At 41.4% G+C, this 72,089-nt stretch overlaps 2 protein-coding genes and 1 long non-coding RNA gene across 7 annotated transcripts; 1 reads left to right on the forward strand and 2 right to left on the reverse strand.

Moving 5' to 3' along the window:
- The first annotated feature begins 15,324 nt into the window (after positions 1-15,324).
- LOC120746457 lies at positions 15,325-19,872 on the forward strand. Of its 3 annotated transcripts, none has more exons than XR_005698857.1 (7): positions 15,325-15,827; positions 17,325-17,456; positions 17,574-17,673; positions 17,792-17,851; positions 17,951-18,041; positions 18,208-18,365; positions 19,519-19,872. It is a non-coding gene; the product is annotated as an uncharacterized LOC120746457 (long non-coding RNA). The 3 variants fall into 3 exon arrangements; XR_005698856.1 differs by having other exon boundaries at positions 15,325-15,832; positions 19,519-19,871; XR_005698855.1 differs by lacking the exon at positions 15,325-15,827 and having other exon boundaries at positions 15,853-17,456; positions 19,519-19,868.
- Positions 19,873-21,364: 1,492 nt separating this feature from the next.
- Positions 21,365-46,049, reverse strand: LOC120746456 (NACHT, LRR and PYD domains-containing protein 12-like). Of its 3 annotated transcripts, XM_040051865.1 has the most exons (13): positions 45,902-46,049; positions 43,627-43,861; positions 43,434-43,475; positions 39,271-41,065; positions 38,433-38,606; positions 38,156-38,323; positions 37,717-37,890; positions 37,123-37,296; positions 36,722-36,895; positions 36,328-36,501; positions 27,324-27,479; positions 22,823-22,869; positions 21,365-22,655 (listed from the first exon to the last, which is right to left on the reverse strand). In XM_040051865.1, exons 2-13 carry the CDS (start codon positions 43,859-43,861, stop codon positions 22,126-22,128), a joined length of 3,843 nt encoding a protein of 1,280 aa, XP_039907799.1. In that variant the 5' UTR covers positions 45,902-46,049; the 3' UTR covers positions 21,365-22,125. The 3 variants fall into 3 exon arrangements, with proteins under 3 accessions (XP_039907799.1, XP_039907800.1, XP_039907801.1); XM_040051866.1 differs by lacking the exon at positions 38,156-38,323 and having other exon boundaries at positions 21,366-22,655; positions 45,902-46,048; XM_040051867.1 differs by lacking the exons at positions 37,717-37,890; positions 38,156-38,323; positions 38,433-38,606 and having other exon boundaries at positions 21,366-22,655; positions 45,902-46,047.
- A 15,909-nt stretch (positions 46,050-61,958) lies between these two features.
- Positions 61,959-70,038, reverse strand: LOC120746464 (pinopsin-like). Its single transcript, XM_040051876.1, has 4 exons — positions 69,157-70,038; positions 65,104-65,429; positions 64,466-64,699; positions 61,959-62,607 (listed from the first exon to the last, which is right to left on the reverse strand). The coding sequence occupies exons 1-4, from the start codon at positions 69,530-69,532 to the stop codon at positions 62,356-62,358; spliced, it is 1,188 nt and encodes a 395-aa protein (XP_039907810.1). The 5' UTR covers positions 69,533-70,038; the 3' UTR covers positions 61,959-62,355.
- Positions 70,039-72,089: the final 2,051 nt, after the last annotated feature.

Here is a 72,089-nt window from a genome sequence, read left to right on the forward strand (position 1 = left end):
ACAAAAAAACCCAAAACTGTTCATTGTCCTGAGGTCTGAAAGAGCTCTGCTAAGCACGCTGAAGATTTTGATGTGAATGCTTGCAAATGCAAAGAGCTTAGTATATTTAAGTGTGTGTGTACTGAGAGCATTCTTTTATATCAACATTTAGTAGAGTTACAGAGGGTTTATAGACTGTAACTCTACTAAATGTTGATATAAAATAAGAGTTCAATTAGGCTGTAGAAACAGATGAAAACATGAGTTTGTGTGGCTGTGGGAGTGTGTGTCTGGCAGGAAGTGAAGCAGAAAACTGTGAGCTTGTGACGTTGGTGTGATATGTGAAAACAGAGGAATTAGAGACTGAATGTATTAAGACATAGCAATGAAAATTATATTAATTAAATGTTTTAGTGTGTCAATACAGGTGGACTCTTCTCATATTGAAAACATGAGTACAGCAGCAAAATGATAGATTAACAGAATTGGGATGAAAACAGGCCAGGCTTTGGCTTAAAATTTGACAGCTTCACCTCTCATTCTGTCCTTATCCTGAGAAGAAGCTTAAAGGACAGTAAATCTCACGATGAAGACAGAAGACAGACAGAACACCGTGTACTTGAAGAATTAACAGCAGGCAAAAAGACAGTGCAACTGAACTATAACACTGAAGACTCCAGCAGCAGCATGTAAGAAAACACTTGATGGAACATGCACTCTGAATTACAAGGTGGGAAGTTGAACAGTGGGATGACTGTGTGAAAGCACTGGACAGCACTGGACACTGAGTTTCAGATTTGCCATGCTGGGAGTGAACCTCCAAGAAAACACTGAAAAGATCAAGAGAGAAGCAATGGAGAGAAGAAACCGCTGATTTGGGCCTGTGTTGATCTGCGAGCCCACACAGGAAACTGTTAGAACAGGGACGAGGATCAGTAGTGAGAGGTGAACCTAGATGTGATACAGTGAAAGCATATGGGAAAATTGGATTGAAGATTGAGACTGAACTCATGGAGGTTTAGAAATGTCCAGAGGATCATAACAGAAAGGTAAAAAAAAAAGAGAGAGCTAAAGAGAGAAATAAACTAACAAGTACCTGAATGAATAGAAAAGACACATATGCAAATTGTTACATGTGAAATTATTTTTGGAGAGAATCAGAAGTGAGACAGTTTGAATCCGCAGCTCAGTGCCAAACCTGATTATAAAACACATCGAGGCAATGAAGACCAGCTTACACTCAATATTAATATGAATACAAATATGCAATGAAGACATGCTTACATTCATGAATGTGAATACATGACATAAATGCTAGATTTAACATACTTAAAGCTAGAGCTGGAGGAATAACTCACGAAAGTCCCATGACAATAAAGTGATTTTTGTGAAAAGGAAAAAGGATAAACCAGTGATTAAAAGCTTACAGTAGTTTTAAAAATAGTGAATTGGTAGTGCTCTTGTGCCGATTGAGCAAAAGAAGTGACTACGGTAAAAATAAAAATAATTTCATGTGGTAATGTTTAAATATGCATTTCTGTTGTCAAGGCAACTTCTTAAGATGTGACTCAATATGGAAATTAGCTGAAATTAGTGGTGTCAAAGAAGCTTCCTGTCTGGCTATGTGTCTGAGGCTTTCAATGAAGGAAACATAGCAGTGACTGAGAAGAATTACTTGGTATAATATATAATGGTAAAATACAGGATAATTAAATAAGGTGGTCAGGTCTGTAAAGGTCAGGAAATGTATAATTTAGTGAGGACACATTGTTATAACGTGTTTAGAGAGTGCTTAATGGGGAATATTACTGTTGTGCAAATGGTGCTGCTTTTAACAAGATTTTCTGTGTATTTAGCAGGTGAAATTATGTCAGTTGACCTCAGATTGTCAGGACGCTGAAGAACCTGAGGCCAACATGTTGTTAGATGAGTAAGCAAAACTTTTCTGTGATTAAGATTTTTGGGGTTGTTGTTTTAGTGATGGGTTGATTCTGTCGGTTAGGTTAGGGTTGTTTTCTTATTTTAATAGAGGGAGTTTTACTAATTATGGACATGGTTAGAACTTGGCCCTTTAAAATTGTAACAGTGCACTTAGAGAAATCCTGTCAGGTGATTATGTTTTGTGTTTTGATGAGCTACTAATCAGCTCTCTTTTTCTCATTTTGTTCTAAGCAGGCCTGCACGATTGAATTAACAGCGCTGTAAAAAGAAATTTCGGGAGAGCAAATATAAGGTGAGCTTTTCCAGATTACAATGGGCTGAGGAGAAGCCATCTGTGGGAACCCGGTTCCTGTCTAAAAGGATTGCCGTGTGTCAATCCAGACCAAAAATGATGAACAATAGTTTTTTCTTTTGAGTGAATGCGTGTGAGTGAGTGAATGTGTGTGACTGGACTGATGATATGGACTAAAGGTTTGACTGACTTGACACTGAAACAAAGACTGGACAAAGGTCAGGAGGAATGAAGGTTGACAAACAATTAATCACGTAGGGGAGAGAGAGGGAGACTGGAGGTTTACATAAGTTTGGAGTTGCAGACTTTTTTGGGTTGCTGATGTTTGCTTTAAGAAAATTTTGTTTTATTGACTGGGTTTAGATTATGGTAGTAAATTATACAGTGGGGAAAATGCCAAATGCTAAAGGGGGAGAAGCAATATTTATGAGTCACATAGGGGATCGCTAGACTTTTCATATAAAATGCAGTTATACATTTGCATAATGACTGAAACCAGCCCACTGAAGGAACAATGGGCTGTGAGGTCAGTTCCTTCAGTGGGCTGGTTTCAGTCATTATGCAAGTGTACTGTTTATAAGGTTGGGGAAAGCTGCAGTCAGCTGAGACTGAAGAAGTCACTTGGATGAGTGACGAAACGTTTCTCCCAGAAAACGCTACGTCCAGATGAACAGAATCAACTTTTGGAGATTTATTTTCCTGGATGATTGAGAATGCATCAAGACTTTTTCTTTTAAGTTTCTTAAGAGGTGGTGAAGCATTTTCAGTTTCAGTAGCGGGTCTTTAGCTTATTTGACACATAGAATGTGTCAAGAAGGGGTGATTTTGGGTTTAATTTGAAATAAGGGGCTTTATGATCATTTTATGACTTTCTGGGTGTTTGATAATTTAGCTATGATAAAACTTACTTATAAGTAATTGCTTTTATGCTTAAACGTAATTGATTGAAAATGTTTGTTTTCTCTTTGATCTTTTATAATGATTTTCTTACATGAAGAGATGATCTATTGTGAAAGGTGACAGAGGGTAGTAAAAGGTCAATGTTAAAAAAAAATGCTTGCAGAGACAGATAACAGGAAGTTAAGACACAGTTTGGTTGGAAACTATGCACTTGCAGAGCAACAGTTTTTTTTTTTGTACAGGATGTTCATGATCAGATAATAGAAGAAGAGAGCTTCTTAAAAGGGTGTCAAAAGTGTCGCTTTTTTCTTGTTTTTAAAAAAAAGAAATTTATTATTCAAGTTATGTTCACATTTCATCTTTGGCCTGTATTTGAGTCCTCTATTCACTCTACACACAGTCAGCAACACTTCAACAGCAGATACAGATTTTCAGAGGTTTGTGAGTTTTAAATAATTTTATTGCTGTGATGTCATTACTGTTGATGGCTTCCATTTTCATTTAGGTGTAGCTGTGGGGGCGGGGTAACTACAGCAGGACTGCAGCGAATCCCTCAAAGCATCCATAAATCTGTCCTACAGGATCATTGGAGAATAACAGCAGCACTCAGAAGGAACCAGCAGGGGGCGCTCACTGAGTGCTTTTAAATATTCTCCATGAATTCTGGAGAATATTTAACAGATAAACGTGAACTCTGATCCTTCGTTAAACAAAAACAAAAAAACTTGAACATCATAGTCAAGCTGGAGTCCAGCATCTGAAGCAGGTTCTCATATCAGGACTCCAGTTTGATAGTTTGACTGTGAGCCTGTTCAGAGTCCACATGAACACTGAGTGTGACTAAACATCACAGCACAGTCACACTTCCCCTGTTAAAGAGGATCAAACAGTGGCAGATATGTTTGATCCAACAACGTTCCTCATGAAGATGCCCACACAGATTGTAAGTCTGATGTGATGTGAGGATAACAAATCTCTACCGGCACACTCTGAAAGGCTCTAAGCTGGATGTTGGAGACTTTGTTGTTGCTTTGGAGTCTTTATCCAGCACCAGACATCAAAGATGAAACGAGTCTTCTCCACAGAAACACTCTAACAAAGAGCAGCTGCTTTGTGATGAGGAGGTAACCTCAGAGACTGGAATGAATTAAAGTTTCACTTACTCAGCTTCTTTCCATGAACTTCTTCACTCTGCAGCTCTGCTGTCTGCACCAGGTCTGTGTAGAAACAGAAAATCCTCTGCTCCTTCTCCGTCGTCAATCCTCTGTATCTGCAGGCTGCTGTCACATTAAGCACTCCACACCATAAAAGAGTCTTAAGATGTGGCTCGCGGGTCAAAGATCAGCTAACACACTCATATAAAATCCACACTGTAGATAGCAACACGCATATAATTTTCAACAATAGTGTCACTACGGGTGTGTCTGTAAGCTTAAACACTACAAACATTAAACAATTCAGACCATAAACGAGTCTTAATCTGCAGCACATGGATCAAAGGTAAGCTGCTGCATCCTCATATGACTTTATATCAATAATTAACCTTCAGCAAATGTTCCTCAGTCTGTTTCTTTGATTACAGTCTACTAGATCCACTCAGAGCAGCAGCAGCCAGTCCCATCATCCAAAAGAAATCATGTGACATTTGCAGCGGCTCTTCTGCTTTGACATGGGTTCAAAAGTCCCTCCTATCTCCTTTTCCTAAACTATTTTCTTACATCACCAACGTCAAGGAAAGGTGGGTAGGAGAGTTGGTAAGGACTTAGGAAAAGATCTGAGCTCTGAGAATCTGAACAACCTCACACTCGTCTCTCCTTAGCGATGTGACGCCAGATATCTGCCATTTTGAAAGTATAATGTGCAGAAAATGGAGTGCAGAATGCATATTTTAATTTACCACAGCATGTTTAAAACCTGTTGTTTTATGCAGGCAATTTAAATGAGAACAGCCTGTGAACATGAAGTTTGAATTTTAAAGAAAAGAAAACATTTAGGGTCAGATATACTAATGTCTGCAGCAGCACAAAGTCACCTTTAAATGTTATAAACCTACTAGATTTAGTGATGAGGCTCTGTGCAGAAAGTTGTGTACAGGAGTGTTTGTGTAGCTGCCCTCATGGTGTATGTAAGAGTTTCCACAGAGAGAGGACTTTAATACCAGAACCATCAAAATTCAAAACTCCATCGAACCACATTCATTTTGACCCCCTCCTACAACAACAGCAGTAATGGAACATACTGTTTTCTCATAGGTAAAATAAAAATAAAAAAATAAAAAAAATTCCCGGATGTGTTCTTGCTCCACCTGTTTTATCGAGCATGCATCGGCGGTGACTTGTGTTGACTTGGTACAGCTAAATATCCCAGAATACATTTCGTCCAAAACTCAAACGCGGCAATGGCGGACAAGCGCGGCTAAAAACTTTTAAATATTACTCTTTCTGGGTCACAAAAGAAACTTTTAAGTTATTTTCAAGGGAGAATGTAGCTGTGTAAGCTTCAAATATCTGCTCAATTTATCAAGATATCATATATTTCCAAACGTGCTTTGACCTCCTAACCCAGTATGAACCTTCCAGATCCCTCAGGTCATCTGGATCCGGTCTTTTATCAGTTCCCAGAGTCAGAACCAGACACGGAGAAGCTGCATTCAGCTTTTATGCTCCTTATATCTGGAACAAACTCCCAGAAAGCCTCAGATCAGCTGAAACACTCAGTTTATTTAAATCCAGGTTGAAGACTCACCTATTCTCAGCTGCATTTGAATAAAGCACCAAATCCACACTTTTAAGCTTAAATTTCAAAACTTACACTAACTACTGATCTTATCTATTTCTGATTTTATCTGTTTTTATTTTATATACTGTTTTGTTTGTTTGTTAATTAGTTAAGCTTAAATTTCAAAACTTACATTAACTACTGATTTTATCTACTGTTCTGATTTTATCTGTTTTGATTTTATATACTGTTTTGTTTGTTTGTTTGTTAAGTGGGTTTAGAGCTCTGGGTAGCTCCCCAGCTGGGTCTAGACTGGGTCTAGAGAGTATTTTAAATTCAGGGAATTTAAAATAGAAAGTAACTCGTCCACAGAAGGACTGGTAGCTCCCCTTACGATAAGGGTTCAGATCGCGCAAACAGGTGTGGGATTAGAGCTCTGGGTAGCTCCCCAACTGGGTCTAGACTGGGTCTAGAGAGTATTTTAAATTCAGGGAATTTAAAATAGAAAGTAGCTCGTCCACAGAAGGACTGGTAGCTCCCCTTACGATAAGGGTTCAGATCGCGCGAACAGGTGTGAAATGTGTGTGTTTAGTTAGTTTGTTTGTTTGCTTGTTTTAATCAATTTTAAATCATGCTTTTTATTTGTTTTTGTTTCTAATGTCTCTGTAAAGCACTTTGAATCACCTTGTTGTTGAATTGTGCTATACAAATAAATTTGCCTTGCCTTGCCTTTGATGTTTTTGGAGACATCTGTGACCTGCCAGCTCCATAGCAGACAGCGAGGTCGAGGATCACTAGAGCCGGCAAGAACAGTGGATCGTTTTGAACCCCCCTGCGGTCTTTTCGCTGCACCTGGTTTACCTTCTTTCTTGCCGATCAGTTCACTTTTGCTTCAGAGGCCTCATCGGAGGAAGCGGGGAAGAGAGCAGGCTTTCTTGAGTGGCTTCGCTGGCTTTGGAGAGAAGTGGATCTTTGGGGGCTTTATTCCTGGGCTGCTGCCGGTAGGATATGCCTGAGACTTGTCATTACTGGATTAATCCCCACAACCTCTGACAATGTTGACCTCCTTACTAATTCTTTCAATGAACACTGTCTTGTCATTCTTAAACAGGTTGCTCCTTTCAAAACTAGGCATTCCTCTGTTAGTTCCTGCATACCCTGGTTAAACAATCATACTTGTAGCCTCCGATGCTCTTGTCAAAAAGCAGAGCGTCTCTGGAAGTCCACTGGTCTGGTTGTCCATCGTGAACACTTCAAACAACTACTTCACTTATACAATGAGTCAGTGAAAGAGGCTAAATCCTCTTTTTTCAATAATCTTATAAACTGTCATAAAAATAACCCAAGAATTCCATTTGATACCATTAACAGTATTGTTTCACCCCCAACACAGCATGCTGTGTTGCTTTCTGATGAAGACTGTAATACTTTCCTCAATCACGTTGTAAATAAGGTGATGGACCTGAGATCCAAAATCTCTTCAAGTGCCTCCCCTCAGTGTCATGTGTCCAGGGGCGATTCTAGCATCAGAGCTTTGGGGGTGCTGAGCACCCAGAGAGCTTCCCAGCCAGGCAAGATAAACTTTACTCGTCACGATGGGACTTCTTCCCTGTCTCTGTGAGTCCTTGCATCCCTAAATGTCTCCATTTCCATTCTCTCTGTCTCCTATTCTGGTTGTCACAGTAGACACAGGATAATTGTGTTTTCAGCATCAGTTTTGTTCCTCTCACAGGTCTAGGTTGGGTAAGGCAAACTGGGCTCTGCCTTTGGGAAAAACCTTCACCGTTTCTCCATTGGCCTACATACCTGTGGCTAATTCTTCTGACTTACCCTGCCAGTAATTAAGAGCCAACTCAGGAGTGCATTCTTTGTCAGATCTTTGCTTAGCAAAGTGTTAGCCAGGCCTCTCCACAAGTTATCTAGTGTAGAGTTTTCTTGTGTGCCAAACGCTGTTTCTCCTCTTCTTCCAGTCTGTTGCCCAGTTACAAATCACTGTCATTATTATTGTCAAAGCTGGTTCATTCTCGGAAATCTTCCCCCAAAACTGCTTCCGCTCCACCAACTGCCTGGTCTCCCTCCTATGATGTGCAGGAAGCAAACCAGTTTACCTCTTCTGGACCAGATAACCTTCCAACGGCAAGTAAACCCGAGATACAACTGAAACACAACAATCAGTTTCACTCATGTTTTCTCTCTCTCAGTGGACCACCCTCCTGGGGCTCAGTTTCCACTCTCACAAACGGCCATTTCTGCTATTTGCTCTACAGAGTTTCTGGAAGTCTCACAGTGCCAATTCCCTGTGTTTTGAAATCTGAGCATTGTACAATAAAGTTATGAATTGTACACCATCCATTCTCAGCTTGGTCATGGAAAAGGGTTCAAAGAGGCCTTGACACTGACATAATAACCAGAGTCGTTTGAGCTGAACATTTCTGCTGCTATTGACAGCCATTTGAGGCATCAGAATCAGAATCAGAATACTTTATTGATCCCTGGGGGAAATTATTTTTTGTTACAGTGCTCCATTATAAACCAACATTAAGACAAGACAGACAATACGCTAACTAAGAATAGTACAATATATACATATATATACATACATACATAAGTCACTCATAAATAAATAGCTGGAAAAGAAACGTGTAGTTGTAGCAGTAACCAGTGTGTTAAGTGGATGCGTTGTACAGGGAGATGGCCACAGGCAGGAAAGATTTCCTGTGTCGTTCAGTGGTGCTTTTCGCTAATCTCAGTCTCTCACTGAACGTGCTCCTGTGACTGACCAGCATGTCATGGAGTGGGTGGGAGGTGTTATCCAACCTTGTCTTTATCTTGGACAGCATCCGCCTCTCCGACACCACCTTGAGGGAGTCCAGCTCCATCCCCACAACATTGCTGGCCTTACGGATTAGTTTATTGAGTCTGTTGGCATCTGCGACCCTCAGCCTGCTCCCCCAGCATGCAACAGCATAGAGGATCGCACTGGCCACAACAGACTCATAGAAAATCCTCAGCATTTTCTGGCAGATGTTGAAGGACCTCAGTCGCCTCAAAAAATAGAGACGACTCTGGCCCTTCCTGTAAAGTGCTGTGGTGTTTTTAGCCCAGTCCAGTTTATTGTCAATGTGTACTCCAAGGTATTTATAGTCCTCCACAATGTCAACACTGACCCCCTGGATTGAAACAGGGGTCAAGTGTTTCCTGGTCTTCCTGAAGTCCACGATCAGTTCCTTGGTCTTTGCCACGTTGAGCTGCAGATGATTCTGCACACACCACGTGACAAAGGAGTCGATCACAGCCCGGTACTCTGTCTCATCATCCCTGCTGATGCATCCAACCACCGCAGAGTCATCAGAAAACTTCTGAAGATGGCAGGTCTCTGTGCAGTGGCTGAAGTCTGTGGTGTAGAGGGTGAAGAGGAAGGGGGAGAGGACAGTCCCCTGTGGTGCCCCTGTGTTGCTGATTACCTTGTCAGACACACACTGTGGGAGACGTACATATTATGGTCTTCCTGTCAGGTAATCAACAATCCAGGACACCAGAGAAGCATCCACCTGCATCGCTGTTAACTTATCACCCAGGAGGGTCGGCCTGATGGTATTGAAAGCACTAGAAAAGTCAAAAAACATGACCCTCACAGTGCTCGCCGGCTGGTCCAGATGGGTGTAGACACGATTGAGCAGGTAGATGATGGCGTCCTCAGTTCCGAGACGAGGCTGATAAGCGAACTGAAGGGGATCCAGATGTGGTCTTACTATGGGTCGCAGCTGGTCCAGGATGAGCCTTTCCAGGGTCTTCATGATGTGGGAGGTCAGTGCCACGGGCCTGTAATCCTGGGGGCCACTGGGGCGTGGCGTCTTTGGTACAGGGACAAGGCATGATGTCAACAGCGCCATGTGAAGAGAGAGGCTGGCACAGTGGTGTGGCTCTGGATTCCAGGCTGACTACAGGTGAGGTTGTGGGGGGTGGGAGCAGACACTGTGGTGTCGAATCTATTGAAAAACAGATTCAACTTGTTGGCTCTATTCTCACCTCCCTCAGCTCCCCTGCTGTTGGTTGGCCTGAATCCGGTGATGGTCTTCATGCCCCTCCACACCTCTCTCATGCTGTTCTGCTGGAGTTTCCACTCCAGCTTCCTCCTGTAATTGTCCTTAGCCTCTCTGATCTTGTCCTTTAGTAACACCTGGACCTTCCTCACCTCCTCTTTGTTGCCCCCTCTGAAAGCCCTCTTCTTGTTGTTGAGGAGGGCTTTGATGTCCTTAGTCACCCAGGGCTTGTTATTTGGATAACAATGAACAGTCTGAGCTGGAACAATGGAGTCTGTGCAGAAAGTTATGTAGTCTGTGATACACTCAGTAAGCCCATTGATGTCCTCGGTGTGAGGCTCACAGTGTTTCCCAGTTGGTCACCTCGAAACAGCCTTGTAGTTCCGCTATTGCCTCCTCTGACCACCTCCTCACAGTCCTGGTGGTCACAGGTTCCCTCCTCACAATTGGCACATAGCGGGGGGTGAGGTGAATCAGGTTATGATCTGACCTACCAAGTGGGGGGAGGGAGGAGGAGCTGTATGCATCCTTGACGTTAGCATACAGTAAGTCTAAAATTTTCTCTCCCCTGGTGGGACAGTCCACATATTGTTTGAATGTTGTTAGTGTATTGTCCAGTGATACATGGTTGAAGTCACCCGAGATCACAAGAAAGGCACTCAGGTGCTGAGTCTTGTAACAAACCTTTTGGGTTATAGCACCACTAGGGGGGGTTGCCCAACTATTGTAGTAGTTATGGGGGTCTCCTAGTGGGTGTGTGAGTTGTTAGCGGCAGCCATTCCATGCTGCTCATGTTCCATGCTCCAAGAAAGCACCTTACTTACTGTTGTGACAAGCTGGCGCTGGCGGTACCAATCCCCGCGTATGTAGGTTCGGACGAGTACAGCCGAGGAGACCTGGCTTATAAAGTGTAATGTTGCTGACGGCGAATAAAGTTCTGTTACTGGATTTAACCGACTGGCTCCGTGTTATCCGGCTAACCTCCACACCACATGCCCGCTGGACCGGCTAGCCGCTCCTTCCTCGCCAGACTGCTGTTACAGTCTGTAACCGAGCTATGGCAGAGTGGATAGTGTCACATGCAGCTGTGGGGTTAGCAGAAGGAGGAACATAAACAGCCACCAAGATGACGTGAGAGAATTCCCTGGGTAAATAATACGGCCTGAGTCCAACAGCACACAGTTCAATGTCCGGGCAACAAATCCTTTCTTTGATTGTTATGTTGGCAGGGTTACACCACCGCTTGTTAACTAAAACAGCAAGCCCACCTCCTTTCCGCTTACCGCTAGCGATGCTGTCCCTGTCCGCCCGAACAGTGTGGAAGCCTTCCACGGAAGCATTCTCATCGGGAATGTCCTGGTGCATCCATGATTCGGTGAAACACATCAGGCTACACTCTCGGTATTCCCTCTGACTCCGTACCAGTGCTGAGAGCTCGTCGATTTTATTTGCCAACGATCGCACATTTCCCATCACGATAGATGGCAGACACGGTTTATACCTCCTCCTCGCTTCGAGCCTCCGCTGTCTCACCATCTCCTTTTTTCTTCTCTTCTGTCCTTGACCTCTGCATCCCCGATGTGTTTTCCTCCGAATTTCAGCTGGTACTTCTGCGGGCCTGGCCAGCGAGCCGGCCGGCATGAGGGCGATCAGCTGATCTCTGGAGTAAACAGTCCGTGCGTGTAGGAGATGTGCCGCGGTCCCGTTCCTTGATAAAAGTAACAGTTCCACGGCCACCAGAAGAACAAAAACTCTCTCAATCCACATGATTGAGTAAGAGATAATAAACGGATGAAAATACAAGTCAGAAAAAAAAAGAATATGTAAGAAAAAAGAGCTAAACTAAGAGAAAAGCAGGAGCGACTGTAACAGGCTGCACGCTGGTTGGCGCATGCGCACTGTATTTACATCACTGTAAATTTATTCTTATCACTGCTCAGATTCTGTGTCTGACCATTTTTTAATTTTGCACATTTCTGAAGTAATTGTATCCAGCAGCTCCTTTAGATTCACCCAGAACAAAAAATATTTCTGTCTTCTGCAACTAATAGTAATTTTAATATATCAGATGCCTTACAAATATAATTTATATAAATAATAAATCATTTTGGACCCAGTGCAGAGCCTTGTGGAACACCACAAGCAAAGTCCAAGCACGATGAGGAATGGACACCCAGCTTCACAAATTGTTTCCTGTCACTTAAATAATTTTTTGCAGTACAACCCCCCCCTTATCCCATACCGTTCCAGTTTATGAATTAATATGTCATGATTGATTGTGTCGAATGCTTTCTTGAGATCCAGAAATAGTCCAGCTTCATGCTGTTTCTGATCTATAGCATTTGTAATCTCCTCAATTGATTCGATTAATGCCATTGATGTTGATCTTTTTGATCTGAATCCATATTGACTGTCAGGGAGTAATTTATATTTATCTGTATTAAAGTATTAAATGTCAGCTTCCTCAAAAAATAAGAGCTTTTTATTATTAATAATAATCTAATCTCAAACATTAATCTCCTGCTAAAACCAGGCAAAGACCCTGTATATCCCCCAAGCTATCGTCCAATATCCCTTATAAATGTAGACCTTAAAATAATCTGCAAAGCTCTCTCAAAGAGACTGGAGAAAATAACCCCCCTCTTAATTCATCCTGACCAAACTGGTTTCATAAAAGGTAGGCACTCATCAACAAATACACGTATATTACTTAATTTGATAGACTACTCATACAGTAAAAACCTAGAAACTACAATATTCTCTTTAGACGCAGAAAAAGCATTTGACAGAGTTAACTGGAAATTTCTATTTGCAACTTTACACAAATTTGGTTTTGGATCCTCTTTCATAAACTGGTTAAAAATATTATATAATTCCCCAACAGCTTGTGTCAGAACAAATGACCAGACATCCTCCAGCTTCTGTCTCTTGAGGGGCACCAGGCAGGGATGCCCACTCTCCCCTTCACTGTTTGCAATTTTATTGAACCACTAGCAGCAGCAATTAGACAGAATTCAGTAATTAAGGGCATAAAATGCAAGAACGTGGAACATAAAATCAGCCTTTATGCGAATGAAGTGTTACTCTTTCTCCAAAATTCACAAACCAATATCTCTGGGGTGATTGAATTGATAAAACTCTTTTGCAAAAATATCAGATTACTCAATTAACTGGTCAAAATCTACAGTCCTACCGATTAATTGCTCCCTCCATAATTCCTCTTCTACACCACTGCAATCGGGAAATATAAAATATTTAGGTATTAATGTTTCTCCCAAGCTTGCAGATCTAACTAAATTAAACCATATCCCACTTTTAAAGAAGGTAGAAGGCGATCTGGCTAGGTGGAAATGTCTACCCATATCACTCATGGGAAGGGTTGCCGCTATAAAAATGATGGTCTTACCAAAAGTAAGTTATTTATTCTCAATGATCCCAACTAAACCGTCACAAGATTGGTTCAGATCTCCTTTGGAAAAATAAACCCCCACGTATCAGCTTAAAAACACTACAAAAGACCAAGGATAAAGGAGGATTAGAACTACCTAACTTTCAGCACTACTTCTTAGCCAACAGGCTTCAGTTTATCTCAGGATGGCTAAAACATACCCTCTTAGATGAACTTTGGCTAGATGTAGAACAAGCCCTTTGCAATAATCTAGAGATTTCAGATCTACCATTTATCAGCTCAAACATCCAACGACATGAATGCTTTAAAAGCATCAACATCAGCTCTTCTCTGACAGCATGGTGGGAGTTTCTAAAATTGACGGAGTCTTCATTAATCCCATGCAAACGTACACCTATCTGGAACAACCCTGACATATTACAAAACAATAATATGATAAACTTTTCAGATTGGAGTGGTAAAGGAATCAAATATTTAGAACATATACTAGAAGGAACAGAATTTATTTCATTTGACGGACTAGTTACACAATATGGGATCAACAAGAAAAGATTTTTAGAATATCAACAAATTAAATCCATAGTAAAAAAAAGAAATTTAAACCGGGTCAAGTTGAACTACAAACACCACCAAGTGTGGTTCAATTTCTTACTCTTAAAACCCCCAAATTACTATCCAAAATATACAGAATGCTTTCTAAAACAGATGAATCAATATCACTTCCCACCACATCAGATCAATTGCTCTGGGCTCCTTTGATCAGCTCCCTCACCTAGTGGGGGTGGGGGGTCATAGTTTGGTCCCGCCTTCACTGTTGTGATTGGTGGGGGGGTAGGGACAGGCTTAGGGCGTCGGGGGGTTCCCCGGAGGCATCTTCCTTGGGGGGCTCAACCCGGGGTAGCGGTCATGGCCAATTAGGGGCTCTGTTGGCTCTTAGGTGACGGTTTCCTCGTGGCTGCATGCAGCGGGGCTAGGGGAGGGTCTGTGCTGACGGACGTGGGTTACTGACCTGGTAGCCTGGCTGCCCCTGGGTGGGTCCAGGATGGGCGTGAGGTTCTGGGGGCGCTCCGTCTCTGGGCTGGGCCCCGGGGGCTTGGGTCCTGATTGGTGTGTTGCCGGGTGGGTGCATGGGGGCCCAGCCCTGGCGCAGGGTGCCGCCGGTGCATCGAGCCACCTGGGGGGCTCTTCAACTGGTGGGGGAGATTGTCACATCTTGCAGGAGCTTTCCTCTCTTCAGGAACTCTCTCTGCAGGAGGGGGAGATAGAGGAGAGGTGGAGGAAGATCTCAGCCTGGGCGTCTATTGTCTTATGTAGTCTGGAAGATGAGTGGATGGTGGGGTGGGTGCAGTTTTCTCTGTGGTGGGGTTGGGTGGACTGTCCCGGGCTCTGTGGGGCCAGGCGGCGCTGCTGCACTGCACTGTAAAAAAAGTCAGTAAAATATACAGCAAAACACTGTCAAATTCCAACGGTAATGGAGCGTAAAACCAAAAACTTCCTTTTACTGTATTAAATAGATTGAATAACCGTTAATTGTGAGACTGGATAAAACTTTGTTTTTTACTGTAATAAAATGTTGAAATTATAAATATTTTCTGTGAAAACAAATAAATATGCATACATTTTACAATTACATATTGTAATGTTGAAAATGTCTGAAAAACTTTTACGGTATTATTTGAGTAAAACTACATCTTTTGGGGTTGTGCACATTGGAATTCACAGTATAAAGCTGTAGATTTTTAAGCAAACAAAAACATTCATTTTTACAGAAACAAGATGTTAAAAAATAGGGTCCACCGTAATAATACAACCAGTACATACCATTAAAAAAAAAGCAAATATCAGCAGTGAAAGACAATAAAACTGATAGTATTTTTTTATTTTAAAATTCAGATACTGATATACAGATTAAAAGTTAGGCCTGCAGTATATCATTGTTAACCTTCTGATAAAAAAATCAACAGCAAAAGAAGATGTTAAAAATAAAGTTTATGGTTGTGAATAAAATTGATTTCAATAATCTTTTTTTATTACTATTTTAAAACAACTTTATGTTGTTGTGTTTCACGCCATATTATCAGACCACCTTAAGTGGGTCGGCCTTAAATTTTGAATTTGTGTGATCGCTGTTGATTGGTAGCTAAACTGCTGGTAAACTGTGTACAGACGTTTTACGTTCGAATTGCAGAGAAAAAAAATCTGGTAGCAACATTGTGCAGTATGAGCGAACCATTTCACCAAAAAAAGGGGAAGCAAGGCAAGACGTGGCTGCAGCGGTCTGCAGACGTGACTTCTGATCAAATTCGAACCTCCTAAAGAAACAAAGAGCGACGTTACATTGCGGGATGACGTCACCTGAAAATGACCAATAGCGCGGCGCGCTGCTGAGCTGTGTGCCAACCGCTCTTTTTTTCATGCAGGAGACTCAAGTTGGCTTCGCTAACGGACACAGTTTTAAACTGGTAAATTAGCGCCATTTATTGCTGCTTGGACCACAGCATCTTCGGAATTTGTAGACATCCTGGCAGCTTACAATTAGTTCGAGGTGAGGTGAGTACATGCGACTTCAATTATCTCTGTTATAAAAATCCACCAGCCCAGCGTTTATAGATAATTTTAGCAGTTCGTTTTTTATGAGTGAGGTTGTGAATTTAGTTAGCATTTGTGAGTTGAGTTAGCATTACTGTTGCGAGGGAAGCATTGCTCTGGATTAGTTTCTGTATATGGCGTGCTTAATTCGCTAGGGAGGAATTACCAAAGTACATGGAGTTATGTTAACGTGTAATTTCTGTGGTAAGGTAGTTCAGTCATCAAGGGGCTACGTGCTTCATTGTAAACTGCATCGGAATGAGCCACGTTGTTTCTTTCGGTGTATTGAAGCAGGCTGCAAGCAGACATACACCAGGTATGGCGCGTTTAAGGCTCATTTTTACCGAAGACACTCTGCCCCCACCCATGTCACTGGTGTGGCGGTGGTTTCTTCGTTTACATGTGCAATGGCGATGTGTGAACGTCAGTGTCAGAACTCTAAAGAGTTAATAGCTCATCTGAAGAGCCATATTGTGGAAGGACACGTGGTCACTTGTCCAGTAAGAGGATGCACAAATACCTTTAGAGTTAAATCATCTTTTACTGCTCACATGTCACGTAAACACAGAGTTTAAAGACAGCAGCATTGGTGATTTATATAGAGAGTCTGCATGTCAATCATCATCTGTTCCAACCACATCAGATGACTTTGTACCCTTGATTTCCGAGCCTGCTGCACAGTCTATTACACATGAAGATAACATGGAAATGCCCCCTGAATTCTGTGATCTTTTTCTGAGAAACGTTTCACTATTCTACTTAAAATTGCAGGGTCAGTTTCTACTGCCTGCTTCAACCATACAGAACATTGTAGAGGAAATGCAGAACATGCATGAGTTGGGACAGACATACAGTTTGGGTAAACTTGCATCACTGTTAAAAGATGACACATCATTATCAGAGGAGGACATCAACAAAGTCTGCGAGTCTGTCAAAAGCTATGATCTTTTTTCTGCATGTCATACCGGGCCATTGAGGACAGTGCACTCCAGAGCTCAGATCTTTAAAAAAGCCTTCAACTATGTGGAACCAAAGAAAATATTTTTAGGGAGAGATGAAAACAGAAAAGATAGGTTTGTCTATTATGTGCCTTTAAGAGAGACTTTGAGATGTCTGCTAGAGTCTGATCTGTGGCAGAAATCAGAAGAGCCCTCTACTGAGCCTCCTGCTGATGTTCTGTGTGACATAAGTGATAGTAAGCTGTTTAAATCAAATGATTTTTTTGGTCAAAACCCATTGACTTAATTGATTTCTATCCATTAACATCTTACATGAAGTATGGGTACCAAATGGTTCCATTGAAACACAGTGTGCTGTCACAATAATGGTGCTGTTAGTTTGGTACTTACGAAACACTGTATAAAAGTGTAGTATCAAGCAAGATCAGCTTCATATTTTAAGACCAAAGGTACCACTTGGTGTAAATTGACCTTTATTCACATTCTTTTATCAGACATCTTGGAAATGGGGGACAGCATAAGGAGTTCCATTACTAAGGTGCTGCCGGACCTGTCTGCCTCAATCCTTGAAATTGTACTGGAGGCACTACAATCATTAGGAGTGGAGACATCTGAGAAACAAACCAGTAAGTATTATGATTTCATTGCACAATAGCCATGAAGGGCTTTCTGTTTTTTCTATTATGCTTTGGCCAAGGTCCAAAAAGTACAATTAATCTATTGTTTGTGATATTGTTTTACAGCACCAAATATGGAAATTTCAAGGCAGGCCAGCATATCGTCTCCATCTGTTTTAAGGTTTAAGGGTGGTGGCACAGCTAAGACCCAAGAGTCTCTTTCAAGGTTAGTAAAGTAAACAGATTCAAGAAGATATTTTACACATTTCTTTGTCGTCTGTCTCTAAATCTTATTTTGTCTTTATTATGATTAAAAAGGTTTGTTTTGTTCCTGCCCTTTTCAGACACTGAATTTGAGCAGAAACCATAAGGATACTCAAAGGACCTGTGACTCTCAGGAAATGGTGAGATTTCAGGTCATAATCTTTTTTTTTTTTTTTTTTTCCATTAAATTAATTTTCCTTTTTCCCTTTACAATATTGCTGTTTTGTTTTTGTAAACAGCATCAAATGAGAGGGACAGATGAAACAGTTTCAAGACAATGGCAGGAAAAACATGCTGAAGATTGAAACAAACCTTGGCTGGAAATATTTGGTATGTGTTTTACCGTAAATCAAATTGTTGAAAAACATTCAGCTACACTGCAACACAGGGAAACTTGATTTGCACTTATTTTGTTACTTTAATTTCTTGTCTCATTATTTTTGTCAGTTATTATTGTTTATGGTGTATGCCCTTCTTGTTTTCTTTCTGAATGCAGAAGGTATCTAGCCAGTCCACAATGAAAGCTTCGTTGCACCCCATGAGTCTTCTGGCAGAAATGATGGCGGCTGTATTCTTTGGTTTCCCTAAACATCACACCCTGCCTGTTTATACGAGGCTCTTCAATTAAGTCTGCACCCAAAGATTCAATGAGAGGTAAGCAGTGGTATTATTCAAGTTTTGCTAAAGTAGTTCATGGAGTGAAACTATGGAACAAACTGAATATGGAATTAAAGCAATGTCCAAACATAAAACTGTTCAAAAAGAGTTATAAAAATATGATCTTCTCGATCTATAAAGAAAAGGAAAATATTTAAATTAAGTGAATGTCTCTATTTAAAAACAAACAAACAAACAAAAAATTCATGATGTGATATTATAGTATATAGTATATCAGAAATCTGTTCACTATTTTTATTACAAATTATATCAGTAAGGAAGCTGACTAAATATTCACTGATAATTTATGGCAAAGGGGTGGGATTAAATAAGTGTATACTTCTTCCCACTCCCTTTCAACATGTAAATTAATCAGTATGTTTTTTTGTATGTAATTTGTATAGTATTTTTTTTCCTCTCTTATTTCTTTTCTAAATGTACTTGTATATTGTTCACATGTTGAAATAAATTACCAATCAATCAATCAATCAAAAATTACCAATCAAAAGATGGACAGGAGACACTAATCTTAATCAGCCGAGCTCAGGTTCATGTCCAGGTGAGCAGTTTCATACGCTATAAAATGTAGATTGAATGATAGGTCTCTTCACCATGCATTCAGCCATTAACTTCAAGTTCTATGATAAATCAATACGAAACTTAAATACGTTTTCCAACAAATTATGATTGTGATTAGGGCTGCGTTGTCTATGTATCACTTTTACATAAGTAGATTTAAAGTATAACTATTGCCAAAACGCAACCTGGGCTGTTGGTTTTTTTTTTTTTTTTTTTTTTTTTTTTTTACTGTATCGATTTTGATGTGCTCAAATTTATGCCCCGGCCTCCTAGTATTCCCATTCACTGGCTATTGACCACAAAACAAAATCACGGTCAATCTCAAAAACGGCTTGTTTGTCGTAATTATGCTTTTAGATATATGTTTGTCTCGTTTCCAGTAAAAAAAAAAAAAACAAAACAAAAAAAAACAGCCCAGGTTGCAATTTGACAATAGCTATCCTTTAAGAACTGCATATTTTACACTTAAGAAATCATTTATCATTAGATCTGTTTTTGGCAGCACGTTTTGTTCATTTCTGTGCATTTTGCTCAAGCACTGATCAAACTTTATCCATTTTTTTTGCTGCAGAGGGGATCCTGCCAGTCCAAAGTGAACTCCTGATGGACATTGAAGTACTCCTGCAGAGCTTGTATCTTCAACACCATGCGCATTAGAAACTCCACCGAGTCCTTTCCTTCACCAAGGCAGGACCCAGTGACTCATTACTGTTGATAGGTCAGGGGCAGGTAATATTTTGTTTCATGTTTATTCATTCCTCCATGGATTACCAGCCATATATATGGACACATGCTGTATTCTCAAGATCTATGCTGTTTTGTAGGAATAGAGAAAATGATATGTTTAGTCTGTTTTCAAATGGTATGTCAAATTTTCTCATTGTTTATCAGTAATATCCTCTACCTTGGTTGTATATGAGCATCTTTAGATTTTTCTATATTTAGCGGTTGCAAATGTAAATGTACGGTAAACCATTTATGTTCCTCATATTGTACTGTATTTTTAGCGGTAAAATACCGGCAGCTGTGGTTGCCAGGAATTTACCGTAAAATGTATCTGGTCAAAATAAAATGCTGTAATTTGTTATACAATTTCACTGTGTTTTTTACTGTCAAAGGTTTTAATAAGGTTTAACATATTTCTGTTATTTTTACAGTTATTTACAATAATAGGGTCTATCCTATTACTGTTAAATTAACAACAAATTACTGTAAATATTATTATATTATAACTTTTTTTTACTGCAAATATCCGTAAAAAGCTATGGAAAGTTGCATTTTTTACATTAAATTGCTGTATAATTGACAAATATATTTGTTTTTTTCTATCATGATTTTGGTAAAATAATACGTTGTCTACCTTAAAAATTAGGGTTACAAAACCAGTATACCGTATTGTCTTTTACAGATTCCACATTTTTTACACGGTATATTCCTGGCAACCACAGCTGCCGGTATTTTACCGTAAATTTGACAGATTTTTTTTTACAGTGTGGGCCCCGGTCTGGATGGGCCTGGGCCCCCTTTCCCTGGCGGGTCGCGGAGTATGGGGGTGCCTACTGGGGTCAGCGGGGGAGCTGGCCCCAGGGAGGGGTCACTTGCCCCTCCCTTCCTTCCCTCCCCATCTCCAGCTGCCTCCCTCTTCACGCTAGGAGGAGGAGTTGGCCGTCCGACTGCGGTCTGGAGTGTGGGGCTCATTCTGTTTGTTTTTGTTTTTTGCCCTTCTCCCCCGTCCCTCTTCTCAGCTGTTTTTCTTTCCCTCTTTCTTTCTCCCCTTCTTTCCCCCCGTCAAGTCTGTCCTGTATTCAGCAAGTGAAAATAAAATAAACAATAAAAGGTGAATCAAATGGACCATTATGGCAAGGCTGGGATGGTCAATTTGGTAAAGTAAATCCGTTGGGCATCTTTCTTTGCCTTTAGACAATAATTCTGATGGCAAAAGAGCCAAACGGGACAGGCAAAAAACAAAACAAAAAAATAATAATAATCTAATGAGTGAAAATGAATCAGATTGAATGTTCCTTGTGTAAACCTTTCTCACAGAAGATGGTGTCCCAATTAGAAATACTTAGCTGCTGATTTACAAACAAAACCAAGTATCCCTTTTTTTAGAATCTATAGAGCACCAAAGAAGAACACTGATTTCCTTCAAGATCAAAATGATATATTTGATATCAAACTTGATTCTTTCTATGATGATGACAGAGTGGTTAAACTGATTCAAATGACTAATTTCTCCAACTCACATCAACTGATTTCATTGTGAAACTCAGACTTGTGGAGCAGAACCCCAAACAATAAAAAGCAGATTTAAAAACACTTATGCCATCGGTGTTCATTAAACTGACATCATGCAGTTCAACTTCTGACCAGCCGAGGGCGATAAATCACCATCAATGAAGAGTTCATCATCAATGACAGAAGCGTGATAGATGCTGAATGTCTTTAATATTTTTACACTGACTACATTCCAACATATATATCCAGCTGTGATCCAACATATTGCAGACAATTATACTTTTTTATGCATTTATTAACAATTAAACTTGAAAGTCTGATTTCCAAAAATGTAACTTTGTTGATGTTTAATGGCACAGATAGCCAAATGAAAATGTGCTAAGCTATATTTTTACGCTTGACTGGATCCCTTGTGCCTAAAGAGGAAAACATCATGCTAAGAATATTGCTCATAATAACATTTATAGAATTAATAAAAATCAATTTTAAAAAAAAGTTATCAATTCATTGTATACTAAATAGGTAACCAAACTCATGAATTACAGAGTTGAACTCTGCATGATAACCAATTCAACAGTACGCGCTACTCTACTAATATGTGTGGTACACTTGAACAGCCCATGATATTTAATAGACAGCGTGAGAGTCTGTCTCGTTGGAGCAGATTTCCTAAAAGGCTGGTATCTTTCGAATTCTTTTGCTTGCCGTAGTGAGCTGAGCTTGAGCTACACAACATACTGATATTCACTATGAAACTTTATGTGGGAAATGACAGAAAAACAACACATTGATTCTGGAACAAACGTATCATCCATTTTTAATGATGTAAAATATCATCTGGTTGATCAACAAGAATAAATCAGCATGAATCTGAAAACATGTTGAGCGGAAGAGACAGACATGTAAAGACTGAACTATCTGTTCAACAGTGTTGTTCTAACTAAACTTGGCATAGACTCACTGAGGAACCAGGAAAGACTGTAAACCCAGGATAAAGAGTTTCAGTGAATGTGGTGTTGAAGGTGTGGAGGTGGATCAGAGTATCAGAGGAGACTCTGTAGAAGGACAGAGTGCCAACAGGACAGTCCACATATACTGCTACTCTGTTAGAGACAGAGGAGGAGGAGATGAGTGTTTTAATCTTGTTGTGCCTGACAAACTGACAACCATCCTCAGAGCAGCTCAGACTCCATGACTGATAATTAAATCCAAAAACAGAGACAATCCCACCTCTTCTCCCCCTGATGGCTCTGTAACTCACTGATATCTCAACATTTCCTCTCCACTCGACTTCCCAGTAACAGCGACCAGTGAGACCATCTTTGCACAGCAGCTGAGGCCAACCATCAAATCTGTCTGGATGATCAGGATATGACTGAACCTCCTCGACATGTGTCACCTTCCTGTTGTTGTCAGACAGTTGGAGTTTTCTGTTTACGGTGTTCGTGTCGATTGTGAGTTGACAGGAATCTGATGGAGAGAACAAACACAATCCAGCTGCAGTTATTGATCCATCATCTGTTCATTGATTGACACTTTGATGATGACACCTGACATCACAGATGTGAATGAGTGATGTGAAGATGGTTGAATGTGTGCTGCTTTGTTTTCATAAATCACATTAAAAACACACTTACACTTCTTCAGACCTGGTGTCAACCAACGGACTCCAGCAGGCTCCACCCTGAAAGGAACAGAGGGGTCAGACCAGAACACTCTCTATCAGCATGCACACATGGACATTATATCGCTCTCATACACATACTGTTAGACACTGATAAAGGAACAGTCCAACATTTTCACCAATACACTTCAATCTATAGGGTCAAAGTGTACCGATCCTGGCCTTTTCTGCCTTTTCTGTTCCATTGTAGGATTGTCGTCACACAAGATTCTATATAATGTATATATATACAGGGAGTGCAGAATTATTAGGCAAGTTGTATTTTTGAGGAATAATTTTATTATTGAACAACAACCATGTTCTCAATGAACCCAAAAAACTCATTAATATCAAAGCTGAATGTTTTTGGAAGTAGTTTTTAGTTTGTTTTTAGTTTTAGCTATTTTAGGGGGATATCTGTGTGTGCAGGTGACTATTACTGTGCATAATTATTAGGCAACTTAACAAAAAACAAATATATACCCATTTCAATTATTTATTTTTACCAGTGACACCAATATAACATCTCCACATTCACAAATATACATTTCTGACATTCAAAAACAAAACAAAAACAAATCAGCGACCAATATAGCCACCTTTCTTTGCAAGGACACTCAAAAGCCTGCCATCCATGGATTCTGTCAGTGTTTTGATCTGTTCACCATCAACATTGCGTGCAGCAGCAACCACAGCCTCCCAGACACTGTTCAGAGAGGTGTACTGTTTTCCCTCCTTGTAAATCTCACATTTGATGATGGACCACAGGTTCTCAATGGGGTTCAGATCAGGTGAACAAGGTGGCCATGTCATTAGTTTTTCTTCTTTTATACCCTTTCTTGCCAGCCACGCTGTGGAGTACTTGGACGCGTGTGATGGAGCATTGTCCTGCATGAAAATCATGTTTTTCTTGAAGGATGCAGACTTCTTCCTGTACCACTGCTTGAAGAAGGTGTCTTCCAGAAACTGGCAGTAGGACTGGGAGTTGAGCTTGACTCCATCCTCAACCCGAAAAGGCCCCACAAGCTCATCTTTGATGATACCAGCCCAAACCAGTACTCCACCTCCACCTTGCTGGCATCTGAGCTCTCTGCCCTTTACCAATCCAGCCACGCTCTCTGCCCTTTACCAATCCAGCCACGGGCCCATCCATCTGGCCCATCAAGACTCACTCTCATTTCATCAGTCCATAAAACCTTAGAAAAACCAGTCTTGAGATATTTCTTGGCCCAGTCTTGACGTTTCAGCTTGTGTGTCTTGTTCAGTGGTGGTCGTCTTTCAGCCTTTCTTACCTTGGCCATGTCTCTGAGTATTGCACACCTTGTGCTTTTGGGCACTCCAGTGATGTTGCAGCTCTGAAATATGGCCAAACTGGTGGCAAGTGGCATCTTGGCAGCTGCACGCTTGACTTTTCTCAGTTCATGGGCAGTTATTTTGCGCCTTGGTTTTTCCACACGCTTCTTGCGACCCTGTTGACTATTTTGAATGAAATGCTTGATTGTTCAATGATCACGCTTCAGAAGCTTTGCAATTTTGAGACTGCTGCATCCCTCTGCAAGATATCTCATTATTTTTGACTTTTCTGAGCCTGTCAAGTCCTTCTTTTGACCCATTTTGCCAAAGGAAAGGACGTTGCCTAATAATTATGCACACCTGATATAGGGTGTTGATGTCATTAGACCACACCCCTTCTCATTACAGAGATGCACATCACCTAATATGCTTAATTGGTAGTAGGCTTTCGAGCCTATACAGCTTGGAGTAAGACAACATGCATGAAGAGGATGATGTGGACAGAATACTCATTTGCCTAATAATTCTGCACTCCCTGTATATATATATCAGCTGGATAGCATAGTAGGAAGACTGCATGCCTAGGCTAGACCCCCCCCCCCATTGCTAAATCAAGCCTACTGCAGACATGAGAGATATGAAGTCATACCGGCTCGGACATCGCCCGGATTAACAAGGTCTGCATCAGGTGTTGGGGAACCAGTACCCCCTGGTGAGAAGGTGGCTACTTGAACAAGACAGCATGCAAGAGACCCTACGAGACCACCCATCTCCCATGCTACAGTTAGCAAACTGCTTGCTAAGTTTTGTGAAACTGGTTCAGTGTTGGATTTGCCAAAATGCGAACGCAAGAAAACTGTCACTAATGAAGAAACATCAGTGGCTGTCCTAGCTTCATTCAGCAAGAGCCCACAGCGTAGCACTCGCTGCATGTCACTGGAGAGCAGCATTAGTCGAACATCCCTTCGGCAGATATTAGCTACTCACAAATGGCACCCTTACAAACTCCAGCTACTGCAGCATCTCAACGAGAATGACCCAGATCGGCGCACAGAATTTGCAGAATGGGCAAAACAAAATTTGGAACAGTTCACACAGAAAATTTTGTTCAGTGATGAGGCAAACTTTTATGTGAATGGTAAAGTTAACAAACAAAACCACTGCTATTGCTCTGACACTAACCCACATTGGATGGATCCCTCCAAGACTGTTGGAACAACAAAAGTGATGGTTTGGTGTGGTATATGGGGTACAACGGTAGTGGGTCCATTCTTCATCAATGGAAACCTCAAGGCCACTGGATATTTGAAATTGCTACATGATGATGATCTTTATGCACTGAAGGTGGCACATTCCCTGAGTTTTTCCAGCAAGATGGTGCACCACCACATTATGGGTGCCAGGTCCGAGCATTCCTAGATGAACAGTTTCCTGGAAAGTGGATTGGTCGTTGTGGGCCAGTTTTATCTTTGGGGTCATCTGAAGGCAATTGTCTATGGTGTGAAGATACGAGATGCGGTGTTGCTATCAGTGTTTGAAGAGTGGGAGAAGAGGGTTGCATTGACAATCCAACACAATGGGCAGCACATTGAACACATTTTATAAGTGGTCAGAAACTTGTAAATAACTCATGAAAGAATAAAGTTACGTTGAACCAAGCACACCATTGTTTTTCTTGTGACATTACCAATACGTTTGATGTGTCACATGGCCCTCTTCCTATTGAAAAAACAAAAGTTGTATCCAAGATGGCTGACTTCTGATTGGCCACCATGGTCACCACCCATCTTGAGGAGTTTGCCCCCTCACATATACTAATGTGCCACAAACAGGATTTTAATATCACCAGCCATTCCCATTTTATTATGGTGTATCCATATAAATGGCCCAACCTGTATAGAAGCAGCAGGTATGCCACATGTAAAGCTGCCACTTTGTATTTTTGGTCAGCCATGCTAGCAGGTATGCTGTAAAAATGCTTTGTAGGGTTCAGAATGCATCATAAATGGTTTTGATTAAACAGTTAATTGTTTTAAAAATCTGCTGTAGGGAGACTATTAATAATAAATTAGTTAATTTTAAAGAAGTTTAAAAATGAACTAAATGTCATGACCGGGCAGCCAAGCACAGGTAAGTGGACCAAAATGCAGACACCACACGGAGGCTCGGAGGTATAGTGCAAACGAACAATTTATTTGGCACTCAAAAGTGGCACGCAATGAAAGAGGTGAATGAAACAAAACACTACACGTGAACTAAGGGCGAGAGGGAAAACACGTGACCTCTGAATATAAACTACCTACTAAACTAACGCAAAGCTTCATGTTAAGGTACTAAGAATCTATAACGAAATACACACTGTGACTGGCAAGAACTAGAAGACAAACTATTACTAGGGATGCTGTGAATTTAAACAAAGCTATGAAACACGAGGCTTGCCTAGAACAATCTCCACAATAATTGTCGAAACAAGAAAACAAGAATCACACCGCGTGTGCAGCAGCAAAGTCCAAAGGCAATAGTCTCTTTAGCTGGCTGGGAAAAAAACAGCCTGGGCACAATACTTGGTATTTTCCGGAGCAGGCACACAAGGTACAGGATTACAGCGTTTCTCTCTGAGTCATTGTCTGGGTAGAAGGTGAGGCTTGGAGGGGTATAGAGGTCCGGGTGAGGCTAAACCAGTTTGCCTACTCTCACTGTGCCTCCCTGCCACTGGGCAGGGAGGCAGGCAGGTGAGTAGCGCCGAGAATAGAAAACAAGCCAGCGACGGGAAGAAGAGAGTTTGCTGACAACAAGATCCAATCCTCTGAGAAGGTGGGTTAGCTGACATTCCGGCAAAGAATGTTTGAGAACGCTGGTCTTAAGAGCCTGCCAGCTATGCCCAGTGATGGATTTACTGGCACGCAGGAAAACCCAGCACTCACCCGGACGATGACACTAAATTTGCATAATCATCCATTAGCTATAGCAAGTCAGATTTTATGATACGAAGAATGATCTTTTTCTTCTTAAATCATTTCACATGCCTCAAGACTTTGTGCTAATCTAGAATAATATATTAAAGGTCCTCTTCTATAGAGAGATTAATCTAATATTAGTTAGGGTCAGAGGGAGATACATACAGAGGTCTGTCTAAAAAAAGTTTTAAGCACTTCCTTCTTTATCAGATATTCTCACCATACCTGAGAGTGTCCAGATCTTTTTGTCCGTCTGAAAGAATTCCCAAGTCACCTGGATGATTGTGGCTCACATCCACTTCTCTCAGAGTGGAGGAGTTGGAGCTGAGAGCTGAAACCAGAGAAATACCGCCTTCCCCTGTGATCAAACAACCTGACAGACTGCAGACAAACACACACACACAAACACAAACACACACACATATATATATTTAGTAGTTTTCTTTTGTTTGTGTAACCCACATAAAAATAAAAAAGAACTGCATCTATAACTAAATCGGAATCTTAAATTCCAACCGGAGTGCGTCCGTGAAGGCATCGCGACGCGTCATGACGTACGCCACGCCGCGAGTCTGCACGTGCCTGTTGTGACCAATCACATTCGCGGGGCACCAATATATGCCTTCCGGGTTGTCGCCTCGAAAAGACGCGGGGGAGAGGCGTTAGCGGATGGAAGCAACAGGTACGTGGGGCGAGCGCTCTTCTCTGTTTACTATCTTGGTTTGTCTTTGAATTAATTGTGGATTGCGTTCAACAGTACTTTGATACCGCCGCGGGTAGATGCGTGGGGGCTCGTATGTGACATCGCACGTAGTGAATGGTGAGTTGAGCCTGAATGTTTGTTTGTATTTGTAACCTGTATCAGTATGCCAGTGCTATTAGCTGATGGGATAGCTGAGGCTGAGGCCTACTACATTACTACTACTCTCACTTTACGTGGCTGTAGTTTGTTATTTGAGATTGTCATTTATTTTAATTCATTACAATGGTTGGATATGTATTTGTTGTATTTTCTCATGAACTTTATTGTGTACACTGGAACTAAAGCTAGCTTGGGAAATTTAGATGAATTTTGCTAATAGTGGTCTTGTGATTATAGTGCAGGCTAGTGGTGCCCTGGAGAGACCACAGCGACACCACTACTTTGGATGGCGAGCTAGGCCCAACGAGCCAGAACCCCAGCTACAACTTCCTGCGGTCTGGTAGGAGGCTGCTGCGGCCTACACTCTCCCCCCCTGGTTTTCAGTCCCCCAAATCTCACTTTCGAGATCTCAGTCTTGGAATCCCAGTTCTGATCATCACACTTCCAATTTCAACCTGTTACAGACTGTCATACGCGTTGGACTTATATCAATCATGAAATAGCAACTTTATGGACATTGTCTGCCGGGGGTTGGAGGGGGTTGCTGCACCACTGTGCAGCTGATATTTTACAAGCTTGAATTATGTTTTATCTTTTTCCTGTCTGCAGATTTTGTAAATATTGGTATTTGGTAATTGCACTTTATTTTCACTATAAATAATAACTGTAATCACAATATCTGTGGTTGTATGTTTATTGTACTTCACTCACCTCCTAGAGCCGAATCTGAAATCTTCTGAATTAGCCCAACTACTCATAACCAACTTAAATTATTCTAGCTTATGTACTTGCTACATAAGACAAATTAGTGGCGAGCCAGCCAGGAGGTTGTGTCAAGTATAATATTGTTGTGTACATTCAGTCTCACTATCTCACCATATTACTATGAACATGGACTTGTTGGAGTCATTAGGTGTTAAAATACCAAACGCGGTATTGGTCAGTGGCGTCCCCGCATGTGAGGTTGAGGAGGTTGAAGATTTTCTTCTCCAGTATGGTGCTATTGAACGCTCCGTGCCAATAAACTCACCCGGTTCTGAGTTTAATAATATGCTCGTTGTTGAGTTTAAAATGGGGTCTGCTTTTGATTTATTGGGTCCGATTCTGCCATATACATTTAAGCCCTTAAATAATGAATATCATATAAAAAGCTTGTCTAAAATCTATGCGGCTACTGTCGGGTGCACAAAGACTAAGACTTATTTAGCTGACTTAAAACAAGTAGCAAAATTGTCTGGTCAGGATTTTGCTGAAGTTCTTCAAGAGCTAATGACCCAAATAAATGGAGCTGTTTCAGAATTGCACCCAGGAAGACCAGAAGGGCTCAAGCAGGAATGCACTGCCGCATCTGAACACAAAACGGCTGCCACTCCGGATCAACAAACCCACAACATGGCTATTCCTGTCACTTCTTCAGCTGCCCTACATCCTACAACAACAGAAGGACATTCTATCAGTATGTCTGCAGCTGAGTTAAATCCACCTGAAGTACAGAGGTATGTTGTGGAGCATATAGTAAAGAGCGAAGAGGTAAACATACGTTCATCCCATAGGCTGCGCATGTTTTCTGGGAGACTGCCACACCCACAGCATGAGGTGGACTATGATACATGGCGCTCTGGAGTGGATCTCATCTTAAAGGATCCAGCCATTTCAGAACTGCGAAAATCCAGACACATCCTTGATAGTCTTTTACCACCTGCAGCGGACATAATCAAGCACCTTAACCCCGACCTACCAGCAGAGACTTATATTCAACATCTTGATTCTGCTTATGGAATTGTACAGGACGGGGAAGAACTTTATGCGAAGTTCATGGACACACTGCAAGACTCGGGTGAGAAACCATCCGGCTACCTACAGCGACTTCAGGTGGCCCTGAGTTTAGCTGTCAAGCGGGGAGGAGTCAAGCAGGGTGAAGTGAACAGGCACCTGCTCAGCCAATTCTGTAGGGGATGTTGGGATAGTAACCTTATCTCTGAGCTCCAGCTGAAACAGAGAAAATCCAACCCACCTTCTTTTGCAGAACTGTTACTCCTATTAAGAACTGAAGAAGACAGAGAAGCTAGCAAAACTCTGAGGATGAAGCAACATCTGGGAACACCAAGACACAGAGTTGCAGCTCAAGCTCAGTTCGCAGTAGAAGAAGAAAAGGGGGTCTGTGCTGCGTTGTCCACTCTCACCCAGCAGATGGCGGAGATACAAAAGCAACTTGCCGCCTTAACTGCCTCCCAGTCTCACCAGTCCTGTACTCCTGTTCCAAAGCAGCACCAGAAGCAAAGAACGGATACACAGGGGACTATATCACCTAACCCCAAGCCTGGTTTCTGTTTCAGGTGTGGGGAAGATGGACACATTAGACCACAGTGTGAGAACAGACCCAATTCTGCATTGGTCAATGCAAAACGCAAACAGTTCAGTGAAAGGAAACCAAAATGGCAGAAGCGGAATTCATCAACTGGACATTTAAACTAGATACAGTTCCCGTAATGGGACGTACAGGAACTGTGCAGGACCCACATTGTCCCGCAAAGGAGGAAAGGAACAAGGAGGAAATTGTTCACTGTGTAGACCTACACACTTGTCCGAAGGCAACAACAGTGTTACCTCATGGGTTAGTTGGGTCAAGATGCACAACAGAGGTGATCCTAGCAGGCCATCCACAGAAATGCCTGCTTGATACAGGATCACAGGTTACTACAATACCTGTATCCTTTTACAACAATCATCTTCATGAACAACAAATTCAACCACTCCATGATCTTCTCCAGGTGGAAGGTGCTGCGGGTCAAACCATTCCATATCTTGGATACATTGAGATTTCCGTCAAGTTCCCCAGAGATTTTGTTGGTGAAGAATATGAAGTAACAACATTGGCTCTAGTTGTTCCGGACGTACACCCTGACGTCCCCGCCACTGTGCTAATTGGGATGAACACCCTGGAACCCCTGTATGAACAGCATCTTAACCAGCATCCGAGCTATCAGCCTAGCACTCATGGGTACAGAGCGGTGTTGAAAACACTACAGCTGTCACACAAGCAGAAGGAGAATGGCAGCATTGGGAATGTGAGGCTACTAAGCAAAGCTCCAGTGCGTGTTCCGGCCGGCCGCACTATTGTCATCCAGGGCTCTGCCAAAGTTTCCACCCCATTGTTTAGCCAGAGTGTTCTCCTACAGCATCCTGCTTCCACCTTACCTGGGGGTTTGTGCGTCAGCAGTTGTCTCATCAACTTCCCTGTTCTTTCTCCATACAAGGTTCCCGTGGTTATTACGAATGAGTCGGAGCAAGATACCTTCATTCCACCTCACAGTGTCATTGCGGATTTGGAAACCTACCACTGCATCTTGTCTGAACATCGCGTGACCCATCTTCCAGTCAGGAACACTATCACCAGCCTGAATTTTGATTTTGGTGATTCCCCACTGTCACCTGAATGGAGGACGCGAGTCATAGGCAAGCTGAATGACATCTCGGAGGTCTTTTCGCATCATGACTTGGATTTTGGATGTACATCAGCTGTCAAACATCATATTCCACTCCATGACAATACACCGTTCAAGCAACGTGCCTGGCCAATCCATCCACAAGATTTTGAAGCTGTCCGCAGTCACCTGCGTGAGCTTCTGGAAGCCGGCATTATAAGGGAATCATCGTCTCCTTTTGCTTCGCCTATTGTGGTGGTCAGGAAGAAGAACGGTGAGGTCCGGCTGTGCATAGACTACCGGAAACTAAACCTTCAAACCATCAAGGATGCATACCTCTTACCTAATTTGGAGGAATCCTTTTCAGCACTCACTGGTTCTAAGTGGTTTTCAGTACTCGACCTGAAGTCCGGTTACTACCAGATCCAGATGGAGGAGGAAGACAAGGCAAAGACTGCTTTTGTGACTCCTCTTGGGTTCTGGGAGTTTAACCAAATGCCTCAAGGTGTTACCAACGCCCCAAGCACCTTTCAGCGCTTGATGGAGCGATGCATGGGGGACCTTCACCTAAAGGAAGTGCTCGTTTTCCTGGATGACTTAATCATCTATTCGGACACTCTTGAGGAACACGAACGAAGGCTGCTGAGAGTCCTGAACCGGTTGAAGGAATATGGGCTGAAACTGGCACCGGAGAAATGTCGATTCTTCCAAAAATCTGTTAAATACTTGAGTCATATTGTCTCTGAGGAAGGAGTTCAAACAGATCCAGAGAAGATAGAGACCATCAAGACATGGCCGGTTCCACAAACTCTGAAACAATTGAGATCTTTTCTGGGCTTCGCTGGCTATTACCGCCGGTTTATAAAAGACTATTCCGTCATTGCCAAACCACTCAATGACCTGACTCGTGGATATTCTCCGGTTCAAAGATCAAAGACCCTGAAAGCTCGCAAGACATCCACCTACAGGCCAAATCAACCCTTCGGTGAGAGGTGGAATACCAACTGTCAAGTTGCATTTGAGACTCTGATTGAGAAGCTTACAACTGCCCCGGTCCTTGGGTTTGCAGACCCGTCTCGCCCATACATTCTGCACACCGATGCGAATGTGACCGGACTTGGAGCTGTGTTGTATCAGGAGCAAGAGGAGAAACTCCGGGTCATAGCCTATGCTAGTCGCGGATTGTCACAGAGTGAGAGCCGTTATGCAGCCCATAAGTTGGAATTCCTCGCCCTTAAATGGAGTGTGACCGAGAAATTCCAAGATTACCTGTACGGGGCAGATTTTACAGTGGTGACGGACAGTAATCCATTGACCTACGTTTTGACAACAGCTAAACTGGACGCTACTGGACACCGTTGGTTGGCTGCATTGTCAACGTACTCCTTTAAACTTCTGTACAGAGCTGGCAAACAGAATTGTGACGCTGATGCGCTCTCGCGACGACCTTACTCCTGCTCCAATGATGAAGTTTCTAATGACCATGAACTCATCCGTCAGTTCATTTCTCAACACACAGCTGATTCTGATGTCCTCCCAGAAGAGATTGTGAAGGCAATCTGCCAAAGTCATCTGGTCAGAGCCACACGGCCGGGTGACTGCGGTGAGGTTGGCCTCACACTTGTCGAGTCTTTGTCAGTTCAAGTGGATACCATCTCTGACAGTTACTGTTCCGAGGACCTTCACCAGTTGCCTGTCGTTTCTGCTCTTAACATCAAAGAGAAACAACACTCAGATCCCTGTATTCGAGAGCTTATTCACCAGCTTGAGACGGGAGAGAGGATTCCACCAACAGCCAGAGCTGAGCTCCCTGAACTTCCGTTCCTGCTCAGAGAGTGGTCCAGGTTGGAGCTGGTGGATGGAGTTCTGTACAGGAGGAGACAGGACAATGAAGACCTTTTATACCAGCTTGTCCTTCCAGAGGAGCTGCGACCATCAGTCCTGAAGAGTCTCCATGAGGACATGGGCCATATGGGGATTGAACGTACACTCGACCTTGTCCGTACAAGATTCTACTGGCCCAAAATGGCAAAGGATGTTGAGCAGAAGATCAAGACTTGTGGCCGCTGTGTGCGCCGAAAAGCCTTGCCAGAAAAAGCTGCTCCACTTGTCAGCATAAAAACATCGCGACCACTTGAGCTCTTGTGTATGGATTTTCTTGCTCTTGAGCCTGACACTAGTGGCACTCGTGATATCTTAGTCCTGACTGACCATTTCACTAAATTCACTGTTGCCATTCCAACACCCAATCAAAAGGCAAGAACTGTGGCGAAGTGTCTATGGGAGAATTATATCATTTATTATGGCATTCCTGAGCGAATCCATACCGACCAAGGGCAAGATTTTGAGTCAAGACTAATAAAAGAATTGTGTGAGTTTGCAGGCATTCAGAAGAGCCGTACAACCCCTTACCATCCGAGGGGAAATCCAGTGGAGCGATTCAACAGGACGTTGCTGGCAATGTTGGGGACCTTGGAGACAAAACAAAAAACAAGGTGGAAAGAGCATGTGAAACCGCTGGTTCACGCCTATAATTGTACCAGGAACGAGGTTACAGGGTTTACTCCTTATGAACTCATGTTCGGTAGAACACCTCGTCTACCTGTGGACCTGGCGTTCAATCTGCCACTGCGGGAATCCAAGCAAAAGAGTCACTCACAGTACATTAAGTCACTCAAATCGAGATTGGAGGAAAGTTTCAGTATTGCCTCCAGTAATGCTACAAAGGCTGCCGACCGAAATAAGAAACGCTTTGACAATCGTGTGATACCATCAGCATTGGAACCAGGTGATCGTGTGCTTGTGAGGAATGTCCGCCTTCGAGGGAAGCATAAACTTTCAGATAAATGGGAGGAAGAAGTTTATGTGGTTGTCCATCGGGCTGGGGACCTCCCGGTCTACAAGGTAAAACCTGAGAACAGCGATGGACCTATGCGGACCCTTCACCGCGACCTCCTCCTTCCATGCGGCTTCCTCACGGACAGTGAGGTTAACTTGGAATTACCAGAGCAATCACTTCCTCATAGACCAAGAACTCGGCAGCAGAACCCGGATTTAAATTCCCTCACAGAACCTCTGGTTGAGGATGAGGACACAGGAAGCTTGGTTTCATTGTATGTTAATCCTCCAACGTTGCACTTCACTGTGGAAAAACAGAATCAATTTCCAGATTCATCTGACGGTGGGAGCCTAGGACCACTGATTTTGGATCCTTCAGTTGAAGTGGAAGTGCAAGGAGAACCAGCCTCTGTGTCTAGTGTTCTTCCTCCAGCAGTGGAGTCTGGTGGTGGGCAATCTGACTCTGATGTGGAAGACATCCTACTTGAACTTGTTGAAAGTCACCCTGAAAACAGAAATAGCTTACCTGAAAACTTACCTGGAAATGGAGACATACTGGTCAACATTCCTGTCGTTGCCATTGAAGATTCTCCTGAAGAGTCTAGTGTTATTGAGCAGGACACTGACATAGGTGACGGGCTAAGACGTTCACAACGACAAAGAGCACCACCTGATCGACTTCACTATTTCACTCATGGTAATCCTCTGATTTCCGTTGTCCAAACGATGTTGCATAGTCTTTCCGATGCATTGGGCCATAATGCTAGCCGTCCTTCGTCTGTTCACGTTGTTTAGCGTTTAACATGCGACGGGACGTGCATGGTTAAGGCGGGGAGGATGTAACCCACATAAAAATAAAAAAGAACTGCATCTATAACTAAATCGGAATCTTAAATTCCAACCGGAGTGCGTCCGTGAAGGCATCGCGACGCGTCATGACGTACGCCACGCCGCGAGTCTGCACGTGCCTGTTGTGACCAATCACATTCGCGGGGCACCAATATATGCCTTCCGGGTTGTCGCCTCGAAAAGACGCGGGGGAGAGGCGTTAGCGGATGGAAGCAACAGGTACGTGGGGCGAGCGCTCTTCTCTGTTTACTATCTTGGTTTGTCTTTGAATTAATTGTGGATTGCGTTCAACAGTACTTTGATACCGCCGCGGGTAGATGCGTGGGGGCTCGTATGTGACATCGCACGTAGTGAATGGTGAGTTGAGCCTGAATGTTTGTTTGTATTTGTAACCTGTATCAGTATGCCAGTGCTATTAGCTGATGGGATAGCTGAGGCTGAGGCCTACTACATTACTACTACTCTCACTTTACGTGGCTGTAGTTTGTTATTTGAGATTGTCATTTATTTTAATTCATTACAATGGTTGGATATGTATTTGTTGTATTTTCTCATGAACTTTATTGTGTACACTGGAACTAAAGCTAGAACCCCAGCTACAACTTCCTGCGGTCTGGTAGGAGGCTGCTGCGGCCTACACTCTCCCCCCCTGGTTTTCAGTCCCCCAAATCTCACTTTCGAGATCTCAGTCTTGGAATCTCAGTTCTGATCATCACACTTCCAATTTCAACCTGTTACAGACTGTCATACGCGTTGGACTTATATCAATCATGAAATAGCAACTTTATGGACATTGTCTGCCGGGGGTTGGAGGAGGTTGCTGCACCACTGTGCAGCTGATATTTTACAAGCTTGAATTATGTTTTATTTTTTTCCTGTCTGCAGAATTTGTAAATATTGGTATTTGGTAATTGCACTTTATTTTCACTATAAATAATAACTGTAATCACAATATCTGTGGTTGTATGTTTATTGTACTTCACTCACCTCCTAGAGCCGAATCTGATATCTTCTGAATTAGCCCAACTACTCATAACCAACTTAAATTATTCTAGCTTATGTACTTGCTACATTTGTTTGTTTTTTTCCTGAAAGAATGCCATTCATCTATAGACTCTTTCCAGAAGAAGGCCCAGCAGAGGTTGTACTTCTGGCTAATCTAAAATCTCTTTGGAAATTCTGTTGTTTCTGTTTATTCTGTTTTCTAGTGTCAGGAAAAACCTGAAGATAGAGTTAGAAAATTCTAAATACTAGCCTAATAATTTCCAGTGTACAATGTGGACTCTGCAGTCCAACAGACAATAGCTTTACTCCTGAATCCTGCAGGTTATTGTTACTCAAGTCAAGCTCTCTCAGGCGAGGGGCCTCTGAGCTGAGAAGTGAAGACAGAGCTTCACAGCTTTTCTCTGACAGGTTGCAGATGCTCAGTCTAGAAAAAAATGTACAAAAGCACACTGCTTTAAAAAGGCATACATGGTGCAGTGAAATGATCAGCAAATTAGCAGTATTTATGCAATTTATGTAGAAGCAAGGCAGTTCACTATCATTTAGACTATAACGAAAAGATAAAACAACACATGGAGATATTGTCACAGAGTTATATACTCTCCATGTTACCTATGCTAATGCTACTTATTACTTATTATGACCTCATAGTTTCCAGTTTCCAGTGTGGACTCTCCACTTCAGCACACATAAGCGTTACTCCGGAGTCCCGCAGGTTGTTATTACTCAGGTCCAGCTCTGTCAGACTAGAGGACTGTGAGCTGAGAACTTCAGACAGAGCTTCACAGCACCTCAGTGAGAGGTTACAGCCACTCAGACTAAAAAAAAGATACATGGTGCATTTATAAAAGACAACATTAGGCAGTATTTACATGCTGTTCAAGAAGTTAAAGAAGTCAGAAATGTAGCAGTCTATTGTGACTTAAGGTGAAATACTGAAACTACAAAGATGCAAAAACATGAAAATGACATTGACTTAATTTTTTTTCAGTTCTTATTGATTACATTTATCAGTTAAGAAAATGAGAATGTTGATTGATCTGACCTGAAAGTTTCCACTTTACACTGTGGGCATTTCATTCCAATAGAGAGAAGCTTTACACCTGAATCCTGCAGGTTGTTGTTACTCAAGTCCAACTCTCTCAGACTAGAATGTACTGAGCTGAGAATTGAGGTCACAGTTTCACAGCTTCTCTCTGAAAGGTTACAGCCGCTTAGTCTGTGGAAAAAATCATAATAAGGAAAATATGAACAGAAAGTCAAAACTTTATTAATTTTGCAGCAGATTATTGATTATTTCTGTAAATTTATAAACTGGAATCGCATCTGTAACCGGAAGGTCGCCGGTTTGATCCCTGGGCTCTCTGTCCTGGTCGTTGTGTCCCTGGGCAAGACACTTTACCCTACTTGCCTACTGGTGTTGGCCAGAGGGGCCGATGGCGTGATATGGCAGCCTCGCTTCTGTCAGTCTGCCCCAGGGCAGCTGTGGCTACAACTGTAGCTTGCCTCCACCAGTGTATGAATGTGAGAGTGAATGAATAGTGGTATTGTAAAGCGCTTTGGGTGCCTTGAAAAGCGCTATATAAATGCAATCCATTATTATTATTATTATTAAACATCAAAATATTGTCTTTCTGACCTGAGAGTTACCACTTTACAATGTGGAGAAATCATTCCAACAGACAGCACCCTCATTCCTGAATCGTGCAGGCTGTTATAACTCAAGTCCAACTCTCTCAGATTAGAAGACTGCGAGCTGAGAATTGAGGACAGAACTTCACAGCTTCCTTCTGATATGTTACAGACCCTTAGTCTGAAAAATTATGAAGATGAAAACAGGATGAAAAAAAGTAATATTGGTGTTCAAGTGTATTCATGTTGTAGTAAGATTTAACAGATTTGACAATATTTTACACTGGCATTCTTATTGATTTGTGTTAACAACACAGAAATGTGTTAGCACACTATGATTTAGATTGAAATACTACAAATGCAAAGCTAAAATGACACATAGATGAAATTAACTCAATTCATTATTTATGTCAGCTGGTGAATAAGAGACTATCACTTGATATGACCTGAGAGTTTCCAGTTTCCAGTACTGACTTTCAGCACACAGAATTTTCATTCCTGAATCTTGCAGGCTGTTATTACTCAGGTCAACCTCTCTCAGACTAGACAGCTGTGAACTGAGAAATGAGGACAGAGCTTCACAGCTTCTTTCTGAGATGTTACATCCACTTAGTCTGAAAAAATTTAAACACAGGAAAAACTTACTGGTTATCTTTGTCAACTGATTAAAAAACACAGACACAAAAAATAAACAAACAAAAAACCATAAAACGAGAATGTCACCTGAGAGTTTCCAGTTTCCAGTTTGGACTATTCACTCCAGCAGATAGAAGCTTTACTCCTGAATCCTGTAGGTCATTGTTACTCAGATCCAACTCTCTCAGACTGGAGGACTTTGAACTGAAAACTGAGGACAGAGCTTCACAGCTTCTCTCTGAGAGGTTACAGCCACTCAGTCTGGAAATAAAAAAAAAAAAAAGTAAAAACATAGTACACACTAGCTGACAGTTCTTGCAAGCAATAAACAAAACAAACAAACAAAAAAACCCATGATAACCACTTTCCTGTTGGTGTAAAAACAAATCACATAAACCAAACAAAACCTTATATGGCAACCCAGGGTATTTGGTTACTTAGGAAGAGAGGAAAGTTGTGGGAGTGACAACAGTGAGTTTTGGGATGTGAGAGATCACGTTTAGCATATTTTTGAGTGCATAGTTAGTTTGTAGAGTAGTTGGTAAGTGTTATAGTCATGTTCTTTCCTTTGTTTTGTTTGACAAAACAATGAGGGGACTACTGAATGTCACAGTTCCTGCCAAAAGCCGCAAAAGGCAGATTTAAATGCAAATGCTGTCTCCAGCTGGAAACACGACGAGTGATATACCTCTTGTGTGCATTCCCCCTCTGTCTTCTGCTGGACAGGAAAATTTTCTTCTACTGCCATTTTATGGGGTTTTTTGTGTGTTAATACAGTAAGTCAACAAAAGATATGTGAGGTTGTGCCGAAAATAAGAATACCAAATAAGTCAACGTAAACAGTTTTTAAAGGAGAAATTCAAAAGTAGTGAAAGATGAACAATTCTACCATCTATTTCAGAGGGCTGATTACATATTTACTTACAAAGCTTTTTTGGAGGTTTTGACCACTGGCAGCAGTCTCAGAAGAGCCTCTTCTGAAGCAGAATATTTCTTTAGGTCAAACACATCCACATCTTCTTCTGATGACAGTAAGATGAAGACCAGAGCTGACCACTGAGCAGGAGAAAGTTTATCTGTAGAGAGACTTCCTGAACTCAGGGACTGTTGGATCTCCTCCACTAGAGAACAATCATTCAGTTCATTCAGACAGTGGAACAGATTGATGCTTTTCTCAGCAGACAGATCCTTTCTAATTTTCTTCTTGATATACTGTACTGTTTCCTGATTGGTCTGTGAGCTACTTCGTTTCTGTGTCCACAGGCCTTGTAGCAGACGCTGATTAGTCTGCAGTGAAAGACCCAAGAGGAAACGGAGGAACAAGTCCAGGTGTCCATTTGGACTCTGTAAGGCCTTGTTCACAGCACTCTGGTGGAGATATTTTAAATTCTTTTTCCCTAGTGACAATCTAGACCATTTTGAGGTTGCTTTTTGTTCTTCCAGCAGGTTGACACAAGAGCTGATAAAGGTTAGATGGACATGAAGAGCAGCCAGAAACTCCTGAATGCTCAGATGGACAAAGCAGAACACCTTGTCCTGGTACAGTCCTCTTTCCTCTTTAAAGATCTGTGTGAACACTCCTGAGCACACTGAGGCTGCTCTGATATCAGTGTCACATTCTGCCAGGTCTGACTCATAGAAGATCAGGTCACTTTTCTGTAGCTGCTCAAAAGCCAGTTTTCCCAGTAACTCAACCATCGTCCTGCTCTCTGGACTCCAGTGTGGATCCATCTCAGCTCCTCCATCATATTTGACATTCTTCACTTTTGCTTGGACCACCAGGAAGTGGATGTACATCTCAGTCAGGGTCACAGGAATCTGTCCTCCCTCCCTGGTTTTCAGCATGTCCTCCAGAACTGTAGCAGTGATCCAGCAGAACACTGGGATGTGGCACATGATGTAGAGACTTCGTGATGTCTTGATGTGGGAAATGATCCTGCTGGTCTGCTCCTCATCAGTGAATCTCTTCCTGAAGTACTCCTCCTTCTGTGTGTCAGTGAACCCTCGGATCTCTGTCACCCTTTCAACACACTTAGAAGGGATCTGATAGGCTGCTGCAGGTCTTGTGGTTATCCAGACGTGAGCAGAGGGAAGCAGGATCCCTCTGATGAGGTTTGTCAGCAGCACATCCACTGAGGTGGACTGTGTGACATCAGTCACAGTCTCAGTTTTTTGAAAGTTCAGAGGAAGTCGACACTCATCCAGCCCATCAAAGATGAACACAACCTGGAAGTCATCAAAGATTCCTGCTTCTTTGGTTTCAGTAAAGAAGTGATGAACAAGTTCCACCAAGCTGAACTTTTTCTTTTTCAGCAAATTCAGCTCTCTGAATGTGAAAGGAAACATAAAGTGGATATCTTGGTTGACTTTGTCTTCAGCCCAGTCTAGAGTGAATTTCTGTGTTAAAACAGTTTTTCCAATGCCAGACACTCCCATTGTCAGCACTGTTCTGATTGGTTTATCTCTTCCAGGTGATGCTTTAAATATGTCTTCTTGTCTGATTGTTGTTTCTGGTCTGTCTGGTTTCCTGGATGCCGTTTCAATCTGTCTGACCTCATGTTCATCATTGACTTCTGCAGTCCCTCCCTCTGTGATGTAGAGCTCTGTGTAGATCTGACTCAGAAGGGTTGGGTTTCCTGCTTTAGCGATCCCCTCAAATACAGACTGGAATTTCTCCTTCAGCCTAGCCTTCAGTTTGGGCTGACATTTTTGAAGAACTTCTAAATGAATAAACAGCAGATAACAACACTGTCTGTTATGGAGCACTTTACATAAATAATTCAACAACTCAAAACAACACAAAACCCCCCAGACTATGAGACTATAAGTTTCTGGACACATTGTCAGTTGGATTGCTGACTGTGAGTGCTCCTGGTTTCATCTTGTTTCTGAATTATTACTGGCCAGTTATTTGCAGATGAGTAGCTGAAACATTCTGAGATTTAGAAATAGTTTGTATCCTCAGCCTAATTTTTGCCTCACTAGTTTCATAACAAAATTCAGTGAATCACTTTTTCCTTTTTTTTCCTGTTTGTTTGTTTGTTTGTTTGTTTTGGTAAGGGGCTTAACACTTTTGTAAGCAATATCATTTGGTTATAACAAATATCCCACAAAAATGACATAAGGAGTTTCCTCCTCTCCTCAGAAAACCATGAAACTGATCAACTTGTGTTGCAGGGGAATATCTTTCCAAAACCCTGGCCTTAACACAATTGAAAATCTGTTATGGTCAGGCCAGTACCAGGAAACCAAATAATTTATTTAAACTTTACCTAGCCAAAAGCGTGTTGATACCAACCACAAGTGTCTGGTTAAGCTACAACATGCTTATGGATATTTAACCAAATATCAGTGGGAATTATTGGATATTTTGATCCTGTATGTATACTTTCAGCTTGTGTGGATCAGAGGCAATCCAAATTAAATTCAAACTTGTCCACTCAATTCTTGTTTTATAAATTAATTAAATTGTATAGTATGCAATTATTCCACCCTGAAAAAGAACACCTCAAATAACTAATTTGAAAGCTCAACATTTCCATGCTATCCATTACCAATGATCAGCGCACGTAAAGTTTTGACCACAACTGTAGTTTGTCTATGTTTAATTATCATGTTGTGGTAATTTTTTAGCATATAAACCACCAGACATCATGCCATCATCCAAGGAAATTCAGAAACAAATGAGAAACAAAGTACTTAAGATCTCTCATTCTAGAAATGGTTGTAAAATCATTTCTACAGCTGTAGGACTCCAGCAAATGACAGTGACAGCTATTATCCACAAATGGCCGGCTGACCAAAATAACCCAAAGAGCGCAGCAATAACTCATCCAACAGGTCACACAATATCCAAAGAATGCAAGCCTCTCTTAATGTTAAAAAATGGCCTGCATGGCAAGATGAAAAAACTTTGTTTTTTCTCATTTTTGCCAGAAGACTTTTGGGTAAATACTCTGGGGGACTGACAAGACAAAAGTTTAATTTTTGGAAGGAATGTCATCAAAATCTGGTATAAAAGTAACACAGAATTTCAGAAAAGGAACATCATACCAACAGTAAAATATGGTGGTGATAGTGTGACTCTCTGGAGCAGTTTTGCTGGCTCAGGAACTGGAAGGTTTGCTGTCATAAATGGAACCATGAATTATTTTCATCTGTTCTTGACCTCAAGTTGATGCACACTTGGGTTCTGCAGCAGGACAATGGTCCAAAACATACCACCAAGTCTACCTCTGAATGGCTTAAGAAAAACAAAATGAAGACTTTGAAGTGGCCTAGTTGAAGTCCTGACCTTCAACCAACGATCTCACACTTGGACCCATCAGATCAAAAGCACAGATTTAGAGTTGTGTCTGCTACTGAAACTCTGTGTGGGATCTATTTCTGAGGCTGGTGACTCAGATGAATTTATCCTCAGCAGCACAGGTGACTCTTGGTCTCCCTTTCCTGGAGCGGTCCTCATTTGAGCCAGTCTTGTCATAGCCCTTGACAGTTTTTGCAACTGTACTCAGGACACATTCAATGTTATATCAATTCTCTGAACTGACTGACCTTCACTTCTTAATGTAATGGTGGACTGTCATTTCTCTTCACTTAGCTGATTGGTTCTTGCCAAAGTATGAATTCTAACAGTTGTCAAAAAAGGCTGTCAGCTGTGTACCAACCTGACCTCTGCAACACCACAATTGACAGTCCCAACCCCATTAAGAAGGCAAGAAATACTGACTACATCATAAAGCTGAGGCCAAGAGTTTGTAGCGCTGTCAACAAAGCAAGGGGTGGCTACTTTGAGAAATCTAAAACATAAGACATAGAATTCTTTATCAATTTTTTCTTTTCTATATAATTCCAGATATCTTGTTTCATGTATTTGATGTCTTCAGTATGTATGTACAATGTAGAAAATAGTAAAAAAAAATAATGACAAACATTGAACGAGAAGATGTATCTAACCTTTGATGATGTTTTGGAGTTGTAGGCGCAGCTTAACTATAGCTGATGTTGACCTTCTAAATTAATGCACACTGAGGCTACAACGTCCCCTCGCTTACCACTGATCCCTTACACAAACCACTGAATGCTTACCTTGTGATGAAAGTGATAAATATGCCTGGGCTGAGGAATTTCCTGTTGGAGGATAGTATACATTGAGAGGAAATCTATACTTTAAGACAATATAAACAGGTTATTTTTCCTCAAACATAATTTGCAGAGGAAAGATACAAAGTCACACTAACAGTGTGAACTAAGGAGTTTTCACATCTCTTTTTAAACTTACCTTTATTCATTTTCTTTAAAGTTGTCCTTGCTACTTCAATGACATGGTCAGTAGTATATGTCTGCACCATTAAATCTACAGTTTTCAGTCTGTCTGCGTTCTCCAGATGGCACTTTTTGATGGATGGAAAATCACCTTTTGTTGCATTCTGAAGGTACCAGTGGAAATGCTTTAGCTCCACCTCTCCCAGATTCTCCAGAATGTGCAGTAGCTGCTCCTTAACAGATATTTCCATCTTTGAGATATAAGAATACAAAAAGAGAAATACACAGAATTGTTGATATTACAAAGCAGCTGCAAGTCTCTTTTGACTTAAAAATTATGTATGGTCAGTTACATTAATCATAAATGGCCTGCATTTGTATAGCGCTTTACTAGTCCCTAAGGACTCCAAAGCGCTTTACACATTCAGTCATCCACCCATTCACACACACATTCACACACTGGTGATGGCAAGCTACATTGTAGCCACAGCCGCCCTGGGGCGCACTGACAGAGGCGAGGCTGCCGGACACTGGCGCCACCGGGCCCTCTGACCACCACCAGTAGGCACCGGGGGAAGTGTCTTGCCCAAGGACACAACGTGTCTTGCCCAAGGACACAACGACAGTTCGTCTTGTAACCTTCCATTTACAAGACGAACTGCTAACTCTTGAGCCACAATCGCCCCCAATAAGACCAATCTTGAAAAACCTGTTGAATTTAACGTAGCCATTAGAGAACTTTCATTTAAAAAATCCATTCTTGAGTTAAGTACACCATCTTTTTCAGATGAAAATCAAATATGTGGAAAAAAATTACCAAGTAATAAACTAGAAATGCAAGTGATAGCATGAATTTTAGGAAAGGAACAGTTGGTCTTCTAAACGATTTGTATAAAAAAAATGTTAAAGGAAATTGTTAGCTGTTAACTGACAGAGACATTGCAAGAAGTATTTTGCAATTATTACTCAAATAACTTGTAAATTCAGTGAAACCTTACAACATGTGGTTTTAAAGCTTGTTGGTAAGGTTGTAATTTAATGATCCCCGTGGGGAAATTACTCTCTCAGCATTTGACCCATTAACTCAGTGAAGCAGTGGGCAGCAGGCACACCAGGGAGCAGTGTGCAGGGACGGTACCTTGCTTAGAGGTACCGCAGGGTAGCCGTTCAGTGGATTCGAACCCCCGAACTTCCAATCATGGGGCGACCACTCTACCTACTGAGCTATCCCTGCACCTAAAGAAGGGTTACCCTGTGTCACCACTGCTGATTACACGGCAATCAAAGCTGGACAACAGCTGTACAGTCACATGGATAAATCTGTGAAGTGAGACAAGAGTGGGACAGGCTAAGCATAAGATATTTATGTACACAGTTCCAAAAATCATTCTAGTTCTGTTACATCAGTGGTTCCCAACCATGGACCGGTACCGGTCCATGAGTCGTTTGGTACCGGACCACAAGGGTGTGAAATTCATGGTTTTCATGGTTTTTCTCGTTTTTTCTCGTTATTTTTTTGATTGTTTTTATCGTTAACTCGGTCTCCCTGGGTCTGGGTGTATTATGAATAAATCTTTTTTTTTGGTACCGGTACTGCTTTTATTTTGTTGTATTTATCTGCGACACCTTAATTAAGTTAGTTAATACTTTTTTTTCTAGATAGATTTCAATATACACTGTCAAACCAAAAAATATCTCTCAAGTTGCATTAAGTGGGCAAATATTAGGTAGATTATTAATATACTGAGCATCATTTTAATTTAAGATTTTAAACTGGAGGTATTCCAAACCTATTGTTAATAAATCATAACTATAATAATGTAATTACTAGAATGCCTATGTAGTTTCAAATCTATAGAATGAGATATTTGTTATGGATTAGTCAAAAAGCTGGCTGCAGAATGACTGGCCTTTGCAGTAATAAGGATAACCTATAAGTTAACAAATATATAATAATAGATTCACTTATCTTGCATTAAGTGAGCAGTGAAGCTGGGGAACTATGGTGCAGTTTTAGCTCATTTCCTATTTGTTATCTATTTGCTATGTCACAAGGAAAAAAAATCTGTCTTGCAAATTTTGTTATTTATACTAAAGTGGCATTAGGAAATATAACACTTTTGAAAACTGAATTGAATTTATTTGTTATACTAAAAAATAAAGGCTAAGTGGATAGCATTTTCGATTACATCTCAGTAATAATAATCAGTAATATGAGCTATGTTCCCTCCTGGGGGACGTAGTTACCTTACTGGTAACACTTAAGGGCATGTTAGAAAGAGGTCACTTACCTTTTCTCTTAAGACGTGTCATGGCCAAAATAATATCAAGATATGAAAGGATGAAGAGACTCTGTATTTTCAGGAGCTCAGAAGAAACTCAAGTTATCTCTGTGACCACTTGTTTTATACCCTACTCCTCAATAGTCTGTGTGACATCAGAGCACATAGCAACAGCTTAGCAACCACCTTTCCTGTTTTCACCACATATATGGGACAAACACTGAACCACTAATAGACATGTGACTGTGACAACAGGAAGTGCACTAGTTTGATGAAACTGTTTCTTCTCCTAAATTAAGCAGATATATAGAGAGAAATGTTCTCACTGTTATTTGGTCTACTTATTTAGATGTGAATGATCTGATTCTAACCAAGAAAGCATCCTGTCTTTCTCCACAACATGTCACAACACGAACAATAAAGAAAAAGTCAATAATCACTGACACTTATTATTCCCAAATATACTTGAAAATTCAAAAAGTACCAAGTGAATAAGAGTTACGATCACACACTCAAATAAGAATTATAGATGACTAAGAAGTCTTTTTTAAATATATAAGTTAAAAAATATTGTTTAAACTCTTAACACTGTTTAACAGGAAATGTGGTCAGTGATACGAAGACCATGTCACATGTGCATATCTGTTTATGGTTGGTGAAATGAGTGTATTAATGGGACCTTGAAAAAACATGGCATGGGAACATGGCAGAAAAAGCTGTTTCTCAGACTGTTTCTGTGAGTTTTGATGATGATCCACCTCCTAAGACCACCAGGTACCAGAACAGCTTCTTCCCCACAGCTGTCAGACTCCTGAACTCTGCCTCCTGACATCTGACCCACGTTAACACATGGACTGAACATACACACACCCACAATGGACAACTGTACCCTCAAACACACAATAATAACATGGACTGAACCACCACTCACAACCACTAGCACTTTATATAGCCTCTGTAGGAATTATATCTCACTTATCTTAACTGCACTACTGTATAGCTCTGTGTAAATAATCATTCTGTACATTCGATAATTTTTAACCCTACAACTGTTTACAACTTGCATAGTTCCCATTTCTGTATAGCTGTATATCTCAGATTTCTGTAAAGTTATTTATTTCATATTCTGTATAGTTTTTCATATTTATATCCTGTTCATAGCCTGTTCATAGCTTGTACTCACTACAGCCTGTACATACTTATAGTTATAGAATATTCACAACATACTTCATACCGTGTACATTATAACATACCATAATAGACCCATTTCTGTAATATACTCACATATCTATATTATTGCTAATATATATTGTAATATATCTATATCACTAAAGCACTTCTGGATGGATGCAAACTGCATTTCGTTGCCCTGTACCTGTGCATGTGCAATGACAATAAAGTTGAATTCTATTCTATTCTACGACCCGAACTCTTCCATGGCATGCATTTTAAATTTCTCTTTGTTATTTAGGCTGATTGGGACCCAATGAATGTAAAAACAAAGAATTACCGGGGTTTTTTTTAACCTGATTTTTGTTTCTAAGAAAAATGAGAGCCACTTATGAGGATATTCGTTTAAAATTCTGATAGAACAGTGGCAGTATAATGTCCTCATAAGTGGATATCAGGCCCTTGTAGAGCAAAATTTAGTATTTTGGTCTAAATAACCCAAAATGTGATGTCCACATATATGGACGCAAGGTCCTAGGAGGTTAAAATTATTGCTGACCTAGTAATCCACTGAGTCACATTTAACATGCAATGCATGTTGTTCCTCTCACAGCTGTACAGCAGGTGTACCAAAGGGTAGCACAGGCGGTGAGGTTGCTCTCAATTTCTTAACAGACTGTGTGATCTTGATTCTTGTTCAGCTTTTTTCCATGTGGCGGGGTGCGGTTGGTTTCGCAGCTGCAGCAAGGCAGACACACCTGAGTGATCACACCACACCTGCAACCTGTGACTTCAAGATGTTAACAGCTGCCTTATGATTTAAGTTAATGTTGTTGATACTCTGAAGTTGGTGTCAAAATAATCCACCAAGAGTACCTTTCTCTATCTGTCTCTCTGTCTCTCCCTCTCTCTCAGGAATTTGATCAACTCTATGTTATTCATAACCTGAGATTCAAACTCACATCTGACCTTTGTCATTGCTTAAGCATTTTATGTTGCTTTGCCTGTGTTGCTCTTTTTTAGCTCCAATATTTTTCTGCTCATTAATCCTGGCCCTGTTAACATCTGATACTATATCCATTCATTTTGTATTTTGCTTAATGCAGAGGAGCAGAAATTGGGTTTATAAACACTCATCTCTCTTTTTTCTGTGTGTGTGTGTGCGTGCGCGCGTGTGTGTGTGCAATGCTGCGTGTGCTATATGTGAGCGTGTGTTTGTGCATGTGTGCTCGCAGAAGGAAGGCCATGGCAGAAGCTTTTTTTGAATGCATTTCCAATCAGCTTTTTTACAACAAGTGTAGTTCATACAGTGGAATAAATGTATTCTTTCCGATACTTTACAAATATGAAACTAAAGATTTTGCGTTCATGCACATTGTGAAACAAGAATCTCAATATTTGTGTCACAATGATTTCTATAAAAACATGTTGTTTACGGGGATAATGTGACAAATCTTTTGTGGGTCCTATTAACCCTTTAAGACCTACCATAGAACCAAGTCCGCCAGAGCTTATATTATATTTTTACATGCTGTAGTGCCATTTTTGGGAGCATTTCAAGTTGCTATACATCAATACAACCATTACAGCCTAAATTTTAATAATATGCATGCATTAAGTGCATAGTAATTACATAAATTACAAAAAAAGTGCAATAAACTACAAAAAATTTAAAATCGTTTTTGTTTTTTAACATATATTTCTAGTTAGAGAAATTTAAGAGGCTTATCCCTCAAAACTGTAAATACAAAAAAGTTGCACAAAATAGTTTCCCACCACAGGAAATTTATTTTGAGTGTCTTCATAGTTTTACTTTTGAAATACACCAATTTTTATATACTGCAGGAAAATAAATATTATAGTGCAAATTTGCAAAAAAGCAGCATATGCATCAAAATAAACTATTTCCAGCAGTGCAATATGAGTCCTCAGCATCCCAGAAACGACACAGAAAGTCATAAAGTCAAACATAACTTTTAAAAACACCAGTAAAAGCTCATGAGGCCCTGATGGTAAAAAACTACATTTCCGCGAAAATGACGTCACTTCCGGTTTCGGGCAGGTCATGGCGGACATGCGGTAGTTCACACTGATGGATGTAGGAAGTGTTATGAACAGCTGATCGGATCGGCTCAGCGAGTTTCTGGAATATTGTGTTTTTGTTGCTGCAAGCGCTTTTTATGCAGTTTTTGCAAAGCTATATGTGGAAGGAAACTGTGACCTAGGACAAGCTGATGGCATAATATGTAAGTACAACTCCTCCGGTTTCATATGCAAAAAAAATTATTGCGCTAGCTCACGTGGTTGCAGTGCTACTGGGATTTAAAAATAGTTACGCAAAACGTAGCATGCCCGCTCTGACCGGTTTTAAAGGGTTAATGATCAATGGTGATTGAAGAGGAAGCTTGAACCCTGGCTCTGGACATTTTCATGACAAGTGACAGCGCAGACATCTACTAATGGGAGAACATGTTTTATCATCATAAAGTCTGTGATATGAAGGATTGTTAAAGTGTCACTTCAGTAATGCTGCTGAGAGAAAGAAGTGTTGACTCATGTTTTTAATAGATGACTTAAAACACTAAACTCTAATTTCAGGGGTTTATTTTAAGTTTACAGAATAAAACATCTGGTAAGACGATGGTTTTTACTTCTCACTGTTCGTTTTATGTGTATCTATTTACCATGTATGCTACTTTGCTTTGCGGACTGTAAAATGTTTCATTGTATTCATGAAATAAACCAGAATTTCACTGTCTGCATCTTTTACTGTTTTTCTGCTTTTGTTCACTCCAAGTTTGACAAAACCCACAGACATCCAGAGTTAACTCACTAACACCGTGGAGCAATCTCAGTGTATTTTAGCTGCTTTTTCAAAATTTGAAACAGGATGAACGTTGCTGTTGTTTAATATTTTTTTAGCTGCTCAAAAAAGTAATTTCATGGCTTGAATATTTCCAGCTGATAAGGAGACTTATAGCAATGCAAGACTTTCAAATGCACATCCAAAGGCTTTAAACATCCACTTTGTCTGTAACAACAGTATCAAGCTACAGAGCATTATTTTTACTAAAATTCAACATTTTCAATGAAAACTTGGCTGCTTTTTTATTTTATTGTAAAAAAACAAAATAAAACCCTGAATGCCATTTTTAGGATGATATCCTTTGAGATTCCATTTTTATTTTTTAATATTTTTCAATATTTATGCTTTTGGAGTGATGTTGGGATGTTGGGTGTTGTTGGGATTGAAAATGTTTGATTTCTTTTACCGAAATAAGTCTTGAAGATATGTTTAGCCTATTTTAGAGTTCAGAAATGTAGAATTATTGTAGAGACACTGACACTGCCCTCGATGTAATAAAGGCTTGAGTGTCATAAACTTAGGAGTAGATTTCTAGGAGACCTTCCCCCACTTGAGCTGTGAAAGTAAGACAAAGAGAAGTTAATGCTGAGTGGAAATTCCCCAGGGGATACCTGGGTGGGGGTCTCAACATTTGTAACTGGATAACTGTGGTCTGGAACGGGGATGGACTTTTATGACCCCCCAGGAAGTCACGTACGCAGAGGTACAAACACATATATACAGATGCACTTACACACAGGCACACAGTCACTCACGTGCACTCACATAGACACACGGTCCTTCAAGGACCTGCAGTTCAAAAAAGTGCCCCATCCGACAGCCAAACCCATCTGTTCTCTGATTGGATTGTTACATTTGTGATTGACATGACATTGACCAATCAGATGAAAGGAAGAAAAATAGGGTCAAAATTCGTACTTGTAACTTGCAGGGTTTTTTTTTTGGCTAAGTCCACACACAAATCTTTTTTATGCACACACAAATTCTTTTTACATATACAAATCTTTTTTACACACGCACAAATCTGTAGCTGTATATTACACTATCAGTGCTTGTTTACTCTTGTCAATAATTACATTTCTAAATTCTCTTTGTGCAGTTACAGGTAAATAATATCCAATATTTTATCTAAATGACTGCTTTGTCTTCGAAAAGGTGAAGAGCCTGAGGCCAGTGATGGTCCAGTTCTACTCTAAGTACATCCTTACAGTGGCTCATAGGACAAGGCCACATTCTTGTCCTGCCAGAAGAGAGTCTTCATGCAGTTCAACCACACCTGTCATAGTCCATATAGTGTTCATGCAGTTTTCTACCCAGCAGTTACAGCATGTCCAACTGCCTGTTCAGCATATGCAAAAAACATATGATGAGTCAAGCATGTGATGATAAAGGCCTTTAATTGTGGTTTTTGTCATCACAAGTCTGGCTGGCTGATCATGTTTAGAAGCATGATCAGCAGTGTTGGGTGTAATACGTTACTAAGTAATGTGTTACTGTAATTAAATTACTTTTCCACTAATTGACTAATTACTGTTCATTTTTAGGTATTTTAATTACAGTTACTTACAATTTACTTGCTTTACATTGTAAAATAATTAAACTCGCTGAATATCATTATTTAATTTCAATAATTTATCTTCTAAACGTAGAAGTAAACTCTGCCGCTTTAACATCGTAGTGCAGGTGCACGTCATTTCTTGCCAGTTTGCTGCATAGTCGTATTCTAAAGCGGAAGATGTCGGACTATGCTGAAGCGTGTGGCTGTTTTTTGAAATGGACATATTCCCGTCTTTTCACTTTTCTGAAACAAGCAGACAAGAATACTACAGTAATATGTAAGCTATGTCCTGGGGAGAAAAAACTATCGGCTGCTGTTAATAGCAGGAGCAATCTACTGAAGCGCCTGACACGAGAGCATAGACAAACACTTCTGAGTGATTCTTGTTCATCATCCATGGATAACACCGCGGCAACTCCTGCTAAGCAGGCAAACCTTGATTTTACTTCAGCAGCACAGAAAGCGTCTGAAGGTGAGCTTAAAAAAATGATTGCAGGCTACATTGTGGAAGAGATGCTACCGCTGCGTACTGTAGAGTCTATGTCTTTAAAAAAAAAAAAAAAAAAAAAAAATATATATATATATATATATATATATATATATATATATATATATATATATATATATATTATTTAAAGAGTTTAATTTCTATTGTTTGCCCACTCAAGGTTTATAGGGATTTTAAGATGTATTTAGTTAAATTACCTATTTAGTAATTAAGTTAAGGGATTATTTAAAAGAATTCAAAAGAAATTATCTCAGTGTCATATGTGATTTAAGAACCCTAGAGAGTACTTTGCAAAATAACACGTTTTGCACGCTTATAATTTCACATTCTGATGGGCCAAGCTATGACTGTCAGGGATGGTGATGTAGGTACAGAGCATGTGAGAGTGTGGTTAAGTAAATGTCTCTTCCAAAACTAGATGAAGGCACAAGGAGATCAATGGCAAGGCGTAGAGATTCAGAAATTCACCATCTTCAGTCTTCAGTGGACACTCCATTTCTGGCACAAAAAAACCTGTAAAAGTTGATTGTAGAGTAGATTTAGGAGGTGTTTTGGTGATCTGAAAACATCTGCATGTCAAACATAACAATGTATGTATGTCTTAAAAAAACTGTAATTAATCATACACTCAGTAACCCAAGAATTATTAATAATTATTATGGTAGTTAAACACAGTGAGAGTCATATATCATATCATGTCAAACAGGGGCGATCCAGTAATGCTGCACTAATTAATTAGACTAACTATTCACTTTAGCTAAAGTTATTAAGTTAGCTAAAGAGCTGGGTTGCTGTGTAAGACATAAATAAACCTAAAATACAATGGTTTCTACAGTCTTTTTGCACATTTCCCTACTGTAGGGGTCTCTGCAAGCATACGGGGCTCTGAGAGGGTACAAGATGGCAACTGTGGAATTCTACTGGAAACATTCAATCATATTTGTTTGTCAAAGATGAACCCAGGGCAAACTAAGCTAAATTAGCGTTTTTAGCTACCAGCATAACAGTTACTGTTAGGCTCTTGTTTGTTTACATGATGCTTTTTCTTATACAGGTAATACATTTATTACCAACCTGAGAGTTTATCCGCCTGTCATTTGACATGACGAATGACTTCTGAATAGTGTACTTAATCTGTGCCCCGCTCCAGCTCAAGATGCTGTAGGTCCGCTCAGTAACACTCCGCAGGTACAACGTAGCTCTATTAACCAGCACTCAATTACTAATCTGACTGAGTCAAAATCATTTAATGTAAGTGATGAATTTTCTAATGTGACTTTGTTAAAGTGAATTGTTAAATGTTGTCATTTTTATGCTTACCATCTCTACATTGTTTTAACTCTGTGATGAAAGGAATTCTTTGTCCATCTCCCCAGATTCTCGAGGTTCTGGGTGGGGGCTGTAGTGTTTTATCACAGGCACATCTTATCTGGAAGATCTGTTTCTTCTGATGTTGCTTCCTGCTTTTGTTACACTGTTGAAATGATGGGCCAACTCATCTCCCGTGCAACATATTTATTTTTACAGAAAACTGTAAAAACAGAAAAATAAGACAATCAGTTCTCTTTGGCGCACAGGCCGTACGCTGCCTCTTCACCACTGACACTACTTCTTCTAGTGTAGCTGACATTACTTTATACAAGTAACTTATACAGTTTCACATTCACATGCACCACCTTTGTAAACTGGTTAAATCACACAAATACATTTTACTATACACATGAATAACATAGTGAACTCTCATTAGTTTTATCTTGTTTTTACTACTGTTTTAATCTATTTATGAACCTGTCTTCTTAACTGTATTTAATAAACTAGATCTCTTTCAAATAAATGTTTTTCTTAACATATTTCTATAGCATTCACTCTTCATGAACTAAACATAAAGCAATTCACATTTTCTCTTATTGTGCAAAATATATATCTTGTGGCTTTAACCCAAAAATACACCTGCACCGAGCTCACAGAGTTTCGGTACAGTCTAACACTTGGATCGGCACAGGCTAACAACTGGAACAACTTGGAAATTAGCTCTTTAGCTTAACATTCGCCACAAACAAGACATTTATCATTAATCGCCACTGCTGTCTGTCACTTTTATAACATCTGTTTATATTATCAACCACCCAGCTTACCTGTAAAAACAGACAAAATAAGACAATCAGTTCTCTTTGGCGCGCAGGCCGTACGCTGCCTCTTCACCACTGACACTACTTCTTCTAGTGTAGCGTCAGCTACCGATGCGTACAGGACCAAGCGCCCTCTGCTGGCGGAACTTATACAACAGTAAAACTTACATTGCAGTGTCCTTACTAAAAGAAAATGTCTCTGAGCATCAAATAAAATGGGGGGCTACTATTTTCATGTCTCTGTCTTTAACATAGTGCCACACTCTCCCCCACAAAATTAAATGTCACCTGACATTTCTGTGTGCATCATCTATTCAACCATAGCTTTAACACACTCCCACAGCCCATGGTCTCCAGAAGCCATTACAGTCAATAACCTGAGCCATAGTCACTGTACAGTTCCTCTGAACCAAAGTTGGCTGACCTAAAGTGTCATAGCTCAGTACCGTTGGTTGCTGTCTTTGTCTTTGAGGTCGCTGCCTCACAGAGTCAGTCTCACCACAGCTAGAATGTCAGTCATAGCATCACCACTCAGTGGCCTGTCATTGTCAGGGTCAGGGCCTTGGATCTGCCCAGGCCCAGTCTCTTCAGTTTGTAGTGGCAAATCCTCTTCGCTCTGTAGTGGCAAATCCTCTTCGCTCTGTAGTGGCAAATCCTCTTCTTGACAGTGGAGACTCAGATGAGGCTGGAAGGACTCTGCCAAAGGGTTAAGCGGAGTCTGCCTCTGTCGTCTCCCTGGAACCGGCCTGAGGTACCACTGGAAAGTGCCACTGTCGTCATCATCCGATGTGTCGCCATTCCCTGGCTGCTGCTGTCTACGCGGAGGTCTGAACTTCTTCCTTGTCACAGTCGGAGAGTCTTTTTGGGGCTGAACAGTCTATGTTGATGGCTTCTCACTTGGTAGGAAGTCACAGGGCAGTAGGAGATTTCTGTGCACCACTTTATCTCTGCCTTGGCCATTTTCAGGGCTGATCACATACACTGGACTGTCATCTGCTTTCCTCTCCTTCACTTTGTAGACTTGGTTCTCCCAAAAGGACTGGATCTTCGCGGGACCACCACGAGGAGTGAGATTTCGGAGGAGCACTCTATCCCCAGGCTGAAGATCTCTCCCTTTAACTTTCTTGTCGTAGTACGCTTTGCCTCGAGCAGCTTCCTTGGTAGCAGTTTGAGAAGCAACTGTGTACGCCTCCTGCATTCTCTTTTTCCAGCAGCTAACATAGTCATCATAGTCCACATGAGCTTCATCCCTTTTCAGGTTGAAGAGCAAGTCGATGGGCAGGCGTGGGGAACGTCCGAAGATGAGGTAATATGGGGCGTAGCCTGTTGCCTCATTCTTCGTACAGTTGTACGCGTGGACGACTTTAGCTAGCGACTCTTTCCAATCATCCTTCTCCTTGTCCTCCAGGGTCCGCAACATGGACAGCAGGGTGCGGTTGAATCTCTCCACCTGTCCATTACCCTGTGGGTGGTAGGGTGTCGTGTGGGAGCCCTGGATACCAGAGAGTTCTTTCAGTCTTGCCATGAGTTTGTTTTCAAACTCTTTGCCCATGTTGTAGTGTAGTCTGGTCGGGAAGCCAAACTTGAGTGCAAAGTCATTGAAGAGCTTGTAGGCGACTGTTTTAGCTGCTTTGTTCTTCGTTGCATAGACTTGGGCAAACCTCGTGAAGTGATCCATGATAACAAGTATATACTCGTAGCCCTGCTTACACTTTTCCAGGTGAAGGAAGTCTATGGACACCAGCTGGAATGGGTAAGTGGACTGGATCGAGGACAAAGGTGCACGGGTCTGCTTACTCGGTTTCTTCTTCTTAAGACACTCACATTCTTCTGTAACAAAGTGTTCAACCTCTTTCGCCATCTGCGGCCAGTAGAACCTGTCTCGAATCAGGTCGAGCGTTCTTTCCACCCCTAAATGGCCCATGTCTTGGTGGAGTTCTTTAAAAACCAGGGGACGATAGGCTTTAGGGACCAGTAGCTGCTCTCGGCGTGATGTTTGGCGACGCAGGACACCATTCTGGTCGACGTGAAGCTTCAACCACTGCTTGAGTAGTGCAGCTACTGTAGGATGCTCTGACTTCACCTCAGTTCTATTTGGTCTTCTACCTAGCGACTTATACCAGAGCACTCTTGCCAGAACTTCATCTGCTTCCTGGACTCTGCGTATCTGGTCTGGTGTAAAAGACTGGGTAGTGTCAGAATCGTTGATTAATTTCAGAGCACTCACCTGGATAACTCCAACGCCTTGGCCAGGGTCTCTCTCCTCCACCGTTACAGACTCCATTGATGCGCTTATGGCTTCCTGTCCAACTTCAGCTGTACAGCTCTTCATGTAGCTGTCAATGTCCAGCGGCATTCGCAACAACCCATCAGCATCTGCGTTGGTCTTGCCTGGACGGTAGCGGATGGTGAAGTTGTAGCTGGCCAGCTCTGCGACCCATCTGTGACCTGTGGCGTTAAGCTTTGCAGTAGTGAGCACATATGTTAGTGGGTTATTATCAGTGTACACCACGAACGATGGGGCATGGTACAGATAATCCCGAAAACGTTCACAAATCGCCCACTTCATAGCCAAAAACTCTAATTTGCCAGAGTGCAGGTGGTACTTTTTCTTTGCTGGACTCAGGGTGCGGGAGCCATATGCTATGACTCTCATCTTGCCTTGCTGCCGCTGATACAAAACAGCACCTAGCCCAACCTGTGATGCATCACAATGTAACACAAAAGGCTCTGTGAAGTCGGGGTACCTGAGAATGGGGGGTCTTGTAAGTGCATCTACAAGTTGGTTCAATGTCTCCTGGTGGGAGGTCGTCCACTGAACGGGCGCCCGTGATGGTAAGTGGCCTTTACTTTTCTTCACTTCCTTTTTGGACTTGTCGACTGAGACTGGAGCAGAGTTCTCAGAAGATGGAGGGCTGAGCAGGCTGTAGAGTGGATGGGCTACACGGGAGAAGTTGGGGATGAAAGGCCTGTAATAAGAGAGGAAACCAAGCATTTGACGTACCTCTCCGACGGTTGCAGGTGTCTTTTCCTTTAATGCCATCACCGGGGCCAACTCTGCCGGGTCCATTGTGTAGCCTTCACCTGTTACCAGCTTTCCCAGAAACTTGACACTTCGCCTGAACAGTTCACATTTCCTTGGGGTCAGCTTAACACCATGCTCTCTGTAACGCTGGAGGACAAGGCGGATATGTTCCAAGTGTTCATCAAAGCTGCTGCTGTGCACCAGGTTGTCGTCCAGGTATGGGAGGCAGATAGTGTCTCTGAGGCCTGCCATACAGTGCTCCATGCTTCTCTGGAACTCAGCGGGTGAGGAGCTCAGGCCAAAGGGAATGCGTACCCACTGATAGAGCCCCCAGGGTGTGATGAAGGCGGTTAAGGGGCGGCTTTCTTCATCCAAGAAACCCTGATGGTACGCCTTACCCTGGTCTAACACAGAAAACCAGGAGCTCCCGCCCAGAGCATCCAACATGTCTTGGATCCTTGGGATTGGATGGCGGTCTGGGACTGACTTGCGGTTGAGCTCCCTAAAGTCACAACAAAGGCGGAGGGTGCCGTCTTTCTTGCGGACACACACCACAGGTGATGAGTAGGGCGACCGTGAAGGTGTGAACCAGCCTTTGTTAAGCAGGTCTTGCAAATATTCTTTCACTTCGTTGTGCAGGGGTTTTGGGATGGACATGTAAGTCTTTTTCACAGGATTTGTGTCATGGAGGCTTATATGCATCCTCAGGGATGGTATGCAGCCAACATCGTCACTGTCATATGCAAACGCCTCACATTCCTCTCGCAACATCTTCCTCGCAGCCGCTCGCTGATTTTCATCCAGATGCTGGAGATCCACTGGTGGGTCCCATGACTTTGGTCTCTGTTGGTTCTCTCGTGTCTGTGTGTTACTCGGGTTGTTTGACTTTAGCTCTGTACCATTTTTGTTCTCTTGTGTCAGCTCATTTACTTTAGTCTGGATGCCAGCTGTGTATACAGTCTTTACTGGTTCAAGGTATCCAATCACTTTACGGCTCTCCAGATAAATGGTGTGGTCTGTAGTGTTAGTCACAGGGATGGGCACATATGGTACTTTTCTGTCTGGGATTTTCACCAGTACATCACTGAATATTATGCCCTCTGGTGGTGGGTCAGCTCCATCAGGTAGAAAGAGCATGTCTTGGCCCCGGGCATGTGAACTAACGTGTGCCCGTACATAAACTGTAGTGACTTGGTTCGCTGACAAAGGCACTCTTCTTACACCAGTCCTTACCACACCTGTCTCTGGGCCTTCACTGCTGTTCTGCACAAGCTTGACAACATTATGTGCAGTGCGTACAGTTATTTCAAATGCTTTACTCACATAGTGTGCTAGCTGTTTTCTTCCTCCTTTGGTTTTTACTTCTTCCTGGTTCACGATAGCTTCAATGACATTGTAGCCAATGATGGGATCACTGGCCACAGCCGGGTCACTGGATACCAATATTGGAACTTGCAGCTCACTGGTTGGAGACAAATCACTGCCTAGTCTGAAGCTGACTTCTATCCAACCAATGTAGGGAATGGGTGTGTCATTTGCAGCAAACACTGTGAGCGTCTCATTGTCTAACTGTTCTGAAACAGGTCTGACGACTGTGTGAGGGAGGTGGTTTTGCCGCCAGTTTTCATTTACTATGCTGGACTGTGCCCCTGAATCCCACAACACCTTAGCTGGGTGATTGTCCATAAAACAGTTCACAGTACATCTGTTTCCCACCAGGCTTACTAACCGTGACTTCCGTTGAGGGGGTAGATAGTGAACCTCAGTTATCGCTGATGGGACACCAGCTGCAGTTTCTTTGGAGGATGTTGGTGGGCTTGACTGTTCATTATGGGACCGTGGGCTTTGGACTACTGTTGGTCCCATCTCAGTAGTCCCTCCCCGTTTCCCGATGGCAGTCTCGGTGCTCGGCATCCACGGGAGTAGTGGCCCTCTCGCCCACATTTGAAACAGTGCAGGCAGTTCTCTCCTTTCCCCTCTTCTTTGCACTTTTTACAGCCTTTTTCTCGTTGCTTTGGTGCCATGGGGTGGGGACTGGTTTCCATAGCAGCCATAAACATTTGTTTCATTTCTTTACGTAGTTCTTCTATAATCTGCTGCGTGTCTGACTTAGTCTCTTTATTTTTCACTGTTGTCATGGCCACTGTAACGGGGGATTCTCTGGGTTTGGAGGGGCTCTGAGCAGATGTCAGGGCTGTTTGGCATTCTGTTTGGAGCTCTTGGACCTTGGGAATCTTGGCTGCAGTGGACCTTTTCCGTTTCTCAAATCTTTCATTTTCTAGCTTTGAAGCTTCATTGACTTTCTCAATCAGTTCTTCATCTGTTATGGTTATGTCGTTTAGGGGGGGCAGAAGCTGATACTTGATAGAGTCACTGAGCAGCCCAGTTTCAATGGAGCGGAGGAATTTGCGCTGGATGGTGGCTCTGCTGTACAGTTCATCTGTCTCCTCATTTGCCGCTTTCCATAACAACTTCTCTTTAAGTTCAATGGCACGAAATACAAAGTTTAAAGCAGTTTCTTTGGGCTCTTGGGAGATATTGAGGAGCTGATGGTAAAGCTCAGTGGGGCTGTCTACCCTATAGTGTCCCTTTAATATGGTGAGCAGTTTGCTAAGTGTTAACCCACGTTTAATCTCCAACATGTCTCTTAGGGGCGTTCCTGGACTAATGGCCCTAATTACCGCTTCCACAATTTCAGTCTCCGAGTGTCCTTTTTCACTCCCATTCTCAATCTGGCGAATCAAGCTGAGATAGGATAGCTTGTCCTTCTGCCCATGCTCTCCAATCTGCCCACAGATTTTAAACTCCCTCTTCAGTGTTACCTCTTGAAGAGTTCGCATTGCCTCTGGTCGGGCTCTGGGTGAGTAATCTGCAATATGTACTGGAGTAGCACATGCGGTGTTCTCAAGATCTTTCTTTTGCATAGACTCTATGCCTTGGGGTTCCCTTTCTGACTGACTCTCCCCTTTGCTTAGTCTCTGGATGTATACAGCAATGTCTTTATAAAACTGTTTCACTTGATCCTCTTCCTCACTTTTCTCCACATCATCACACATGCCCTCTGCCAACCTGATGAGTGTCCTCTTGGTCTTGCTGTGAGACTCTGCGCTGTCCAGGCCGGAACATTTCAGTCGCCTGCAGACATCCACAAGATGCTCTCTCTCCAACTGCCACAAGGCTGCACTCACTTCGTCACGCAGAGGTTGCAGAGATTCCATTTCTTTTGGTTGAAGGTTCGTCTCTTGGGAAAGAAGGTGGCTGGTGATGGTGTTGACTCACTAGCGCCACCTCCTGGCTGGCTCGCCAAAATATGTTACACTGTTGAAATGATGGGCCAACTCATCTCCCGTGCAACATATTTATTTTTACAGAAAACTGTAAAAACAGAAAAATAAGACAATCAGTTCTCTTTGGCGCACAGGCCGTACGCTGCCTCTTCACCACTGACACTACTTCTTCTAGTGTAGCTGACATTACTTTATACAAGTAACTTATACAGTTTCACATTCACATGCACCACCTTTGTAAACTGGTTAAATCACACAAATACATTTTACTATACACATAAATAACACAGTGAACTCTCATTAGTTTTATCTTGTTTTTACTACTGTTTTAATCTATTTATGGACCTGTCTTCTTAACTGTATTTAATAAACTAGATCTCTTTCAAATAAATGTTTTTCTTAACATATTTCTATAGCATTCACTCTTCATGAACTAAACATAAAGCAATTCACACTTTCTGTTATTGTGCAAAATATATATCTTGTGGCTTTAACCCAAAAATACACCTGCACCGAGCTCACAGAGTTTCGGTACAGTCTAACACTTGGATCGGCACAGGCTAACAACTGGACCAACTTGGAAATTAGCTCTTTAGCTTAACATTCGCCACAAACAAGACATTTATCATTAATCGCCACTGCTGTCTGTCACTTTTATAACATCTGTTTATATTATCAACCACCCAGCTTACCTGTAAAAACAGAAAAATAAGACAATCAGTTCTCTTTGGCGCGCAGGCCGTACGCTGCCTCTTCACCACTGACACTACTTCTTCTAGTGTAGCGTCAGCTACCGATGCGTACAGGACCGAGCGCCATCTGCTGGCGGAACTTATACAACAGTAAAACTTACATTGCAGTGTCCTTACTAAAAGAAAATGTCTCTGAGCATCAAATAAAATGGGGGGCTACTATTTTCATGTCTCTGTCTTTAACATAGTGCCACACTTTTATGACCCTTTTGGTCAGCAGGAGGTCATACACACACATTCTTACACACACACACACACATCTACATACAGTGCCAAGGGGGGTTACGAGGGGAGGTGCGTGTAAACTATTGTGTATTGTGTGAACTGTTTTCCCAATAAAAGGCAGCAAGCGGAGGCCGTCGGGGTCATTTTGTGGTAAATGACCCCGACGTCGTGGTAGACACCGACGAGGCCTCCCTTGCAAGTAAATCGATCGATCGATTGCTGACTGTCTTGTTTTCTTCATGATGAATATGTCTCTAAACCAGCGGGGCTTGTGGAAACACAGACCCAACAACTTGTTTTAGTTGCACTTGCAGCAGCAAAAAAGAGACTTGGGCATTAAGACCAAGCATAAGTTTGTAAAATCAGGCCTGTACAGTGGCCTTAACTTCCATTTCTTTGCAATAGCTCGTATCTTGTATTAGTGGCCTTCTTTATGGACAGTGAAATTGTGTAGTTTTCCAAAAATTAAATAAATCAAAGGACATGCATGCATCAGAACTACTAATCATCGCTCATATTGAGCCTGCTAAAATTAAAGTCAGAGAGTCAAAGCAGAGCACAGCACTTTATTCCCAACACACCAACAGGACACAGACCATAGAAAAATACCCACAAATTAGTCATTAAAGTCTGAGGGCTGCAAACAAACAAGCAAAATCTGATTTCTACCGAGCCTCTGATTTCAACGGTTGAATCCGAAAACAGGATTTAACTCTTCTGTTAGATTAGTTTAGCTCACATTATTAAATCAATAATTACAGCAGCTGAATACGGTTGGCATATAGGGTATGACCTCATCGTTTGCCAAAAAAATGAAACACATACAAACTGAGAAGTGATGAGTATGGGTGTGAGTATGAGCTGAGATGTTGGTGGTTGAAGGGTTCAAACAACAGACATTTGCTGGCCCCACTTTTCAGTGAACAGTCAGTGCTTAGGGCTGTCAGGAGGAGGAGATTTCAGGCAGTGGCAGGGGTGGCAGCGGCAGCTCTACGGGGTTGGTTTTGTCAGATTCTGCAGCGCTGAGTCCTTCCACGTCCTGCACAATGGGTTTGGTACCAGATGGCCCGGCGGGGCTGCCATCCAACACGCGCCGGTTCAGCTGGACCATGGTGGTCTTGGAGGGCATGGAGGACTGTACATCCTCCGTCAGTGGGTGTTTACAGTGGAACAGGATCAGGAAGCAGCGGTAGAACTGACAAAGAGATTTGTTTTTGTTTTTGTTAATGGTTTTAATATAATATATGTCAATGCCAGTGTTGGCAGCTATTCTGTCTTAAGCTCCATCCTCACTTACCCAATAACCTCATCTGAAGTTTGTTGATTAGCCAAATGATATGCCATGAAAGTATATTTTTACAATGTAAATGGGGAGTTTGTGAGCTCTCCAGTCCAAACTCGCTCTGTATGATAATACCTGCTTCATTAACAGACAGATGTTGATGTTATCTCCAGGCAGATAGTCTCTTACCGAGCAAACATGCTATTCACAAAATAAACCAAATGTTTCTTTGCTTATCAGTGTAATTAAATTTAATTTGTTTTCTAAAAGAACTTGTAGCACCATCACCAGCCTCAACCGCTGAGACATGGCTGAATGCATTCAGAGATGCTCTTCTGCATACCTTAGTAGTAACAAGCGGTAATTTGAGCTCCTGTTTCCTTTCTAATTGCTCTAAGCAGTCTGGACATTCTCCTCTGAACTCTGGCATCAACAAGGGATTTTCTCCCAGAGAACTGCCACTCACTGGATTTTTAAAATCTTTTTTAAAGACTACTCTCTGTAAACTCTAGAGATGATTATGTGGGAAAGTCGCAGCAGTATCTGGATCTGGCTCCCACAACGTCTTTCTCCTTCATTCTAATGCTCAGTTTAAATTTCAGCAGGCCGTCTTCACCATGTCTACATGCCTTAATGCACTGAGTTGCTGTCATGTGACTCGCTGATACTTATGTTAACAAAGAGTTGAACAGATGTTCTTAATTAAAAAACAAGCAAAAAAAGCAACATCGTTTTTTTTTTTATTTCAATTGTCTTACTTTTTGATCTTCCATTAAAACTTTAATGTGTAACTGTATATCTTTGTACATGTAGACTCAATTAAAATATTTAAAATATTTACAACCAATATAATTTCTATTTTTTCAGTTTTTTAGATATGTTAAGAATTTATTTTCTGTTTTTCCTTCTTATTCCTTTAGAGCAGGGATGTCAAACTCCAGTCCTCGAGGAAATTTTTCCAGGTGTCCCACCTGCAACACACCTGAATACAAATAGTAGGTCATTAGCAAGATTCTATAGAACTTGACTGCATGCTGAGGTGGCAATTCAGCCATTTGATTCAGTAGAGTTGAGTAGAGTAGAGTTAGGGGTTGCCACTTCAGCATGCAGCTAAGTTCTATAGTCTGGCTAAAGACCTACTAATTTTATTCAGGTGTGTTGCAGCAGAGACACATGTAAAAGTTTCAGGACACCGGCCCTCCAGGACTGGAGTTTGACACCCCTGCTTTAGAGAGCTAGGTTGTTCAAAGTATGGCATATTTATTTGCTATTTAAAGTTCATTTTTTAAATACAGTTTTCAATAAATATACGATTTTGAAAAAAAAAGAAAACATTGTGATGTACTTTGTTAATGACATCATGTGTGTTTCTGTCTGTGTGTAGGCATCATACTGATGTAGTTTGTACTGAGATTAAATTAAAAAACAATCCTGCCACACTTCTCTGTCTCACTTAAATTAAATATTCAAAAAGAAAAAAAACATGAACATAAAAATGTTCATTTACTCATTATATTTATATATATGTTTAGTTTTTCCTACGTATTTTTTTAATATGTATATAATGAAAGTTGGAAAAAAAAGTCACAAAATCTACATTAAAAATTAGAAAATATTATTTATTCATTTTACTTTTTTGGTGCATTTTTTTTAAATTTATTAGCATTTTTATTTTCTTCCTCATCAGTGTGTCAGTGCTCCTACCTACGGTACTGACAAATCGTATTTTAAGCCCTGTTGCTACCTGATAACAGCTCAGTCCAGCACTCACCTGTTTGTTCATGAGGATGTAGATCACAGGGTTGATGACGGTGCTGGTCTTGGCAAGGATTGAAGGGATGACGCTGGCAACGGGGCTGATGAGGCCTGGCCGGCCAAAGGTGGCCATCATGGCAACAATGCCGTATGGCATCCAGCAGATCAGGTAACACACCACCGTGGTGATGACCATGAACAGAATATGAAACTCTCGCCGACGAGCTGCTGTCCGCCTGATACGACCCACCTGACAGACAAGACGAAGGGACTTTATCATTAAAACATTTTCAAAATTGTCCCATCAAAATCTCATGATAGGAAAATAGAACATAAATAAGTATACAGAAATAATAAAAGATAAAGACAGAAAAACCCCTGTCAGAAGCAACAAAGCACAAATATTGTAATATTTAGGTAGTAAAAATATCTTTAAAAGTGTAAATACCTAAAATAGCAAATTATAAATTAATAAACTGAATAATGTAAATAAATATGCAAATTTAATTAAAGGAAAAAAATATATGTAACATATATAAAATATATAATATATACACATGTCTACTAAAAACTCTTTTAGTTGACGTTATTTTATTGAAAATATAAATTATAAATTAAGTTGCCAGATGTTCAGCATCTGTGAACGTGAACCACCTGTTTGACGGCATAGAGCAGGCGGCTGTAGCAATACACCATGATCAGGACGGGGAGCCCAAGGCAGAACACAAACAGACAGATAATGTATGAATGTGAGCGAGGTGACTCCTCAGTCCACGACACCGAGCAGCTCGTCCCCGCCCCCTCCAGGCCATAACTACTCCAGCCCAATAAGGGGGGCACTGTCCATATCACCGAATACAGCCACGACCCCCCCACTGCCAGCAGGGGTTTTCTGTAGTCCGCCGACCGCTTGTTGTACACCATCAGAGTACTGTAGCGGTCGTAGGACAGGATGGACAAAGAGATCAGGGAGACGATGCCTAAGAACAAAGACAGGAAGTGATCAGGTTAACTTAAAAAAAAGGACTCATCTACAGTTTGGAAATAAAGAAAATACATCCGTTAACATGCAGAAAAATGAATGGACTCCAGCTCAAGTTTAATCCAGCAGCCATGAGCAGATTAAAAAACAGAATAACTACAGGGCTACAGTAACCTTAGTAAAAACAAAGAATAAGAATGATAATTCCACAGAGAGCAGCATTTCAAAAACATATACTGCTTAAAAACTGTGATCTTCAGCAGTAAGCAGATTGGTACGTTGCCTTGGAACTGGAAATGACCGACTCTTGACAGAAATTTAAAGGCAACATAAATAAAGGAATTACCCTGGAAGTCCACTTACCTGCCGCTCAGTCTAGAGGGGCAGGTAAGTGCAAATCATGATAGTGTGGAGGGGTCACCACTACTTCAGCTTTCACATCTTCAGTACTGACTCCATTTGAGCTCTGTGCAGTAACTAAATCATGTTTAGCATCAAAAATTGTAATTTGAATAGATTTGCCTTAATTCTGCTGAGACTGTTTACAGTGAACAATGGTCAATATTTAAAAAAAAACAGTCATAAAATTTGATATTTATTTTTCTTTCTTTCTTTGTAGTAAAAATCTGTAATGTGAGACATAATATTTGGCATCTTCCTGTTTGGTGCCTGTTCCTACCCCAGGTCAGCCTGTTATTTTTTACCTCCTTTACCTGAGCTGGTAAAATTAGTTGTCTCAGTGAAAGTAGGCTCCTGCTCTCTTAGCATTATACCAGCATACTTGTTCAAAAAATGTCTTTCAGCCTAACAGCCACTGTGGTCACTAAAATCAACACGTCACTGGTCTTTGGTCAAGTTCCTGTTTATTTTAAGAATGTTCTTATCCACCCACTTAAAAAATAAGCTTACCCTTCTTTTCTTAGCAGCTACATACTCTTCTCTAAATTACTGTTTACTGCTAAGATTTTGGAAAAGGTTCAGGCTGAGCAGCTTACAGCTGTTCTGGACAAATACAGCATTCTGGATAGTTTTCAATCCAGCTGTTGAAGAGCTCATTCCACTGCAACATGTTTTCGTAGAGCGTGCTGCGATGCATGAGAATGTTCTGGTCTGTTGATTTTGGACGTGACCTCTGCCTGTTATACTGTTGACATCACATTATGCACGAAAGCCTAAGAAGCTGGGTGGGTGGATCAGGATCTGTTTTGAAATGGTTTTCTTCATATCTGTCTGAATGAAGCTTTTCTGTGGCTGCTTGTAGGTTAGGGTCCTCTCCATCCACGTTTTATGTCCTTACTTGACTTTATGCACCTGATCTGCTGTTTGGTAGACAACCTGTCACTTTTTTTTTACTGTAACCCTCAGCATCATTTGAAACTATATTGATCTACTGGAAGTATAAATTGAGCCTCCAGCTGCTATATTGTCCAGGCTCTTTAGAGGGGATGTCACCATGGCGACCGGTAAATTGGAGCTTTATCAAAAGAAAAGTTGGAAATAATCATAATCTTTTTCTCACTATACCCAAGAAGTCTTTAATACCTCAACAGTTTATCAGTAATTAATAATTTATTTAAAAGAAAAAGTGGCTTGCTGTTGTGATTTGGTGCCATATACAAAAAATGAATTGGATTGAGTTGCAAAACTGACCCCCCCCTCCCTCCCGCATTGCACTGATAACAACTTTCAGGACTGTCATTGCACTCTGCACAATCATTCCCTCAGGTGTGTATTTATTATTGTTGTTATTGTCTGTTTACTGTTTTTAACTATTTCTTTTTTTTCTGATGGGTGTGGTTTAGATGCCAATCTAAATTTGTTGTACTTGTTAACAACAACCAAGGTTACTAATAGGGGTGGGTTTTGATAATCGATTTATCGATTAAAATCGATTCTGGCTTGGATAACATGATATCGATTCATTAAAATCCTGAATCGATTTTTTTAAAATGCCTGAAATGCCAGAATCTCAGGTTAAACCTCACAAAATTTCAAGAACCACCAAACAGCTAAAACAGTAAATGAGAGCAGGTACACAGATTCTGCACAAAGATGTAAACACAAAGCTCGGACCCGCCGACGGATCAGAATCAGTGAGATGTCGCCTTTCTCACCCGACAGCACGGACACGGTCGGGGCTGAAAGCCGACATCTTGCTGATTCCGATGTTTCGGCGGGTCCGCGCTTTGTGTTTACGCCCTTTTTACACTGATTCTAAAGCTGTTAGTTTTATCTCTCTCCAAACATTATTGACCGAACCAGCAGCAAAAGAAGATCCAAACTACACTTCACAAAATCATTGTCATGAATTCCCTCTGACTTTTGCTGTTTTGCTTGCACCATGATAAAATCACACTTCATTCACAGCTCTCTCTCACTCTCTCTCGCTTTCTCTGTATATTTCAAGAACAGTTTCCCGTCTAAAAATCAGTTTTCTGCATTATTCGCTTGCTTGTTACGCACAAGTCTACTGTTGTTTACAGCGCTGTTGGCTGCTATTTTTTTTCCCTTTTACTTACTTCTGAAAAGAAAGACTCATTTCTGCTGTTCAATAGGCTTCTGAACAAATGTAAACTTTTTAAAATTATACAAAATGCAAAACACTTAGCTGTGTCTGTAATAAAACCGCTGTAACTTCAGAGGTAATGTTCATATGTTGATTAATGGTTTTCTTTCGTTTTTGATGTACTGCAGAATATTTTTATAAAATCCCAGGCCAGGAAAACCACCTTCATGTTTTTCTGTGTTTTATCTTTAGCTACTTTGACACAAAGGCATCTACTGTGATGCTCACACTTTTGATAAAGTGTTGCGAGTGTCAATTTCCTTTTTATAGATACAAAAATATGTAAATGTACTGATCTGAATTATAATATTTCTGACTGTCTGAGGCAAAATTTCTCAGATTTAAATCGAATCGAATCGAATCGAATCGAATCGGAATCGAATCGGAATCGAATCGATTCTAGAAATCAGTAATGATACCCAGCCCTAGTTACTAACCAGCCAGACTCGCCTTAATCCATGTCTGTGAAACTGAGCCTACAAGTCTTGAAGCTGCAGCTCCATGTAGCTCAAATTGAGCCCAGGTGAGAACAGAGCAGGTAACAGTCCACTTCCTGTGGTCTGATTATTTTCTGTTGTGTGCTACATTTAATAAAACCACCCAGAGCTGATTCTGATCACATTACCAGAGCTCATGTGTGGGTCCCCTGAGGTCCCGTGTTCGGGCAGAGGTTTGTTATCTGCAGCAGGCAGCTGCACTTTATCTGCATCTCCACCCACTTCACGAAACATGGCCCACATGACCCCTGAGAACTCAACAGGTGGGAGAAGAAAACATCAGGATCAAACCTGTGCACTGCTCAAATGTAAAGTGAATAAAGTGCAGCTGGATCCACAGAAAATATGGAATAAATAAAGCTGTAAAGTAAGTAAACACTGAATAAAATCGGCAGCATGAAAAAATAGAGGACCGCTTCTTAAACCTCTGAAAGCTGCACGGAGTCTGGATGGAGACTTTTCAAAATAAAGCGCAGAAACGTTGACATAATCTTTTCACTTTTGCTGTTTATAAATAAAGTTTAAAATTAAGTTTAACTGTTTGTTTCAACAGAAAAACTTTTTTTAAGTTGCTCTTAAATGAAGCCAGTGATTGGTCAGCTCAGACCGGTAACCTGACAGAGCCTCTCGGGCTCTGAGGCTCCAAGGGTACAGACACTTACCGAAGCACGAGTTGACGAAGCCGTACCACATGCAGCCGCGGCGGCCGTACAGCCAGCGGCGCTGCAGGCTGGAGGCAAAGCTGAGGGTGGTGCCGCACGCGCACACCAGCATGTCGCTGACGCTGATGTTGAGCAGCATCATGTTGACGGGCGTCCGCAGGCTCTTGAAGCGGCAGAACAGCACCAGCACCAGCAGGTTGTTGAGGAAGCCGAACACCATGATGGAGCCGAGGCACACCGACACCACCACGTGACCTCCACGCGACAGCCGCTCCAGCGGCGCGTCTCTCCATTCCTCGTCCCCTTCCTGACCCGGAGCGGAGGAAGGCTCGCTGAGGTTAGAGGTCAGGTTGAAGCCGCTCAGCTCCGAGAACATGTCCTTGTGCTCCTCCTGCTCTCCTCTGAGTGGATCCAAGTCAGCTCAGCTTCTCATGGTGCCTCCGCGCTGCGCTCTGCGCCATCCTCCTGCTGGAGACCCCCGCTCGGATCAGGCTGTCTGATAATCCCCGGGCAGGGAGGAGTCCGAGGACCCGCTGAGGAAGAGCAGAAATACTCCTCAGAGCTCCGAGCACAGCAAAACACACTTTAAATACAGAGGGGAGAGAGAGGAGTGACGACACAGAGAGGGAGAGTGAGGAAACTGTGTTTCACATGACAGGAGGCAGAACACCTGAGAACAGCTGCCTCAGAGCAGGCGTTGTGCCAAAAATTCATTTTTGCCCTTATTTAAACATTGTAAATGACTCGTTGGTCTATAATCTATTAAACACATGTCAAACATTTCTCTCATGAGTGATATCAGCTCATTTTGAGAGAGGACATGTCAGGGTAGAAACTGCGATCTGTTTTTGGCAGAGTGACTGTTGAATATCCTTCATTTATGAAGGATAAAAAGGAAAAAGCAACAAAAACAAAATGTAAGAAAAGTAAAAATGTCTTTATCAAGAGAGAGCTGACCAACAGGAAACACATGTGATATCACAGCTCTAACAGGATCATTTAAGTAACCAAAACGGACTGGACTGATTAAAATGTAGGTACAAAATAGGTTTGAATGACTTTAATTTTTTAGATTCACTGCACAGTTCAACTACCAGGTCAAACATGTAAGGATGTCATGACAGTGCAGTAATGAATACCAAATAAAACTTTATGCTTGGTGTATGTGCCGTGTTACAGGGTCTAAAAATATCAACCAGAACACAAAATTGACAAAAGGAAAAAAATATTAAAGCACAGAATTAAAAATAGAGTAAAATAAACTATGTGTTTATTGTGTGTTCGCAGATGTTCGCAGATATAAAGATGCAGCAGTGTTTGCCTGCAAGTATGGCAGGGCCACAGCTCAGTGAGAGTGTCAGACTGAGTCCCAGTCCCAGTGTCATACATGAAAATAAAAACAATAGTTTTACTGATGAAGATTTTATGGTCCAACTAGCGAAGACAGCAGCATTTCATAATCTGCTGCATGATTTAAATGACTTTGATGTTTGTAAGTAACCAGTTTGACATTAGTATTCTGATGTTCGGCAGGTTTGGCTTCCCAACTTCTTTCAGCTTAAATTAAAACTAAAGTTTGTTTTTTGGTGTTACGTGTCAGTTTTTATTTAGCTGTAAATCCCTCCTTTTTTGTCCTGAGAAATAAAAGTTAAGACTGTAAACAGATCTCTCCTCTCTCACTCTGGAGTTCAGCAGCGTGCTGTCTCTAAAACACTTCTCTTGTAAAATGTGTTAGTTTTCATAGAACAACAGTTAAACTTGCTGTACATTAAACACTTTTTAACTCTCACACTCTGACAGGTGCATCAGCGGCAGTTTGAGGTTCCCTTTGAGGTTCTTGTGCTCTTTGACATGCAGACTTGCAGTTAAAAAAAAATCATATGAAAACCCTTTTCAATCAACTTCTCTACTGTCAGGTATAAAAGTTGACACTTCAGTCATTTAAAAAGGAATCTTCTGGTTGGTTTTCAGGACGTCTTTCTTTTCTTCAGAATAAACAGCCATTTTGAATTTTCAAATGTCTTATGTGACTTTATAAAAATAAATAAATAATAATACTAAGGGTGTATGTGCTAGTTTTGGTATTGCAATAAACTGGAGAAACATGTGATTGATGACATTCTTCTGTCCTCTGCCATCACCCAGGATGAAAAGGAAAGCGTGTCAGGTCCCTCAGAACTCACCTGGTCTCTGAAGAAGACAAGCTGATGATGAAGGGGAAATCTCCTTCTTCAGTTTTATCCTAAAATCTTATTTTCCATGTTTTTAAAATGGTTCAGTTCAGATTTCTGAAATCAGAACTCGTCCACTTTGTGTGATGCGTTGGTAGGCGAGCCTATGTTTAACTCACCTGAAAATTGACAGAGGGTCCAGAGGAGTGTACTATGAAGCCTGGTTCGTGGATTAGCGAGCCATGTCAGGCTTAAAGTTAAGTTTCTGTGTCACCAAACTGGCTCTCTTTTTACCTGGATAAATCACCATGGTAACCTATGCTGGTCACATAACATGGGCAGGAGCAGACCTGACATCAGTGTGTGCCTGACCTCTGTATCCAAAAGCAAAACTGAACTCTTGTTCATTTTTAAAGATTGGCAGACATGAGTCACTATGTAAAAGCGGCTTATTTAGAAATACAACTGACTGTGTAAAAACTATGACATTGGAATCTTTCACAATAAAAGTAAAATAACAACACAAACTGTAAAATCGTGTTAAAAAAACTGCTTGTCTTTTAATAAGCATTTCAAAAGATATAAACTGAGATAAACTTGTGAAACTTGAGATAAACATGCAGTTGCCCCCCCCCAAAAAAATAAAGCTTAAAAGAACCAACTCCAGACTGACTCAGTCTTTAAACACTGTAATGCATTGAACTTGGTTTTTAGTGACTGTCAGTCTAATTTTACTCAGATGAGGTGGATCACAAAAGCAGG

The sequence above is a fragment of the Simochromis diagramma genome, unplaced genomic scaffold (assembly GCF_900408965.1).
Source record: "Simochromis diagramma unplaced genomic scaffold, fSimDia1.1 OVJJ01000386.1, whole genome shotgun sequence".
NCBI classification, from domain to species: domain Eukaryota; kingdom Metazoa; phylum Chordata; class Actinopteri; order Cichliformes; family Cichlidae; genus Simochromis; species Simochromis diagramma.

Bases quoted from the DNA above. Each gene is read 5' to 3' on its own strand.
- LOC120746456 (XM_040051865.1), bottom strand. From the start codon at position 43,861: ATGGAAATATCTGTTAAGGAGCAGCTACTGCACATTCTGGAGAATCTG. The intron at 43,476-43,626 runs GTAAGTTTAAAA...ATCCTCCAACAG, and splicing joins TTTAAAGAAAATGAATAAAG to GAAATTCCTCAGCCCAGGCA. The intron at 22,656-22,822 runs GTAAGTGTGTTT...TCTCTCCATCAG, and splicing joins GACACCAGGTCTGAAGAAGT to ATTCCTGTCAACTCACAATC.
- LOC120746464 (XM_040051876.1), bottom strand. From the start codon at position 69,532: ATGTTCTCGGAGCTGAGCGGCTTCAACCTGACCTCTAACCTCAGCGAG. The intron at 65,430-69,156 runs GTAAGTGTCTGT...CTTTGTTCTTAG, and splicing joins CTTCGTCAACTCGTGCTTCG to GCATCGTCTCCCTGATCTCT. The intron at 64,700-65,103 runs GTGGTTCACGTT...CTTGTCTGTCAG, and splicing joins TGCTCTATGCCGTCAAACAG to GTGGGTCGTATCAGGCGGAC.